This window comes from Nuphar pumila, chromosome 13 (assembly GCF_984573655.1).
Source record: "Nuphar pumila chromosome 13, dmNupPumi1.hap1.1, whole genome shotgun sequence".
In the NCBI taxonomy this organism is placed as follows: Eukaryota; Viridiplantae; Streptophyta; class Magnoliopsida; order Nymphaeales; family Nymphaeaceae; genus Nuphar; species Nuphar pumila.
This window is the reverse complement of record NC_143261.1, coordinates 1,312,667-1,384,755: the sequence shown is the minus strand read 5'-3', so window position 1 is coordinate 1,384,755 and position 72,089 is coordinate 1,312,667. Positions and strand designations below refer to the sequence as shown.

Genomic DNA, 72,089 nt, shown 5'->3' with positions numbered 1-72,089 from the left:
AGATATTAATTATTAAAGCTTTTTACTAGGAACAAAAAGTGTGTGTGTGTGTGTGTCTATATATATAGGGTAGTGGGAAGCTACCCGACTGCATCCCTACCAGATGGTACCCTATTGCTTGGGACTGTCAATTTTCGATGTTTTTTCGAAATCCTAAAACTTCAACTGTGAAACTCGTGTTTGGAACAAGTACGCACAGGATCCAGTTGACTGAGATGACGATAGCAAGGTCCTAAGTGAGAATATGAGTTGGTCTTGCATATCCACCAACTCATTTAGGATAACACTTAATGGGTTTTTTGTATTTTTTTGCATGCTTCTTGAGCAACTGGTAAAGGGGATGTTGTGGTCCCTCTTTCTGCTACCAATGGTTGCAGAGATTTTCCAGATCCTTTTTACCGTTGTCAAATCCTCTGTTTTATCAACTATCGACAAAACAATTTTCCTTCCTTTTAGAGTTTGTCTTATTGCTTCTCTTTTTTTTGTGGATAGGTAAGATGCAGAAGGCATATCCCTTACCAGTACATCAAGAATGCTGTTACAATTTCATTAAATACAGAAACCACTCAGATGTTTTATCTTTCCAGATGCTAGTCTCCCCCAGGGAACCCAAATGAGCTACATTACAAGCAATCAAGTAACAAGAGTGAGGAACCCATTCACCTTTAAATCTGGAAAAGGGTGATACCTTATTGACTGGATCCCGTTTTCCCTCTCTCTTTTCAGTGAGCGATTCACAGCCCCAACAATGTCCTATCTGGAAAACTGAACTATTATTTGTTGATGATTTTGAAATAGGTCCACAATGTCAGCCTCAACAATGTCCTGTCTGGAAGACTGAGTAATTATTTGTTGATGATTTTTGAAGTAGGTCCAAAACATCAGATTATATATAAATTACATTACATAATACATACACAGAATATTATTATAATAACTGAAATACAGTGTGTATATATATATATATATAACTGAAAAGGGAAAAAATAAAAGAGAGGAGAAGGAAAAAAGAAAAAACAAGAAAAGAAAAAAAAAGAAAGAAAAAACAGGAAGGAAAAAAAGGAAAAAGAAAAGAAATAAAGGAAGAAGAAGAAAAAAGAGAAAAGAAAAGAGAAGAAGGAAAAAAAGAAAAAGAAAAAACAGAGAGAGCTAGCAAGAGAGAGAGAGAGAGAAAGAGTGAGGCGTACCATTTTTTCTTTTTCTTTTTCTTTTTCTTCTTGTTCTTCTTGCTGCAGCAAACTGAGAGAGAGAGAGAGAGGGGGGGGGGGGGAAAGGGCACTGCCCTTCTCCTTTTTATCACCTTTTTGAACAAAGGTTGTCCAAGTAGTCAACCAATTTAAAAAAAATAGTCAAAAAGGCTTTTTTGCCTAGGCAGTCCTACCCAAACCCAAAAGCCCAGGCGGTGGCGCTGTGCCTAGGTTGCCTAGGCCACCGCCTTTGACAACTAAGTCTGGTAGGTTTTCATTTCTCTTTATACACACACACACGCACACACACACTCTTCAGGTTGAATTTGAACATAAACTTTCTTTAAGATTTGGCAATTTCAGAAATAAAACAAAAACACAGAAAATACAAGGAATCTTTCTTGGCATAATATAAAATAATATGCAAAATAAAGTACCCTTGTAATAAAAGTATATATAATTTAGAAAATGTTGGAAGCTTTTTATAATAATACCATGACATTAGAAATACAAAAAATTTGCTTCCAATGTTATTTTCTGAGAATCTTATGATTATAGACATGCCTGCGTAACATGGACTCTTCTAACAGGGCATCTCACCCGCACCCATGCGGGTGCGACACTTGGACACGACTTCTAAGTCAAATACATTCAGGCCCATTTCCTATGTAACACGAAATCTAATAAACGGGCACCAGGCGGGTGTGACACTTGGACTAAGCTTCCTTTGTGTTAGGTGAAGTCAACCACACCGAGTCCATTTTTATCCAAAAGTAGATTCAGTTAACCCTAATCAAGTCCATATATATATATATATCCTCTCTGCACCCAAGTTTTTTTAAAGTGCCGCATCGCCGCATCCGCACCCATACCTGCACCTATGTGACAGTCCATTTTTGTCTAAAAGTAGATTCAGTTAACCCTAACCAAGTCCAGTTTTATCTATATTATATATATAAATACATAAATGCACTCACATACATGGAGTGTTAACTGAAAACTGTCATATATATATATATATATATATACCGTCTCTGCACCCCCACACCCAGGTTTTTTAAAGTGCCGCATCCGCACCTGCACCTATGTGAGCCTGAATACGTGCACAAACACACAATATTCCAATTGGAGGTCCTGGGGAAGCAACTCTCTCTCTGTCTATATATGTAGTTGCTTTATTAGTACTCATTATAATTATCTTGTAAATGTTATGGTATTTTACATGCATGTCCGAGTACAACTACCTTGTTTCTTGATCATGTAGCTACGTGGGATTCAATAAATTAATTGTTCTGCTTATTCTGAAATTTCTTTCATCAGGCAATGGAACTGTGCATAGATGCATGTTCGAAGCTGGGAAATGTCATGAGAGAATGCTTAAAAGCAGCAGCAGCTGCCTCTGTCACCGAGTAGTGAGTGCATTGAGATTTTTTGGTCTCTTTTGTTGCTGTTGCACTGTTTAGCCCCCCTCCTTACATTGACCAGGGAGTTTGACAAACGAATGCCTTAAAACCGCACAAGCACCAGAGAAAGAGAGAGTGAATCATGTTGTTTAGCAAGAGTACTGCTTGTACGAGAGTTTATGATTGTTTAATGCCAGTAGGTTCCTCGATGACCATTGTTTCATGGAGCACAAGAGATGCTAATAAGAATTTTGACAGTGAAAGAAAGTAGGTTTATAAAAAAACCTATAGCGGTTAAAACCTAATCTTTATTCAAATGCACTTTTTACGTTTTTATCTATCAAAATTATTCCTCATATAGTTTTGTTTTATAATAAAAATATGTTTTTAAAGTAAAGTATAATTCTTGAAAAACGATTAGTGCATTTTCAACATGAGAGAAGGAGTTTGATCTTATATGGAGAAAAACAAGCCTTTCACTTTCAGCATAAAAGAAGCTTGAAACCATGCTTGGCGGCATGAACCGAGTTGCTCTTGGTTCGGCTTGGTTCAGTAACTCTATGGATATTGGTTTTTCAAGGGTTATTTGGTTCTCTGGCCGTGACCAAAATTTTCAGCTGCAAACCAGAATATTACGTACCCCTAAGATCACGTCTGAGGTAAAGGTAAGTCATCCATGGCATGCATCTTTTAAGGATCCATTATCAATAGCAGCTTTTGTAAGAGTTGAACAAGAACCATGATAAAATTGAAATCAGGCCTGCTTCCTGCACATTACTTGGATCAGGTGCAATCACATTGCACACTTTGAGTGTGCTGCTGCACCTGACTGCCTCCATCTCTGATGTACAGCTTATCAGCTGTGGGACCCAACAGAAAATGGAGGTCTGATCAGGTGCAGCGCCACACAAAAGTGTGCAATGTGATTGCACCTGATATGCGGTCCTCAGATCATTCCCATACACAATTTGATTATCAGGCAACCAACTGCCAGATTATATGTGGGAATAATACTTTGTCATGCCAATCCTGTCTGCCTGGAAATCATGAATGAAAGATGTACGGTGTCAAAAACAAAACAAAACTTACACATCATAATTTCATGATTCAAAATCATTCTTTAGGAAATAAATCATATATGTAGAGTATGAATCTACTCAAAATAGAAATATAATATAAAAGAATTAGCGTTTTTTACTGGTATAATTTCATGTCTACATCAGTAATTATCCTAATTGTGTGTCTTAAGCAAATATGATGCATACGAGTATTGATCCCATCATTTGACGTAGGATGGGGTTTCATCCTAGCTGTCCAATCAATGGCTAGGATCAATCCACATTTTCACCTGGATATGGATTGATCCTAGCCCCCAAGATGGCTAGGATCAACATAGGATGGAACGCATTCTGTGTCAAAGGATTGGATCCTGTTTGGATGTATACTGATTGGTTATAACTTCAGATTCCGATTGAACTATAGGTCTGTTTAATCGGACGACTCTGATCCAAACGACCAAGATTCGACTTGATTTTGCAAGTGTCACAAATTTCGTTCTTTGGCAAAATCTCAGTGAGGATACATATGACGCTGTTTCGAAAAAGCTGGTAAGTCAGGAAAATACTTAATTATAATGCCTCTTTCGAACAAGGCGCATGATTTTTCAGGCAATAAAAGAGCCAAAGTATAAAAAAAAAAGTTAATTGGCTAGATTTGCCATATTTTCTAGTTGCCGCCAGTTTCGGTGTTGTAGCAAAAGCGAGTGCCTTTTACATCATTGTTCCAAATTTCATTTTGAGTGCATTTTTTATGCGGTGAAGTTGCATGATGCAGTGCCGCTGCCGCCACTGACAGCCACTCATCTCAACATTTCTCGAGATGGAGACCACTTCCATCTCGATAAACGGCCGAGATGGGTAGTTGTGTGGGCGATGCATGATGCAGCATCGCTGCATATTATATGATTTTTTTAAGAGAAAGTTTCAGCAAGTAATCCTCTCCCTCTCTCCTTCCTTAGTTTGGTGCAGCACATTACCAGTAATTTGAAAATAGTAATTTAGAGGACACCTTCGAAAAGCCACATAATGTTTAGGGCTGTTACATTCAAACTTTTTTTTTTTTTGAGAAGAACCTCCCACTTTATTTGAATGCATTTCAAATATCCGCTTCAAACATAAACTAACATTTTATCTTTTATATAAGAGCATCTGGTCTGGTCTTGTTGTGATTATATGTTCCTTTCTTTTACAAATTCAACAACGAGAGCACTTTGGAGTTTGGACACTTATTTTGATGAAAAAAATACGAAGAACCAAGCGGGTCTCTCGGTCTCCGAAACATAAAGTTTGAAAGTAGCAGCTAAATGTAATTGACAAAGATTTTAACCGGCTTTCTGTAAATAGGTGATAAATAATGCAGTTTCTTATAAATTATTAATAAAAAAAATAGGAAAAAATTTGGTTAAAATATTTAAAATAAAAACGCGATATTTTTAAGAAGACAGGGCTATTTGTTTCCGACCTAAAATTGTTGAAAGGCTTTCCGCTTCTATAAATATCGTTTCTCTCTCTCACTCTCACTCACACACTCTCTGAAAAACCAAACCTTATCGTCTCTAGCCATGGCTGCCTCTATCCTCTTTCCTTCAGTTTCTCTCTCTAGAGCCGCTCCGGAAACTCTCGTTTCCATCCGAACCAGAGTTCCCTGCGCTTCTCTCGTTTCTCTAATCCCTTCCGCAGCCAAAACCCTCTCCTTTACCTGCAGTAAGAAGAGGGCTCCCTCTCTTTCCTTCCTCAGAAACGTCGCTCTTTCCGCAGGCTACTATCAGGACCAAGAAGAGGAGGAGGAGCAGAGGTTTTCCTCCGGCAAGCCCTCCTTCTCTCCCGACCTGAAGCTCTTTGTGGGCAACCTGCCGTTCAGCGTCGACAGCGCGAGACTCGCCGGGTTGTTTGAGCAAGTGGGGAGCGTCCAGATGGTCGAGGTGCTTTCTTCGCTTATAGTCCTTAGAAATTTGGGATTTCCCGTTTGTTGGGTCTTATTTATCTGCTTTTCTTCACTTGGGTTTTCTTTTCTTGCCTTGTGTGATGGGGTTTCTTGGTTGTTCAAGAGGTTGCTATCTCCTCCTGCCTTCTCGGTGTTTTCATTTCGTACGAAACTATATAATTTTTCCTGTCCACGCGCAAAAGATCTAGAGAGATTTCCTATCACTTAGTGGTTTTTGATTCATAATGTTGGTCCTAACTAGGGTCGAAAAATGTAAACTTGCATTTGGGGAATTTGGTACTAGACTTGGCCAAGTAACACGCACAGTGAAATAAATTCTTATCTTATCTTGAGTTGGTGGGTCGTTAATGGTGGCTTATGCTCTTGGTTAAATTGTTTTGCTCTCCTTTTCGCCATGGACTATAGTAGGATGGATGCGTATGTTCTGCCTTAGATTTCAGAACCTTGATTCGGTGGTTCCAAGAAAACCGCCAAACACAGGAATGTGATTCCTGCCAGTGGGAGTCCGCTGCTTCTAAGAAAACCACCAAATGCAGGTTGGTCCCAGCTAGTAAGGGGATAGTGCTATGAACTATGGATTATGACTTATCTAAAACTTGAAACTTTACAGTGAGAGGTGAATGGATGCCATTACCTCATCCCTTGTCAAATTTTTATCAGTTTCGCTGCGATAGTAGTCTCTCATGCTGCCTCAGTTTATGCTTTGGGCCAGAGTTACCAGAAGCTTCTTAGATAAGTGAGAAGCCTGCTTCCCGGAAAGTCACTTCTGAAACGCGATACTCCTCCCTAAACTTGATGGGAATCTCGATTCTCCTACTATTCTCCCATGCTTTCCACACGCTTCTTCTATTCTTCTTATATGTTTTCTCACTCTACTTTTCATGTTTTTTGTGTTTCCTCTAACCCTTATCATTCACATCCATGTGCTTTCTCTAAATTGGCAATCATCATTTTTAGATTTTGTTAAAATTTTAATTCTTACACTAAAAAATCATGAGATTTAAGAATAGTCCCTTTTATTTTATCTTTTATTTGTGTTCCATTTCTATCCCATTCAATTCTTATATTGTTTTTTTTATTCCTCGCTTCCCGCTTCCTATGCATTTTAAAATGCATCTCTTCCTGCTTCCTATGCATTTTAAAATGCATCCCTTCTTGCTTTCCTTTCCCGTATCCTCTTTCTAGTCTGGCAACCTTGCTTTGGGCCATCATTTATATATTATACACCCCATTTTAGGAAATGATGATTGATACTTTTTGTTAAGTGGTTGGATATTTAAATTAATTCCCAGCATATTCGTCATCTGTTTGATTTTTAAGACTATGGAAATTGGTATGACAGGTCATTTATGACAAGATGACTGGAAGGAGCCGAGGTTTTGCGTTTGTGACAATGTCAACTGTGGAAGAAGTGGAACGTGCTGAGCAGCAGCTTAATGGTTATGTAAGTTTTCAAATATCTCAATTATCAATTGAAGCATATGAAAAAGCTGAATAAAATCGATTCACTTAAACTCACCAGGCTTTCTATAGGCTAGCATCACTTGGTTTTCAGTTCTATAAATAGGTGATGGATGTAGTGCTTGATTGCTCATCATCATGGGAACCTTTAATATGAATCAATTTTAGCTGTTTGTGCATTTTATCTTATCCTTGTATCACCAATTTTTTGATCATTGATGATTAATCTTCAAGATTTTTTTCTATCTGACGAGTTTGTAATTCAAAGAGCAGAAACTGTATTATGTTCTCCATATGTTTTGAACTGAGTTCACACAGTTCTCAAATTGCAATCTTCAAAACCATGGAAGCTTAAAATATGTCGACCAGTTACTGATTCGTTTAGGTGAGAAGAAAGTGTGTTGTTATCTGCTCGTAGGTAGTGGATTCCTGGTGGTAATATTTGTCTTCCAAATGAAAAGTTAGAGATTATTGTTTTTTTTCTTTCATATTTTTTTAATAATTAACTAAAATTAACTCACAATATTTTTTTGCTTAAGAGAAGTTATTTTTTTTGGTTTTTTGTAATTGTAACATGTTAACGTATTCCTGCATGCACATGCACAGACTTGCACACAAATACAGGGTCATGTGAGACCCTGATGTCTTCAAGTTAAAATATTTGTGGCAGACTGCACATAGTCTAAACGAGTTTAAATCCGGAATATGCTCACGAGCTTAAATCCAGCATATGCTCATGATTTCTGTTTAAATCCAGCAGCATATGCTCATCCTTTGTGTGCATGCCTGTGAACTTTGAAAAGCTTAAACAAAATTTTCTTACTTTTTTTCTTTATATAAAAGATCTACTCACAATTTCTATTTGAGATCACACACCCTACACCTCTTATGGCTACTGCCAGTTTTGCAATTCTGGGCTTGGCTAGAGCTAAGCATGTCACCCCTAAGCTTTGTTTGGTCATGATGAGTAATTATGTTTGTGCACAACTATGAAAGCAGTTGCAAAGTCTGGATCAGATCATAGCTTATATGGTATTTTTGTTGAATAGAAGATGATTCCATTTTCTCACTGTGGTTGCCTTAAGGTCATAAGTTCGGCAAATGGATATGAGCTTGAGTCAATGATCGCCTGATCCAGAAATGAGTTAAAAATGATTCTTTTGATATCTTCATGAGAAAAGTAATGTTGGTGATGCAGGAACTTGAGGGTCGAACATTGAGGGTAAACTATGGACCTCCACCGCGAAAGCTTGATGCCTCGCCTAGAGGTGCTCGAGGTGGGGGAAGTTTCATTGACTCTCCAAACCGTGACTCTCCAAACCGAGTGCATGTGGGGAATCTGTCATGGGAAGTTGATAATTTAGCTTTAGAGACCCTCTTCAGTGATCACGGAAAAGTTATGGAAGCCAAAGTCGTATATGATAGGGAAAGTGGGCGCTCTAGAGGCTTTGGGTTTGTAACGTACAGCTCTGCAGAGGAGGTCAATGATGCTATTGACTCGCTTAATGGTTCTGTAAGTATACAAAACCTTTTCCAAATTTCTCATGTATCTTGGATTGCTTCTGCATGCACAATATGATTTTGCCTGCAGCTTTCTATCAAGTTTGAGCTGTAACCAAAATCTGTTACTTTTTTTTTTCTGCTGACATTTTATCAAATAGTAGGAAATTTGTAAATGATTTTTGTCTTGTTGCATCATATTTTATGACAAACTTCTGCAAGTGTTCAAGTGGCTACACCTTCCTCCTCTTTTTATTTTTATTTTTGTTTGGAGAAGACCCAACTACCTACCTCAGATCTTGAAGGGCTGGAGTTAAAAGTGGCCAAATGAGAGTTTCAGCTGAAAGCTAAACGTTCTTATGGATAGGGGGGATGTTTTAGGCTTCATGAATTGCCAAGCTGGTCTGGTGGCAATGAACGTACACTTATACTTTGGTTTAAACTCATCCTTGTGATTGTGGGGAATGAGATCCAAAAAGCATTAGTTGCACCAAATTGGTGGATTCCTGATTGATGGTTCTATTTTGGTTGGGTAGGTTGCATTGTCCTAGCAGATGATGGACCTGTCCTGAAATAGCCTTAATCCAGATTTACGATTGGTTTCAAACCTTGGCTGCAAATGTTGGCCTGATGCAGGACAGAGACCATATGTCTTATATCCATGTCAAGAGTGAATTTCATGCCTTAAAGTTGGTTTCTGTTTTGGGTCATGATCAGGTGTAGAATGGGTGTCATTTGGTGACTCATTTTGGGGCTTGGGTGTTACTTGGTCTATTGAGCCCTTGATTTGTTTGACTGGGGTCCACCCCCACTATTTGATATTATATCCAATTAGACACTCTTATCTGTCTTTGGAGTTTGCCCATGATGTGGAACCTAAGGTTAAGCCAGGTCAGATGTACTGCTGGTGTTTGTCCGATTACTGGAGTTCTTGTGTAGATCACAGATTATGGTAAGTGAAACCTGACCAGGTCCTAACCTATCATTTTCAAGCTTTGTAAAGTGCAAGTGGATTACTGTACAAGGATAGTTTCTGGTCCCTTAATATTGCTTCCTCCATGTCACACTGTGATGACAGAATGTCTCTGATGCAGGAATTGGAAGGAAGACCAATCCGAGTGAGTTTGGCTGGAGCTCGGCCAAAGCGCCAATTTTGATCAGCAAAGTTTTCATATACACCTGGGGGGGGGGGGAAGGAGAAAGAAAAGGAGATGTCAATGGTAATCTCTGCGTGCACTTTGGCCTAGATGTGAAAGCTATAGGGATTCAATGTTTTTTTTGCCTTTTACCTGGAGGGTAAGGTAATAGTACTGTAACTTTGAAGTTGAGCTTAGTATGACTAAATTAAATCTGTGTGTGTGTGTGTGTGTGTGTGTTCTGTTGACTCACTTGTTTTTCTTGAAACTAGGTCAACTATTTCATTTTTCAACCAAAATGCTAGGAAAGAAAGGAAAATAAAATTCAAAGTTTTCTGTCCAACAGATTGGATGATTAGTTTTCGTACTTGTCAAAACTCCCTCGCAAAGAGTAGTGGATCTTGGCCTTTATAGACTGCAAGTTGGGGTGCCTGGAAGGACTTTTGACAAGTCGGTTGACTCGAGAAACTCAAATGGTCAGGACGGTCGTCTACATTGACCGATTCTTTGTGTTTCAACAGCTTTTGTTTTAGTTGCATTGCAGCCTGCAGAGGGTTGTGTCCAGTCGTTTTAGTTCTTAGTTGGTTCTTATTCTCTGGTCCTGTTAAGTCATGGCTCATGCTGAAATGTACATGCTCAAGTTGCACTACTTACCCACTCAGCTGAGAAATTTAGTTTTTCTGTTGCATCATGCGTTTTGTGTATCAATGCTAATCACAAGACTCTCTTGACTAAAAAAAAAGAATCACAAGGCCCTCTTACTTAAGGCACATAAAAAAAAGATAGTTAGACCTTCCCAATATTTTATGACCTCAGAAAACAGGAGATTTTAAAAATTTTGATGCTTGCTTCTCATGAGTGAGTTGGACCGTCATGCATTACAGTTCATCATGTTTGTGCATGTCTATGCACATGATGCACGATAACCCATGCATGTGATTGTTACGTTCTTTACCACGAACCATTTTGCATTGTTCAAAATGGTTATTTTAGAAAGCTTCAGAGGGTCTTGCCCATACATGGGCTAGGTAGATCGACCTAATTCTTTCGAATTGAAGGATGTCGAGTTAGATGCCCGTGATGTGTCGAGTAGGAACCTGTTGGTCTGGAGGGGAGGTACATCCAAGAGAGAAGTAATGGTTGAAGCTGTGAATCCTTCCCCAACTGCCCTCTGCCAGGCAAGATGGGGTTAGTTTTAACCCCCTCCAGTTACACAACATACCATTGGGTTTTGAACTTGCAACGTCCCAACACAAGGTGACGTGCATTAACAGCTACTACCAAACAATCTGAGCCACCACCACCCTCTCCCCCACCGTTGGTCTCTGCCAATGGTTCTTGCTAAAAAGAAAAAAAGGGCTTTAGAGGGTCTTTGCTCTGCCACTCTATGTATGTGTCTTATGAATGGTCTTTTTAACTTCAGTACCAGTTGGTGGAAAGACAGGCTCCAACATGGGGTCGAATGAAATAGAAGGATGGTTAAGGGAGGTGTGTTAAGTTAGAATCCCGTGGGGTTATCCCCAGTTTGCCTATTCAAAAAGCAAAAGCACATGACTCAACATTGTGCTTCCTAAACAGACCATGAGTCTCTGATTATATTTTTTGGGGTCAATTAGGCTGAGGTGTGATCACATCATGTTGGATTCTAGATATATGGTGCGTTTGGGCATTGAGAACGCCATAAGATATGACAGGATTGATGAAATTATATAGGAAAACCTGTATCTTTGAACGTTTTTTTTTTCAAACTTGCAGTTTTGTACCGTCGCTAATTGTTGTTTATCTGCCCAAAGATTTAGCAGTGCCGTGCAAATAAAAAAAGATGCAGGGGAGGTTTCGTCCAATGTATGTGGCAGTTTCTCTCTCTCTCTCTCTCTCTCTCTCTCTCTCTCTATATATATATATATATATATATATATATATATATATATATATATATATATATATATATATATATATATATATATATATGAGAGAGAGAGAGAGAGAGAAATGGGTCTGTGCTAAACCCATTTGGTGCTAAATGGGTTTTTCGGACTTTTTTATTTTATTTTAAATTTCTGACCATACATATGTGATCTATTTACTTAATTTTATAGTAGTCAGCTATTGAAGCCTTTGATTCCAACATATGGGTAAGTTTTTATAAAGTTTGAAAAATCAACGGTCAAAAATCTTTGTAAAATTTTTAGGCTTCAAACATCATTTTTTCATCCAAAACACATTATCCAAGTGTGGATTCTTAGCAAATCGACCATGCCCAACACATTTATAGGGCCAGAACTGCGTAAAAAGCACCGGAAAAGCAGAAAAACCCATTTAGCAAGCGGTTTAGCACCAAATGGATTTAGCACAGACCCATTTTCGTGTGTGATATATATATATATATATATTGAAGGAAATTTTAGAATTGGCGCCTTTGGGCTGCATGTGGAGCATGATCAACTTTCTGCACCTATGTTCTCAGGTTTATTCATCCTTTTACCATGGGTTGTCTTCTGCATCTTTGCTTTCAAGTCTTGAACTTCTGCAGCGTTCCCTGCAGAATCAATATTTTGAACTTTGAAAAAATTTCTGCCTCAATGGATCTCCCTTTTGAAACCAGAACTAACACATCGGGTGACTCTCCCCTTTCAGAATATTTGGACTGTGCCTATTGTCCCACCAAAGGGTGTCAGTTGAAAGCTAGCATCCAGACAGTCCTGCTTTAATAAGAAACAGGTTTTCCAGTATATACAAATGCAGAATATGCGCATGATGTCTTTTGAAAGTTCGTACCCGGAGTAAATACTCTAACAAGGTCTCTCTCTCTCTCTCTCTCTCTCTAGAGAGAGAGAGAGAGAGAGAGAGAGAGAGCACCATTTTGAGTGCTTTGGTAGGTCAGACCTATAAATGTGATCTACAGGGTTTTCTTAGTAAGAAACTGGCTTTGGAGCGTGCACTTATGACATATAAGCAGGCTTTTTTTTTATGGATTCTAAAATAAATAGCCTGCAAAGTTTCAAAATTTCACAGCAAAAAAGAAAAACCATGTTTTTGCATCAAAGAAATGTGTGGTCCCTCACAATCAGACCATACTGAACTCATCCATGAGGTTGGATTGAGTGAACACAGCTTGCATCCATGATTTCCAGCCATGTTGAACAATAATGGCATCACATATATAAATAAATAAAAGCGCACATGTGCGCATGCACAAAGTCTTAGCAAGGAGTAGGAAGAAGCGAAGCAGGTTGTATGTTCCTCCCGGAACACGCAGGTGCGTGTTCTCGAGTCTGAATGAGCGTCACGTATGTAAGCATGTGGGGCTCATTTTCCCGTGTGTGTCAGCATCACTTAGCATCGGAGTCTGGTACGTTTGGAAAGACCTAAGTACCCTTTCCCGTCATTAGCGCCATAAAATGATGTTTTGAGTAAATGACAAAAATGTCCTCCCACCAGAAAGGGTTATCCCTTATAGTTCTGGATCATCGTTTGACGATGCACCATCTGTTGTAACAGGAGCTCCCTTTGACGACACAGCCTTTGAGGTCGTCTACTGCCGCGTGAGCATCCTTTGTGGTCGTCTGCTGTCGTCGGAGCACCCTTTGTTGTCTGCTGCCGCCGGAGCACCACTTTGTTGTCGTCTGTTGTCGTCAAAGCGGTTTCGGAGCATCATTGCCACCATCGGCTGCATTTACCTTCTAGCTGTTTCTCTTCCACTGTCGGATTATCAAAACTTGTGTCCTTTCAGTGAGTTTTATGTAAACAAATCGATTTGTAAATCAGAATGCTAAATCTTACAACTGGTTGTACTATTCATGCTAAATAACACCTATTTTCATACTGAGACAAATGGATTTGTACATATCCACCTTCTTGGCGTCGAAAAATAGTTAGCACGATTTGTTCTTATGAAGGCCAAACATTACAACGATATGTACTTATGAAGGCTAAATTTCTACAATGATTTGTAAGTTTGAATTTAACAATGATTTATACATTTAATGTAGTAGTGATTTGTTCGATGCAACAACGATTTATACGTTTAAAGCAACAGCGATTTACGATTCATGATTTATACATTTAAAGCAACAACGATTTATACATTTAATGCAGTAGCGATTTATGATTTACAACGATATGTACTTATGAAGGGTTTGATTTATACAACGATTTGTACGTTCGATGCATCAACGATTTATATGTTTGAAACAATAGTCATATGTATTTATGATTTATGAAGTTACCATGATTTGTACTTAAGTTTGCTAAATCGTACTATGATGTTTAGTTATGAAGCCAAAATGTTACAACGATATGTACTTATGAAGGGTGTGATTTGTACGTTTGAAGCAACAGCGATTTATACGTTTGTTGCAGTAGCGGTGTGTAATTATGAAGTTACCTTGATTTGTACTTAATTTTGCTAAATCATACTACGATGTTTACTTATGAAGCCAAATATTATGACAACTTGTAATGTTGGTGATTGTGTAACGAATGTGATAATTTGTAATAATATATACTTGGGGAGGCGGTTGTAACATATAATGATGCAGTTAAATTTATGTGTTGTCCGTTGAGAACAGGACATCGATTTAAAATTTTGAACTAGTAGGGGAGAAAAGCCATAATATTTTATTTTCTGTCTGTAACATCTATATCGCACTGGCTTTTTTAGACACATTTCCTCTTATCACTCCTCACCCTCCCTCTCTCTCTCTCTCTCTTTTCGGCGATACTGATGTCTGAAATGGAGAGGACAATCTTAATGCCAGCGCACAAGTCGCCTATGGTGGCTCTGAGAAGCAAGGGCGTCTCCTGCACCTCCCAACTCCTCAGCCTCCAACCACCACCATCCCTTCTTGTCGATGTTGTGCCTCCCACCCCTCATCCCACGCCCAAAGTTTCTCTTTCTCTCACCTCACCCGTCGCCAATCATCCGTCAATCTGATATATGAGGGTTATGTAAAGTACCAAAATATAATGAACATTGAGATTATGATTTATTATTTACGTTTAAAGTAGAATGATTTATACATTTGATGCAATAACGATTTATACTAGTTGACGATAGCGATTCACGTGACAGCTATTTAATTACAAGTACGATGTATTGAAGCGATTTCCATAGAAATCGCTAAATGAAGAAGGATTTGAACACGCAAATGGTCACCTCATGTAGCTACAATGTAAATTCCTCACACACATGTTTCAATTACATACTATAAATATATAACAAATTGATACTATAAAACACTTAATATTTTACAAATCGGTATACATATCGCATAATATGTTACTATACCTAATCCTAGACCCTTAATATATTACTAAACCCTAAAACTAAACCATTAATATCTTACTAAACCCTAACGCTAAACCTTAGACCCATAATATATTACTAAACTTTAAACCCATATACCTTAACCTTAAATCCTAAACCTAAACCCTAAACCCTAAACCCTAAACCCTAAACCCTAAACCTAAACCCTAAACCCTAACCCTAAACCCTTAATATCTTACTAAACCCCAACGCTAATCCCTAAACCCTTAATATTTTACTAAACCCTAACGCTAAACCCTAAACCCTTAATATATTACTAAACCCTAATCCTTAAACCCTAAACCTAAACCCTAAACCCTAACCCTAAACCCTAAACCTTAGACCCTAAACCTAAACCCTAACCCTAAACCCTAAACCCTAAACTCTAATCTCTAAACCATAAACCTAAACCCTAACCCTAACCCTAACCCTAAACCCTAAAACCCTAACCCTAAGCCCTAAAACCTTAAACCTCAACTGTAAACCAAAATTATGCACCTGGCACACGTGTTTTGAATACGCAAATCGCCACCTCAAGCGCGCAAATCGTAACAATGTAAATTTTGCAAGCACACGTTTCAAAATCATAGTACAAATATCTTGCAAATCGATATATCTTAAAAATCGATATAATATGGCACACGTGTTTTGAGATATTGTTTTGGTTGTTAATATCAATTTGTAATATATTATGCTGAATTGCCGTATATCGATTTGTAAGATATTATGTGTTTCTTATTGTCAATTTGTGAGATATTATTGTGTTTGTTAATATTGATCTGTAATATATTATGCTGAATTGTCGTATATCGATTTGTAAGATATTATGTCTTTTCTAGTGTAGATTTGTGAGATATTGTTTTGGTTGTTAATATCGATTTGTAATATATTATGCTGAATTGCAGTATATTGATTTGTAATATATTATGTTGAATTGTCGTATATCGATTTGTAAGACATTATGCTGAATTACCGTATACCGATTTGTAATATATTATGCTGAATTATCGTATATCAATTTGTAAGATTATATATGTTTTCTAGTGTCGATTTATGAGATATGGTTTTTTTGTTAATATCGATTTATTTATAAGTGTAGCACACAAATGCCACTGAACAAATCGTTGTAATGATAGGCATTCGTAAATAAAAATCAAACAAGCATTTAGCGTTTTGTACAGTGAAAATGACACTGATTTGCTTTTACGAGTTGTGTTCCTATTGCGATTTACACTAATGATTGATAAACGTCTGAAACGATTTGCACAAACATTGACCATGCACTTTTACCGTGATTTATACTCATGCACAGTGCGATTTTTATCCAGATGTGGCCGACATAGACGTCATTGTGTAAATCGTTATACCATCGAGATTTACATAATGACGTTTATCTTTTAGACCATGAGCTTTGTCTAAGTGAATGACACATACCATCATGATTTACACAATAACGTATGAAGGCTACGTGCTATCGTGATTTGCTTTTACGAGCTATGTCTATGTCAACGATATTTTCTAATCGCTTTTACGGGCGATTGGGGTTTAGGGTTTAGGTTTAAGGATTTTTGGTTTTACTCCAATGATACAAATCGAGTTAACTTCTTAAATACAAATCGATTTTGTTCACAAAGATATAGCATTCTCGCCGTAACTTCGTAACTACAAATTCACATGATTTACAATCACATTCATATACAAAAAATATTAGTATTTAGTTATAATACATCATGACCAATGGTTTGGCTTAGATACAATACATGACCATCATAAAGAAAGAAAACAAATATCATCACCAATATGAAACCCACGTCTAAAATAGTGATGTGCTTCTAATGCATTCCAGGTGCGAGAATATGGAAAGCTATTTATGGGAGGATATTTCCATCAAACACATATCTATCTTTTGAAGACTTCCATTTTTACAAAAGAGATCACCAAAACATCCATATCGTTCATTGTCGAGTTCATTTTCTATTGCAAAGCGATTCTATGTGCAACTGTGGATACATCATCTTCAAGAAAATGAGCTCATTAGTAATGGCAACCCACTACACATTTTTCCTCGAACTGAGACTGATAGAGACTCTAGCAATGGTGCACCTTGAGAATATGCTTCATAAACTTCAGCTCAAGCACTGTCCCCTTGAAGAGCCGATGGGCTACATCATAAATTGCTTTTACGTATTTGTCATGAAGTAAATCGAAGACAAATACCTAAAAGCGATTTATGATGTAGCTCATCTGCTCCTTCAAGGGGACATTGTCTGAGCTGAAGTTGGTGAAGCATATCGTCAAGAGTGCACCAATACTAGAATCTCTAAAAATCAACCTTAGTCCGACAAAAATGGTACAGTGGGCTGCCATTACTAATGAGCTTATTTTCATGGAGAGGATGTATCTGCAACTAAACATAGAATCGCTTTGCAGCAGGAAATGAACTCGACGATGAACAATATAGATGTTTTGGTGATCTTTTCTGTAAAAATGAAAGTCACTAAAAGATAGATATGTGTTTGACGAAAATGTTGAAGAAGGAGAAGAAGACGAAGGCAGAGGAGAAAAAAGAAGAAGAAGAAGAAGTTGCGCTGCCGTAGAAAAGAGAAAGAGATGTTAAATAGACTAGGGTTTTACACATGGACAACGGGTCAGGTTGGGTAGGGTATTATATATATCTATATTAGGATTTTATATTTTGCAGAGTTTTACACATGTATACCCAAATCGATACGATGTTTAGACTTAGTAAAGTAAAAATCGATTTAAGCAGCTACCGCGACAATGATATATCTTTGTTTGTCTTTGTGAACGAAATTGATACTAGAAAATACATAATATCTTACAAATCGATATATATATCACATAATATATTACAAATCGATATGAAAATTCAGTATAATAGCTTATAAATTGACTCTACAAAATACATAAAACCTTACAAATCAATGTACATATGGCAAAATATATTATAAATCGATACGAAAATTCAGCATAATAGCTTACAAATCGATATTAACAAACAAAACAATATCTCACAAATCAGTAGAATGTTACAACAACTGCGATTTGCGATACATTGCATATACTGAGTGAATGACAATATCGACTGTAGCATATTTGTCATGAAGTATATCGAAGATTAGGCAAATATTTTTCCAACTACGAAGTATGCTTTTTAAGCAACGATTCAACTACAGTTTATATATAGCGATTTGTATATGTGAAGGCTAGATGAGACTACAATTATCACTAATTGTATAAGCACTGAGCAACGATGATTTACCTACGGTATCAAAATTATAGCTCTATAGGCTGGATGAGACAACGATTTATACATGTGAATGATACATATTACAACGATTTATACATGTGAATGATACATTATTAAACAAAATTTACACGCCATTCCTGTGTTCCATAGCTTTTTGGATGAAGCGATGAAACTATTTTCATGAATGGTGATCCAAAAAAATATTAACAATTCTATTTTTGTGGCTCACGATTCATGAAAATGGCTTCATCCAAAAACTCTTTCTTTGTGAACGAAATCGATATTAGAAAACACATAATATCTTACAAATCAATATATATATCGCATAATATATTATAAATCGATACAAAAATTTAACATAATAGCTTACAAATTGACTCTATAAAACATATAAAATCTTGCAAATCGATGTATATATGGAAAAATATATTACAAATCGATACGAAAATTTAACATAATAGCTTACAAATCGATATTAACAAACAAAACAAACATATGCCTTTCTCACCACGACACCGTGTGCATGTTTTGTCTAAGAATACCTTCTAATACTGAAGCCAAGTTTTAAGGCATAATCATTGTAAAATTTGTATGCAACTTTCTCATTATTAAACTGCATTCCCTCTACGGGAACAAAGTCAAGTGTACTATCATGTAGACTTGAGGTGTCTGCACCTTTGTTAAGTGCACTGATATGATCGTCTACCTCATTATCGAATTGCATTTCGTCTGCTGGAATATTCAAGTCAAAAGTGAATCTAATGCCTGCACTCTTCTTATCATGTGCACCATTAGTGCACATATTCACTTCTTCAGGTGCGTCGATAGTACGGATGTCCGTTGCTCCATGACTTTCCAATGATTGAGATACATCATCTTCACTGCAACTAGTTGATATGTTCAACACTGTCATGAGCAAAATATCAATTTGCGTTAGCCAACACATACGTTTACTACGATTTATTCAGGATGCATATAACAACGGCTACTGATTAGTTAAGCAAGTCAAAGAAACAATTGCATGAATCACAGTATCAAAGCAACAACATAATATCTTACAAATCGATAATAACAAACAAAACTATATCTCAAAAATTAACACTAGAAAACACATAATATCTTACAAATCGATATACGACAATTTAGCATAATATATTATAAATCAGTATACAACAATTCAGCATAATATCCTACAAATCGATATAAGATAATTCAACATAATATATTATAAATGGATATTAACAACCAAAACAATATCTCACAAATCGACACTAGAAAATATATAATATCTTACAAATCAATATACGACAATTCAACATAATATATTATAAATAGATATTAACAACCAAAACAATATCTCACAAATTGATACTAGAAAACACATAATATCTTACAAATCTATATACGACAATTCATCATAATATCTTATAAATCGATATTAACAACCAAAACAATATCTCACAAATCGACACTAGAAAACACATAATATCTTACAAATCGATATACAACAATTCAGCATAATATATTATAAATCGATAATAACAAACAAAACAATATATCACAAATCGACACTAGAAAACACATAATATCTTACAAATCGATATACGAGAATTCAACATAATATCTTACAAATCAATATACGGCAATTCAATATAATATATTATAAATCGATATTAACAACCAAAACAATATCTCACAAATCAACACTAGAAAACATATAATATCTTACAAATTGGTATACGATAATTCAACATAATATATTACAAATTGATAATAACAAACAAAATAATATCTCACAAATCGACACTAGAAAACACATAATATCTTATAAATCGATATACGACAATTCAACATAATATCTTACAAATCGATATTAACAACCAAAACAATATCTTACAAATCGATATACATGTTACTACAACCGCAATTTGCGTTGCATTGGGGTAGAGGCCCTTACTCGCATATGTAACCAAGCATTCTTGTCAACAAATCCCACTGCCTTACAAATATTTTCAAGTTTCCAACCGCTGAAACGATAAAATCTACCTGCAATAACAAAACAACGCCTTAATTAATGACACTCACGATGAGTACTCACCACGCTTTAATGGCACTTTTTAGAATGTTTGTGCGTCATTGCTTTTTTCCATATTGCCTAACGAACACGAAGAAAAAGAGAAGATTGTAAAAAGAGATGGCCGACAAATCCCCCTTTGACGCCCACCAACAATCTAACCAATCGTTCAATTTATAGTTATCTCCACGAGGTAGGAACGAGAAGGCGGCCATGTGTTGTAGCACAAGCTAAAAACAAAGGCGGAACATGCAAATCTATATACGGGGAGCGGGAGGATATTTTCGTCCAACGCATATCTATCTTACGGGAGAACATTTTTGTCAAAATCATATCTACCTTTTTTATATGTTATTTTATTATAAAGTCATTGTGGGCAATATTGGCATATAAATTATCGCTGATCCCAAGATATTCCTCCGTACACATCGGAACGCGAATTTGTGTTATGGGGAGAACACACAACACCCTCCTAGGAAGAAGTCTTGCGTATCTATGTTAGTGGCTAGTTGCAGAGCCAAGGCCACTATTTTTTAGTGGCCGCTATTGCAATTAGGTTGTGTTTGTAATATCTTGGAGCGTAGTGATAATGACAAATTTTTGACCCCTTACATTAAGAAAAGGAGGGAAAATGGTTGTGAATCTGTTCAATACAGCTCACACCACTGTCGGTCCGACCTCATCCATATTTTTCTTGAATGAAAATGCCCAAATCCTGCACCTCTAGCGTGCTCAGACCATCATTTTGTTGAATGCCTAAAATGCCCTTTGAAGGTGAACTTACTTGGTCTGTCTAGCACGTACCAACCAAAATGCTAGACTTTGTTCACAAATATCTAGTATTCACCATATGGTCTTCTTGGCCACATCATGTTGGTATTTTTTAAACAAAGGGTATATGTTTCGTGGTCGCGAAAAGATCAGGTGAATCAGTTTTTCATGTTTGGAAAGGTATGAGATTCAGTTGTTTCAAGTTGGTGAGTGGTCTCTTTTCTTCGAGGGTGATCTTAATGAGGAAACAGTTTTTCATGTTTGGAAAGGAGGATGGCAAGGTTTTTATGTTAGAAAATTTTTCTTCCAACCCTAAAGAAATGGGTCGTCCAAGGAAAGTCAAAACTCTTGAAAGATTAATGGGGAAACCCCTATAATAAGCCTTGGATCTCTTTACCTTAGACCTGGACCAGTTAATAAAAATCCAAGTCCAATGTAAATCAATAATATTGGGTTTGGATCTTGGAATTTTTTTCGGACATTATCTCTTGAGTGTGTTTTCTTATTCTTTGGATTAGGTTCCTTTTAAGAAGATCACTGTAAATTGCTATTTTGTTAAAAAAAACTGGTAAGGGTCTGCCTAACCCCTAACCCCAGCTTTCCTATAAAAAAATAAATAAAAGGTATGAGATTCAGTGTTTGTTTACATTTATTTCTTGGCATGGCCTCCATGCCATTCTTTTTTATGATGAAAGAAACCACCCGTACAGGACAGTTGGGGATGGGTCCATTCAGCCTGTTGCCAACTCACTAAAACTTCCAGACACTCTTCTTTGACCAGCACAAAAGTGTTTACCCATTGCTTTGGCCTTGCCACAAATCACACACACCCAAAGTATGGAACTTGTGATGTCCTTCAACTTAAATGCCTTGAGCTGACCCACCTAACCAGGTGTTTTGCTTGTACCGGCCTCCACACCAGATATAATCCACAAATTTGAGAATTGAGACATTCAAATGCACCTAAATTGTGCACCTGCTTATCATGATAAACTCGGATATATCACTGTGTTCCAAAATGCAATAAAGTTTTTGGATCAGCAAGCGCTGACAAACACCAGCTCATAAAAAAAAGGGGCAAAAGATTTTTTTTTTTTTTAAAAAGGGCATAAAAAAAAATTGGCTAAAAATAGAGGGCATTTTCATCCCTGTAAAAGATACTAACCAGATGCGTCTTTGCTGTGTAGTGTGTCCTTGCCAGTGACACTGGAATCTTAGAAACAAAGGCCAGCTCAGATCCTATAGCTGGACACGCATGGGCCCACAACACATGGTAAGCCATCAGCCAAAGGCTCCATCTCACATAGGGATGGGCATGGGGCCGGCCCAAGCCTGTTTAAAGCTCCACCCTGGTTTTAAGTGTAGCCCGGCCTTAAGATGGCCCAACCCATTTACTAACGGGCCGGGTTTTGGCCCGATTCTTAATAGTCTTGGGTTTGAAGTACAGCCCATGGCCTGACTCATTGGCCCAATGAGCCAATGTTTAGCGGGTCAGTCCAGCCCGGCTTATACCCATTTGTAGGTTATTTTTGAACAAAGTTCATAAATTAATTCTTAGAATACCAAAAACAATATAAATGAAAACAATACATAAATTTCAGAATTTCAGCATCTAATAATCTTCAAAGCATCTAAAAGAAAAGTTCATATAGCAAAATATTTTATTTGAACAAATAAATCAACATCGATTTTTTGAAATAACATAAAACATGATCTTGAATTATAGTTGTCATGTGTAACACACTATGGTTTCTTCAATGCACTGATATGGTTATGCAACATAATCTAAAAAAAAACAAAAATAATTAAAAATGATTAGAATTAACAACCACAACAAATTTACTATCTTTTACTAAAAGTATAAATCAGTATCATCATTCAACTCTTTTGGTGAATCGATAACCAAACTTGATGATGGAGGGTGAAGGTGATAAAAAGATTGAGAAAATTTTCAGAAAATGTAATTCTTAAATTAATTAACTGACATTCTCATAAAATTATCTTTCTATTTTTTATAAAATTAGTGCAACTAATTAGGTAAATAATAATAATTAACAACTTTTCAACTAATTATCTTTCTAGTTTTCATAAAATTAATATAACTAATTTACATAAATAATAATAGTTACCAAGTTACTATGCAACTAACTAATTTCTTACTTTTTATATATTAAAAAATTAATTAAATAGCTCAAGCTCATCGGGTCGATCAGATAACCCATGGGTCGACCCAAGCCCGGCCCATGTATATGAACGGACCGGGTTTTGATCCGGTAACTAATGGGCTCCCAAACCCAGCCCATGACTAATCTCACAAGGGAGCATTGCGAAACATCAAAAAGCAATCAAAACAAAAAAAAGGAGAAAAAAAAAAAAGGACGAGATCTGAGAAAGCGTCGCGATTTAATTGTTTAGAATGGTGGGCCCCACGGATGTCGCTACCGGCTGCGTGCTCCCAGCTTTTATTTCGCCGGGATGGACTCATTTTGACATGACGATTTTACCACAACTTCCCCAAGAATTCCCATTTACTTTTCGTTTTTTCTTTTTTTTTTTTGGGGGGGGGGGGGGGGGGGGGATCAAACTACACATCCAAAGTCCAGTCCAGACAGAATGGACTTTGCTCTACTCCGTCCGCATGTCCACCGTGGTCTAATACTTGGCTGCGCCTGTTGTTGGGATGGTAGGCCTGTCCGATATCCGGTCTCTGCCATGCCGGGTGTCCGACCTGTTGCCTGGTCCTACTACCCAGGGTCCATATAGATCCGGGTCAAGTATGCAGAAATCAAAAGTCCAAGATTTAAATAGCTGCATATGGACCCACTATGTTGGCAAGGTTCCATATGGAAACAACCAATAGCTAAGAATGGATGAAAGTGAAGACAAATGCTGGAGCATTCTATTTTATGTTTTCTACTAAGAACCTTTTTTATTTCTTTATGGTATTTAACCACAAAGAAGCAGTGGACATATAATAATCCATTTGGGTCATCAAAGATTGGTCCCAATTCGGTAATTCTACGCTTACAAAGAGTTAAAAGGAGCTCGGTGCTTCTGCTGCAGCTCGTTTTTTTCCAAAAGCCATTGTCATGCAAATAGAAGCAGACAGGTAGCGAAAATCTATTGGACATAAAATCAAGTGAAAGCGAGTCAAACTATGAAACCCATCCCATCTGTCCCCACCCTCCCACACTGCTCTGTCCTGCAACCATTTTCCTTTGGACGGGCTTGTACTTGTAGTACAGTTTTAATCGTCTCCCCAACCCTCTCCTTATATTGAGGATCACTTTTCTCACCGGCATTTTCTCAACCTTCCCTTTTTGGTTTTCCCAAGCAAAGAAACGTTGCCCTCCCTTCCACCAAACATTACCAACCAAGGAAACAAAGTGATCAGGACGATCAGGGCCCAACCAAAACCAATGACCAAGTCCGCATCTTCTCTGTGATGTGTTGACAGTTTCCAAAGAGTGCAAAACTCCCAACTGCTCCCATCATTTTCCATGGATACCAGAAAGCAAATTCAAAATCATTCTCATGGTGATCTCGTGAGTGGCACCACCACTTAAAGAGTTTCGCATCCTTCTTTATGAAGAGCAAACAGCCAGTGTCTCAGCCGTTTGAAATGGATCCAAATCCATGAAAAATCTTTTCTTCTGTTTAGTGCGTGGAAAACCCAAATAGAGTCCTTGTTCCCAAGGTGGGTTCGGTGTTTAAGCATCAGAGAGAGCATCTAAGTTGTCAATTTCACAGGGAAAGCGGAGGGAGAGCATGATTTTTTTTCGGTAGGAGTGCTGTGTATTGGATTCATAAATTCGAAAAACACTTTATATAATTGTTAACTTGTTCGTGTTAAATAATTAAAAAGATCATAAACAAAACTTGATGCGAAAGCGTACCTGAATCCATTGATACTTCGATAGATCTTTCACAGGTATGATCTTTCAGAACCTTTATACGTGGCCTTGCCTTCTTCTCTAAACCTAATGAGAGAGAGAGAGACAATTTTATTTCTTGATGGGGATGCAAAAGAAAATAGTCACTATATATGGTCTTGAAGACCATAACTTAATTGTAACCACCTTAGAGTCTATTTCTAATTTAGCTCATCATAAAATAAAAAAATTAACAAATGAGGGTACATGAGGTCTTGACACATAACATAATCATATCATATGAGATATCATATGACCCAACCGTATGTGCTCACTTTATATGGGCCTTAACCTTAGACAATATATAATGTGATTAAAAATATGTAGGCCCACATGATTTATCTACCAATCTCTCACTTGAGCCACATATATCACCTTACAATCACTTATTATAACCTTATGAGTTCAAAAATATTGTCTTATCAGATGACATCTCTAACAATTTTGTTCATTGATCATGTCAACATAGAACCAAAATGGTCTTTATTATAATCATTGTAATTAAACCCATCAATGATCACGTATATTGACATAACCAAATGACATAGATCAAGTATAAATATGAATCACGGAAATTACATGTAATGTGATCCAAACATGCCTATTTACAACTGATCATGCCTTATTCTTTAGTTAGATCACAATAAATGAGTACAAAATGAAATTGAAATTTAAACTTTATACTAAAACAGTAAAATAAAACTTTAGTATATCATAGAATATTCAAATACAAACTCTCACTAAACCAACATATCATTAAATGATAAAACACCTATTCGAGCAGTATGCTCGTGAAAGATCTTGGGTGGCAAACCTTTGGTGAACAAATTTGCAATCATGAAATTTGTGCTAATATATTCTATAGATATCTGACCATTCTGCACTCTTTCTTTAACAACAAGGAACTTGATGTCAATATACTTTGACTTCGATAAGCTTCTGTTGTTATTGGAATATAGCACTATCAAATTATTGTCACAAAATAACTTTAGTTGTCTTTCAATATTATCCAAAATCTGCAGCCCAGTGACATAATTATGTAACTATATTCCATGATTGGATGCCTTGTAACAGGCTACGAACTCTATTGCCATAGTGGAAGATGTAATGAGTGTTTGCTTGACACTCCTTCAAGAAATAGCTCTTTCGGCCAACATAAAAGTATAACCTGATGTGGATCTGCGATTGTCTTCACATCCAACAAAGTCAGAATCAGAATACTCAATGATTTTCAACTGATCTGACTTTCTCTATGTGAGCATGTAACCTTTTGTTCTTTGTAAGTACCGCATGAGCCGTTTGACTGCTTTCCAATAATCAATCCTTGGGTTACTTAAATATCTGCCCAACATCCCTATAATGTATGTTATATCCGGATGTGTACACACTTGAGCATACATAAGACTGCCTACAACAGATGCATAAAAAATCTTTTTCATATCCTTAACTTCAAACTGATGTTTGGGGCACTGAGCAATACTAAACTTGTCTCTCTTAGCAATAGGGGTATCACTTGGTTTACAATCCTTCATGCCAAATCTATCAAGAATCCTTTCGATATAGCTCTTTTTTAATAATCCAAGAATACCCTGAGAACGATCTCAATGTATTTGAAACCCTAATACAAAAAAGGTGTCACCAAGTTATTTTATTTCAAATTTCTTTGTCAGAAATCTCTTGGTTTTATGCAATATGTCTATATCATTACTAACAATTAATATGTCATTGATATATAAAACCAGAAAAATATATTTACCCCCACTGAACTTATGGTATATACATTCATCAACCATATTCATCTCAAAACCAAATGAGATGACAACTTGGTGAAATTTATGATACCATTGACGAGAAACTTGCTTAAGTCCATAAATATTTTTCTTTAATTTGCAAACTATTTTCTTTATATCGCCCGAGATAAAATATTCTGGTTGCACCATATATATTGTTTCATTAATGTCACCATTAAGGAATGCAGTCTTTACATCCATCTGATGTAGTTCCAAATCAAAATGAGGTATAGAATGAGCTTTTCGTAGAAACTAAACTGAAAGTCTCTGTATAGTCAATGCCTACCCTTTGAGTAAATCCTTTTGCAACAAGACGGGCCTTATATCTTTCTACATTACTCATCAAATCTCTCTTGATTTTAAATATTCATTTACAACCAATAGGCTTCACACATTTAGGTAATGGGACAAGATCTCACACGTCATTATTTTTCATGGATTTAATCTCTTCATGCATGACATCTATTTACTTTTGAGAGTTAGAACTCTGTATAGCTTGATGAAAGTTGATTGAATCATCTTTCCTTAAGCCAGTATCACATTCATATTCTTGAAGAAAAATAAAATATTCATCTAGAATTGCCCTTCTTCTTTCTCTAGTGGATTTTCTTAATGACACTTGTTTTTGAGGTATAACTTGAGGTGTTTCTTGAGATTGTTGAGTTTGTACTCTAAGAGTGAAATCTTGATTTTAGATAGGGGGATGTAGAACATTGCCTTATTCTGAATTTGTTGGAACAATGTCAGAAATAGTAATCTGATTATTGTCAATAGCAATTGTAGGAAGCGAAATAAACTCTTCTTTAAAGCAATGCCTTTTTATCTTATCACTCCCCCCAAACTCAGCATTATCAAAGAAACAAGCATTTTTCGTTTAAAAAAAAGAGTTATTCACAGGGTCATAAAATTTATAACTCATATATCTTCTAAAATACCCAAAAAAATAACAGCTAACCGTTCTTGAGTCCAGTTTATTTTTATGTGGGTTATAGGGCCTAGCTTCAGCTGGACATCCCAAAATATGAAAATGCTTTATACTAGGCTTTTTGTCAGTCTATATTCCATATGGGGTCTTGGTTATTGCTTTAATTGATACCTTATTCAATACATAAGCTGCAGTCTTTAATGCCTCTTCTAAGAGGGACTTTGGTAAAGTAGAATGCGAAATCATACTCCTTACCATATCTTTTAAGGTTATTTTTCATCTCTTAGCAACACCATTCATGCTATAAGTGCCTTACATGGTGTACTGAGGGACAATACCACATTTATCTAGGAATTTAGCAAAGGGCCATGGATGTTGTTCACCTGATCCATCATATATACCATAGTATTCACTACCATGGTCAAATCTGCCAACCTTAATCTTTTTGCCAAATTGGGTTTCAACTTCAGCCTTAAATAATTTGAACACATCCAGAGACTAAGACTTTTCATAAATTAAATATAGGTACCCATAATGTGAAAAGTCATCTATGAACATAATAAAATATTGTTGATCATTCTAAAAAATCATAGGGAATAACTCATAAATATCTGTATGAATTAGTTTTAAGACGTCTGTTCTTCTCTCGACACCTATTTTTCTTATTTTTGTTCATTTTTCTTTTATACACTTAATACAAACCTGAAAGTCAGTGAAATCAAGGGAATAAAAAATTTCACTTGTCACAAGTTTTTCAATTCTTTGTTTATAAATGTAACCTAAGCGCTTGTGCCATAATAAAGCGGAATTATCATTTGTTAATTTTTGTTTTATACAACATAAACTTGAATTCAAGGTTTCATGATATGAGACAATAATATTAAGTAAATATAGGTTATCAATCATAGATAAAGAACTAGTCCCAATAAGATTTAAATCAAGAAATAATTTAAACTGATTATTTCCAAATAAACAAGAATAACTAAATTTGTTTAATACAAAAATAGAAACAAAATTCCATCTAAATGACAGTACAATGCATGTTTTTTTTTAAATCTAAATAACAACCAATCTTTAATAATAACCTAAAAGTCCTTATTGCATCAAGTTAAAATGATTTACTATTGCCGATATAGATAAATATTTCAGCATCAATTGACATTCGACAACTTAGGCAACCCTTCATAAACACACTTATATGAGTGGTAGCACGAGAATTCATCCACCGAGTGTGCTTGGGTATAGAAGTTAAATTAACCTCAAAACAAACCAAAATAAGGAGGATACCTTTCTTTTCACGTCAAGCATGATATTTGGTACAGTCCTTCTTCATGTGACCCTTGCCTTTGCAAAAAAACAACAACAATTGAACTTTGGATCATGATGTCTCTTCTGTGATTAAGGGTCCACTGCAGCTTCCTTATTCCTTTTTTTTCTTAAATTTGTCCTTAGAGGCTACTGCCAAGTAGGCACTTTCTGTCTTTTCTTGTCACATCATTTCTTTTTCTTACATACAGTGTAAAATGAGCTTATTAAGAGTTTGTTTGTTCTTCTGGTGGTTACAACTGACCTTAAACTGACTGTATTGTGTAGGAAGAAATATCAAAACTAAGTGCACGAGTAAGTCCCCAGACAACTCTAACTTTAGTGCCTTTAGTTTTAAAGTAAGATGGGACATTTCCATAATATACTCCCTAATGTTTCCTTTACCTTTATACCTCATTGAAACAAGACTTAAAAGAATAGTGCTTGTCTCGGCCTTTTCATTTTTAGAAAAATGTTTTTTGATTTCCTCAAGGAACTTCTTGGCTTTGACGTATTCAGATATAGTGCTCCTAAAATTTTCTGAAATTATATGTTTCACGATCATAAGACTCATGCGATTGGATCAATCCCACCGCTCATGGTTCCTTTTATCCTCAATGAAACTTCTATCTATAAGAGCAGGTGGTTGATCCTTTAGAAGTGCAAGGTTCAAATTTATAAATTCGAGAACAATCATAATATTTTCTTTTCAGTTTTTAAAGTTAGAGTCATTCAAAAGAGGGATCAAATTGATATTTGCAGATATCATAGAAGCAAAAGTATTAACTAAATAAAAAACAAAACAAGCTCACAATTAACATACATATTCACATTCATTAACATAAACTGACATATTTAATCTGTGGTGAATCCCATCATAAGATACCTAGCACAATATTAACATTTAGTCTTTGGACAAAAATGTCAACTTGTAAGTACTCTTAATCACAGTAATAAAATGTGAACAATTAATCCTGTCAAACAATAAGTGTTTCATTGAACCGACTCATTGTTCACATTGAAAACGTGATAATCATCACATATTTATTACTGAAAATATATATATATTGGCTCGACTAAATAGTAACCCTCCTTTGGGTCGATCGTTATTCGCATAAAACCCAAATATATAAACCTTTCAATATTTCAAACAAGTCAATCTATATAAGAGGTGTTACTTTGGTAACATGTTGTTTCAATTAACTTATTTTAGAATATCAGACCCTTATTCTGAAAAGAATATTATGGTTCAAATATGTAAATACATGCATATGAACAAAAGAAATATAACCATAATCCATATAAGGTCAAAAAGTAACCAAAGTCAACCCTCTAAAAGTACCCAAAATACATAATGGCCTTGAATTCAATAGTAAAATCATTAAATTTGTTTTTTATAATGAGTTTCAAGGCACATGTGAGGGTCCGACCCATGAGATCGGGTCAGACCCAACTAGTGGGTCAAAACATGAATGACTCGACCTGGGTCAGACCCTAATACACCATAGTCAGGTACGACCCTAAGCCTTCGTGTCGAGTATGATCAGGCTTGACGCATGGGTCAGGTCAAACCTGACCCAACATTGGTCTGGCCAGGCCCGACACACAGAGACATCAGTTGACTCGGTTTAGTCCCCGTAACTAAATGGGGACCGAATCGGGTTAGCCCCCCGAAGGAAACCGAAAGTTGTCCTGGCTCGGCTGGAGGTCGAACCCAGCTCGGGTTGATGGCCGAGCCAGCCCTGATGGAGTCGGTTGAAGGCCGAACGGACCTGGGTCCCCAGATCGGCTAAAGGATGAATCAGGCCACCTAATTACTGTGGTTGAAGGCGAAATTGGATGTCGACTGCCGTCGGCGGAGGGCCGAACCAAATACCGACTGTCGTCGGCCCTCGAAAGACTTAGTGACTGCCAAAAATGGCCCTGGGTTGCTGCCAACCCAAAAACGTTCAGTCTGAATGGATGTCCACCCTCCATCATTCGACGATCTGAGTAGGCGATAACCCGTCTGACGTTCAGAAGAGGGTGAACCCCTTGCCGACGATAAGAAGAGGGGGAACCCCCTGACGTCCGACAATCTAAAGAGGGAAAACCCCCTACCATTTGACGATCCGAAGAGACAAAAAGAGGGAGGGTTGATCGACTCTCCTGCCTGTCTGATAACTCTAAGGGTTGGGTCGAACGACCCTCTCTTGTGTCTGAGCACTTTTGAACGGCGTAAGGGCTGATTTTCCCTCCTCTGCCCGTGCCCCAACATCGGTCGGGAAAGGAGATCTGGTCCTTCTCCTTTCTTTGAGAACCATGTGTCTGCATCAAAAATCAATCGCAAAAGATTGCCAAATGCAACGAAAAGCATAATGGCAAATGAGAATATTTTATCGATTCAACAAGAACAAGTCTATCTGATACCAATTGTTAGATTCATAAATCTTAAAAAAACTTTATATGATCGTTAACTAGTTCGTGTCAAATCATTAAAAGGATCAAAAATGAAACTTGATACTAAAGTGTACCTGAATTTTATTGATTTTTTTATAGATCTTTCATGGGTACGATCTTCTAGAACCTCTATACGCGGCCTAACGAGAGACAAACAATTTTCTTTCTTGATAAAAAGGAAAAAAAGAACAGTCATGTATAAGATTTTGAAGATTATAACCTAATTCTAATCATCTTAGAGTTTATTTTTAATTTGTCCCACCATAAAATAGAAAATTGATAAATAAGGTCACATGAGGTCTAAGCGCGTAATATAACCATACCGAGACAGCATATAATGTCAGGCTATTTATCTAACACTGTGATTCTGCTTTTAGACGCCAGTTGACAGTTGGAGAGGGAATAAGTTGGCTAATCTTCAACTTAAGGATCTCGTCGATTCTCCATGACCACCTTTCTTTAAGAAAGGAAAATTAAATGAGAAAAGCATCTGACAATATGACTGGTAGATTCATGGTCTCCAATGGAAGTTTTTCAGTGATGGTGGTGAGTCTCACATCTTCAAAAGTTATGGTGAACCAAAGCGACTGCAGATGCATAAAGGAGTTCACAGGGAACGGGTCGTTTTTGTCTTGGGCGTGAGCTCTCTCTCTCTCTCTCTCTCTCTCTCTCTCTCGGCTGCATTGAGGACAAAATGGAAGAAAAAAAAGCGGGGAAGCGAGTAAGGTAATGAATCCCGTGCTCCCCACCTTTTTCTTTTTGAAGTTAATGAAGTTGCAAACCTTTTTGACCAATGAGTGCCATCGAATCTTTTTTCTTCCACAGGATACACGCTGAAAGTAGTTCGGACATCAAACATAGCTTGGCAACGGCGAACATCACCCATTCATCTTGGAGAAGGATTCCTAGCCACCCCATGAATTTGTTCATGAAGCAGAGGAACTAATCGGTTCACACCAAGCAGCTGGTTTTGTGTTGGGGAGCTGCCGATTTCGGGTTCTGTTACTGCAGAAATTAATCCTGGGTAGAACATCATGACCCTGGCCAGCTCCAAATCTGTGAGGTTGGTTTTCTTCCTCTCCCCTGTATCAGATTTCTAATCCAACACGATTTAGAATAGTATTCATGGCTGTGACATTCCTTTTAGTTTTACGATGTGCAGTTGGTTATTATGGTCTGCAAATTAGCCTCTGGCTCGATTCACCTTTAATTCATAATTGTAAGCATTGTGATCATGTTCCTGAAGAAAGCAGTGTTGTGTGATGGGATACGTTTCCAGTTGTTTGCTGCTCATAGTTGTAATATTTCATATCAAGGTAGCAGGGATGCATCTGACAAGAAAACCTTCAAAAAGGAAATAAAACCAATACGTGTTAAATAGATAAAAATTTCTATTAAACCTTTGTGCCACAAAGAAGGGCATTGCACAATGGAAAGAAACCTGCATCTTAGGAACATTAACAATGTATTCCAGTGGAAATTGGAATTCTGGATCTGTTGTTGGCTTTCTAGAAAGTTGGTTTTTCATTTCCTAGTAACACTGACTAGCATACATAAGTTCAAAATATTGCAACTATAAAAGATTCTCAGAAAAAAAGTTATGATGTTTATGGATTAATTAACCTGGAGCTACGTCTCGCGGATACTCCATTTTGCCCTCCATACCTGTGTCGACAGGTGTGTCCTCATGTTGATCGCTACTGCGACACCTGGACACGCCATTTTACCCTCCGTACATATAAGTTTGTATTCAATTTATAATTTATAATTATATTATTTTAGATATAGCATATATATTTAGATTACATTCAGTTTATTTTGAATTTATTTTGTATTTATGTGATATTTAATACATATATAGCCGTGTCCCCGTACCCACATGTTTTGGAATTGCCCTGTCGTACCCTCTGTACCCGCACCCATAGCGATATAATTCACTTTATGCTGTTTACTGATCTCTATTTATCAGTCAATTTCAATTTCAGAATAGTTGTGCTGCTTCTCTTGTAGAAAATTTACCTTCATCTGAAGAAAAATACATGCCTTATCTGTTTGACCATCTGAAGAAAAAGCTACCTCTGCTTGTTTGACCATTAAATTTTTCTAAAGGATAGGTCATAAGCCTTCTGTTCCAAATAAGGAAAGTTCAGTGGTGTTTCTTTGGACCATCATGAATTAGAAAGTATTTAAGACAATGAAATACATGGCATATGTGACTTAGCAAACCTAGGAACTATATGCAAATTCTTTTGGCAATGCTGTATGTAATGAATGTAACTGATAATTGCAAGTTTCATATACAATCATGGTTTTCAAATTGCATTATCACACTTTTGAAGAATTACACGTTTTCCAGATTTCAAAATGATCCTGAAGCTGCAGTTTTGACAAGATGCAAATCAGATAGCATGGTTAAGCTCACATTCAGAATAGATGGGAAACAAATACCAGCATCGAGTTCTAAGAAGGTTGATCAGCAAGGTCTCAAAAGCACAGGAAAGTCGTTGAAATCTAAAGTATTGTCCAGGGTGTTTTCTGAGGATTATGAAAAGGTGAAAAGAAAGATATTGGATCCTAGAGGAACTCTACTGCAACGTTGGAACAAGGTTTTTCTAGTAGCCTGTTTAGTTTCTCTGTTTGTGGATCCCCTGTTCTTCTACTTGCCAGGTGCTGAAGGAGTATGTGTAGAAATAGATTACCTCCTTGAGGTTGCCCTCACAGTTGTGCGCACAACAGCAGATGTCTTTTATGTGATTCAAATTTTTATTCGCTTCCGGACAGCATATGTTGCCCCTTCATCTCGTGTATTTGGCAGAGGTGAACTCGTCATCGAACCTTCCAAGATTGCCTCAAGGTATCTACAAAGGGAATTCTGGATTGACCTTATTGCTGCATTACCACTTCCACAGGTAGGCAATAGGACGATTACATTTTCTCTTTTTATCAAAAGTGCAAGATTTTTTTTCTCTGAAGGATCATTTGCTTGGAAGTTATCTGCTTGACAGAAACCTTGTTTACTTAAAAACAAGAAGCATCTCCATCATGTCAAAGCCATCCTCTGTTTTGAGTCATCATATGCAAAACACTTATTTTATGTTAATTTCAAAGGAACTATATCACACTAGCTGATTTCACTGCCATTGTTTGACAGGATCACTCAGTACATAATTTGGATAAAAAATGGTTGGACACGAAAAACTAAAAAAGTTAACTAAATTTACAAACTCTCAGAGATAATTTAGCTGGCACAGAATGCAGCTCTTTATATAAAATTCAGAACATTTGTCATAAAATATTACTTGCGCTAAATCAGTAAGACCCAAGCATATGTATGAGTGCGGCATCATACAAAAACAACCATTATACCAATAATTTGAAGTATCAGTTGAAATATTTGATTTCCATCCTAGTCTAACAGGGTTTACGTAGGTTGGCAATATGAGAAAATATGAAATACAAATATTCATTATTTGAGAAACAACTACAGACCTACAAATGACTAAGCAATTGAAAATTCATGAAAATGGTAGAGGAATCAGAGCACTGAGTGAAGTCTGTCATCATCAGCTGGTTAGAATGAAATGCACTTTAGAAATCAAGCAGAGAATGCAGTACTGATCCTGCATATCAGAGACTGTGGCTACCTAATAACCTGGAACCGCTGCCCATGACCCATAGCCCTGTTGACCATGAGGGCATTGTTAGATAAATATGAATCCTCTACAAAATGTTATATAAACCCGTGCAAAAGATCTTGGTTGCAGCACCTAGTGATTGTTAACTTTCAAATCACATGTTTTCGAGCTAGACACCACAGACCCTGGTTCCACCTAAGAAAGGTTTCTGGTAACTCATAGCTTGCCATAAGGGGTGCACTCTATCATGGTCATATAAATGAATCACAGAGAGATCACATTGCACCTCAAATGTTGACCACATTAGTTGCTCCTACTTAGCTTTTTTTGTGAGTAAACCAATTGCCATATGCCTTAATCTCTTGCATCAACCATTTAAATAATTGTTTGCATGGTCATTTATACCAACCCTTCATATCTTTGTCTTATCTTTCAGGTTTTGGTATGGGTTGTAATAAGCAACTCAAATGGCTCCACGCTGACTAATACAAAAAATGCATTTCTCTTCATTGTCATATTTCAATATCTCCCTAGGCTATTTTTGATTGTTCCACTGTCATCTCAAATCGTGAAGGCAACTGGTGTTGTAACGGAGACAGCATGGGCTGGTGCCGCTTATAATTTGATGCTGTACATGCTGGCAAGCCATGTAAGAAATTCAACTACAATTTCTTATAGCTTCTGAAGTCTTAACATATACATCAATGAATTTTCTCCTTTTTCTTTTACAATTTCTTTCCTGCTAAGCCAATTGCAAAAGCAAATTGTTAACCTGTATCTCATATCATAGCTTCCATGAGTGCATAGAACCTTTTTCTTAAAGTAGTTAAGCTAGAAATGCTTACCGTAATTTATGTTGATTAATAACTCAAAAACACTTCAGATCAGAATACCGAAGCAGTTTTGATTGTCACTCTTGAACCACTAAATGTAAATATATTGTGCTTTATTTGGTCAGTTCTTGACACTAGGGCACTCACCATGATTTGAGAATAAATATCTGTTCTATATTACGTTAGATTAGAGAAAAATCCATGCTATTACAACGTGAACTTCAATGCTGGTAATTTTCACAGGGCAGTTTCCAGATCTTCCCTGAATTGGATATCTTTGGATACACTGTTTCCAGATATAATGCATCTTGAACATTAGTTTAAGATAACACTCAAAATTTATAATATAAAATTAGTCAATGGATTTATATGTGGATTCATTTTTGGTTTTACATATGAATGCTGAATCTCACAGGTGCTAGGAGCCTCTTGGTACCTCCTCGCAATCGAGCGCAATGTGTCATGCTGGGAAAAGGTATGCAATACTCAAGGTCCATGCCAATACAGATTCTTGGACTGCCGAAGGATGGGCAAAGGCATGGAGGCTTCCAGACAGTTCTGGGTTCAATCCAGTAACGTCACACAGTTATGCAATCCAAGCAATGGTTTTTACGAGTATGGGATCTACGGAAATGCGTTGGACTCGGGAGCAACATCTTCCAAGTTCTTCAACAAGTACTTCTACTGCCTCTGGTGGGGCCTCCAAAACCTCAGGTCAGATTCCAACCTTTGGACACAAAGGCAAATCTTCATACATTTCACTCTGTATAATATTCCTCATGCAATTCTTCTGACAAGAGGAAGGGGTTCATAAACCATGCAGCTGTTTGGGACAGAACCTTAAGACAAGCACTTACGTGGGAGAGATAAGCTTCGCAATTTTGATTGCGGTTCTCGGTCTTGTGCTCTTTGCTTTGTTGATCGGGAACATGCAAGTAAGTCCATGTCTTTAGAGACCACTTTGTCAGTAATCTTAATCGTTTCATTCCTCTGTTTATGTACATCGGGATCTACGGAAATGTGTGTAGACGTACCTGCAGTCGACGACGGTGAGGCTGGAGGAGTGGAGGATCAAGAGGACGGACACGGAGGAGTGGATGCGGCACAGGCAGCTGCCACTGGAGCTGAAGCAGAGCGTGCGCAAGTACGACCAGTACAAGTGGGTGGCCACGCGAGGGGTGGACGAGGAGGCCATCCTCAAGGGCCTCCCCGTCGACCTGCGTCGCGACATCAAGCGCCACCTCTGTTTCGACCTTGTCAGACGAGTGAGTTGATCTTACTAGCTACTCTTTTTCTCCTTACTCAACTCATATATGTTAGAAAATAGTGTGAGCCTATATATGTTGAACCACACATTCTAAGGAGGCTGGGTTCATCCCATCTAATTTAGATGGGCTCATTAATTTATGGTCCCCAAACCTTAAATAATAGATCCTTCTCCAAGCTCCTCATAAGTCAGAAAGAGAATTTAGTCTCTCTCTTATTAGGTTTAGAGAAATAAAAATGACCTGATATACAGGTTTTGAAAGATCATACCATCAACGATCAATCAGAGCGCTATGGATTCAAGTATTGCTTTCGCATTAAGTTCTGTTTTATTTTTTATCTTAACGGTTTAACGAGGACATGTATTCGATCCTGCTTTTATTTTGGTAGATTTTTAATTCCAACAATTGGTATCAGAGCGCATGTTCTCATTGAATTGTTGAAAATATGATTTTATTGCCATATATTTTCTTTTGACGGTGACGATATCGTGTGATCGGTGGCTGAACTTTTCGATGGAAGCCAGTTGGGTGGAAAGGGCTACTCGGAGATTTCTCCTTAGGCGTACTAGACTGCACAGACCGGAAAGGCCATTGGGCCCTTCTCTTTTCTGACCACCAGACCGGGAAGGGCCGCCAGGCCCTTCTTACTGTTGCGTCGAGATGGACGGGAAGGGCCGTCAGGCCCTTCTCTATTGTTGATAAATTAAACGAAAGGGTCGTTTGGCCCTTCTCAATTTACTGTCGCCCAGATCGGATGACGTATGGCAGGGATTTTTATCGCTCTTTCGATCACAAGATTGGAATCGCTAGTTGGCGCCTTCCCATTCAGATCGTTGAACGACGCATATCCATCTCGGTCACCGGACGATAGGTGGGGTTGTCGACTGCTCGATTCATCGAGCGGCGGACAATGACCCTCATCAGGATGTCCGACGATGGAGTGCCATTGTTGACACCATTGTCGGAGGATGAAAGAGCCATCACCTTTCTTTTGGTCGTCGGATGGTGGGTGGCAGAGATCCCCCTCCTTCTGTTCACCGCACGACATAGGTGAGTGGACGATTTGTCCAGGCATTGTCAGGATCGGCATTGCTTTTCTGGCCTGCGCTGATGAGCTTCTCAGACGACGTCTTTTGCGGTCTGGATGGATCGTTCACTTACCAGACATCAGGATCCAAATCGGTCACCGTCCAAGAGGGGTTCAGCATCAGGATCGATCTTGGACGAGTCGACGTGGGGCAAAAGCAGTTTCTTGGCTGAATGAAAGAAGGTTTCTCTTTCTTTTGCATCGTCGGCCATTAAGAGTTCTGTTGCCGGTCGGATCGTCGACCGATGTTGTATCTCTGTACTCTGTTTGGCATATCGACTGGGTTTTCGGTCGAGTAGTTGACGACCGACAGTGACCTGAGGCATACGGCTCGTCCCAAGCACCACCGTTGATTTTTTTGGGGTCGGCCATGACCGACGATGGTGTGTGTGGCATCCGGCTCATGCCAGCCACCATCATCGAACGTTTTGGGGCCGACGACTGCCATTCTCAACCTCGGTTCTGACCTAAGGTTAGTTAGGATCGGTTCGGTTTTCAAGACCGATCCAACACGCTTTCAGTGACCCAATCGGGTCAGGCAGTTCGATCATTGGTCGGACTGATTCATCTATGCTTGAGTGGTTCAACTTTTTAGCCGACTTGATTATGACCGATTCAGTCATTTGGTTTTGGTCGACCCGACCTCCTGTGCACATGGTTGGTTCGACCATTTGGTTCTGGCCGACTTGCTCCTCTGTGCACATAGCCGGTTCAGTCGAGATAGGGTCGTTTTGGTGTTCGTACACAAGACCAGTTCGATCCTGTGTATTATTGGGCTCGGGCCTCTAAGGTGGCCAAAACCGAGTTCAGTAACTAATTGGGCTGAACCGGATCAACTCATGTTCAAAGAAGGGGTTGCTGACCGGTTTAGTCCCCATTTGGTTTTGGGGGGCTAAACCGAGTCAAGCTACACTATTGTGCGGTTTGGGTTTGGTTGGACTTGACCCGGTAGTGCAGACCTACACTCGGTTGTTATGTGTAGTGTCTGATCTGATCTAGGTCGGACCTGTTCTGGGACCCGTAGGTGGGTCTGATCAGGCTCGATTGGCCAAACCTGTGCACTATGCCTTATAAAAAAAAATTGAGGTTTTTATAGGGCTATTTGGCATGCATTATGGGTCACTTTGGAGGATCGATATTCGGTTATTTTTTGGCTCATGTATGTTATTATACTTGCCTTATTATTCATGTGCATCTATTGACATATTTGAACGTTTGTATTATTTCTGATTCTGGGTCTAACATTTTAAATTGAATTAATTGAATCAATATGTTGTCAAAGTAATCTTTGTTGTGTAGGTTAGTTCATTTTGAAATATTGTGATGTTTATATGTTTGCGGTTCATGCGAATAATGATTAACTCAAAAGAAGATTACTATTTGGCTAAGCTCAAATGTATACTTTCATTAATAAATATGAGATAATTGTTCAGATTTTCATGTGAATAACAAGTCGGTCCAAAGAAAGGCTTGTTGTTTGACATGACTGATTGTCTATGTTTTGATTACTGTATTGAGAGTACCACTTACAAGTTGACACTTTTGTCCAAAGACTATCTGTCAATGTTGTGTTGGGTATCTTGTAATGGGGTTCACCACTGTTTAAATATGTTATTTTATGTTATTGCATGTGAAAAATACATGTTAATCATGGGTTTGTTTGTTCTTTATTCAGTTAATACCTCTGCTTCTATGATATCTGCAAACATTAATTCTATTTCTGTTTTGAGTGGTTCTAATTTCAAGAAATGGAAAGAAAATGTTATGATTATGCTTGGATGTATGAATCTGGATCTTGCACTACGAGAAGATCAACCGCCTGCTCTTACAGATAAGAGTTCTACTGAGGATAAAAATAACTCTGAGTGGTGGGATCGATCTAATCGCACGAGTTTCATGATCATGAAACATGTAATTCCTGAATCTTTCAGGGGCACCATGTCCGAAGAGGCCAATGCCAAACATTTTCTTGAAAAAATGTTTTGCAAAAAATAAAAAGGCTGAGACAAGTATTCTTATTTCGAGTCTTGTCTCAATGAAGTATAAGGGCAAAGAAAATATTTAGGAGTACATCATGGAGATGTCTCATCTTGCTTCAAAACTAAAAGCACTAAAGTTAGAGTTGTCTAAAGACTTACTCATGCATTTGGTTTTGATATCCCTTCATGTATAGTACAACCAGTTTAAGGTCAATTATAACTGCCAGAAGAAAAAATAAACTTTTAATGAGCTCATTTCACACTGTGTGCAAGAAGATGATAGGATGAAGCAAGAGAATACTGATAGTGCTCATTTGACAGTAACCTTTAAGAACAGGTTTAAGAAAAAAAAATGACTAAGGAAACTGCAGTTGACCCTCAATCACAGAAGAAACAGAAAAGACATTAGGACCCAAAGTCTAGTTATTTCTTTTGCAAATGAGGAGGGTCACATGAAGAAGGACTGTACCAAGTATTATGCTTGACGCGAGAAGAAATGTACATTTCTTATTTTGGTTTGTTCTAAAATTAATTTGACTTTTGTGCCCAAACATACTTGGTGGATGGATTCTGATGCTACCACTCGCATAAGTGTGTTTATACAGAGTTGCCTAAGTTGTCGGCCGCCAATTGATGTTGAAGGATTCATCTATGTGAGCGATGACAAAACAGTTGAAATTGAGGTAATAAGGACAATTAGGTTGTTATTAAAGACTAAAAATTATTTAGATTTAAAAAAAACATTTATTGTGCCATCTTTTAGGCAAAATTTGGTTTCTATTTTTATTTTGGACAAATACGATTATTCTTGTTTATTTGAAAATAATGAATTTAAATTATTTCTTGATTCAAATCTTATTGGGACCAGTTCTTTATCTACGGTTGATAACCTTTATTTGCTTGATATTATTGCCGCATTTAATGAAACCTTGCAATTAAGTTCTCGTGGTACAAAACAAAAATTGACAAATGAGAATTCTGCTTTATTATAGCATAAGCGCTTAGTTCATATTTCTAAACAAAAAATTAAAAGGCTTGTGTCAAATGAGATTCTTAATTCCCTTGATTTTACTGACTTTCAAGTTTGTGTTGAGTGTATAAAAGGGAAATGAACAAACATAAGGAGATTATGTGCCAAAAGAAGAACAAACGTCTTAGAACTAATTCGTACTGATATTTGTGGACCCTTCCCTACGGCTTCTTGGAATGGTCAATAATATTTTATTACGTTCATAGACGACTATTCTCGTTATGGGTACCAATATTTAATTCATGAAAAGGTCTCAATCTCTGGATGTGTTCAAATCAGTTAAGGTCGAAGTTGAAAACCAACTTGGCAGAAGAATTAAGGTCGTCAAATCTTACTGTGGTGGTGAGTACTATGACAACTATGATAGATTAGGTGAACAACGTCCAAGGCATTTTGCTAAATTCATAGAGGAATGTGAGATCGTCTCTCGGTATACCATGTCAGGCACTCCTAGCATGAATGATGTTGCTGAAAGATAAAACATGACTCTTAAGGATATGGTAAGGAGTATGATTTCTCATTTTACCTTACAAGAGTCTCTCTGAGGAGAAGCATTAAAGACTACAGCTTATGTTTTGAACAAGGTACCCTCTAAAGCAGTAACCAAGACCCCATATAAATTATAGATAAGCCGAAAGCCTATTATGAACTATTTTCATATTTGGGGATGCCCAGTTAAGGTTAGGCCCTACAGGCCATATGAAAAGAAACTAGATTCTAAAACGGTTATCTGCTATTTTGTTGGGTATTCTTAAAGGTCCAAGGGATATAAGTTTTATGTCCCTATGAATAAGTCATTTTTCGAAACGGGAAACACTTGTTTCTTTGAAGGTGCTGAGTTTGGGGGAGTGATAAAGTAAAAGACATTGCTTTTGAAGAATAGTCTTTTTTTTCCTACAGTTGTGAATCACAATAATCAGATTTTCATTCCTAACATTGTTCTCATAAATTCAGATCAAGGTAATGCTTTAGATCTCTTTATTCAAAATCAAGTTTTTACTCTTGGAGTTCAAACTCAACAACCTCAAGAAATACCTCAAAAACTAGTGTCATTAAGAAAATTCACTAGAGAGAGAATAAAGACAATTTTAGATAATTATATTATCTTTCTACAAAAATATGAGGGTGATACTAGCCTAATGGAAGATGATTCAATCAACTTTCATCAAGCCACACAAAGTTCTAACTCTCAAAAGTAGATTGAAACAATACATGAGGAGATTAAATCCATGAAGGACAATGATGTGTGGGATCTTGTCTCATTACTTGAAGGTATGAAACTCATTGGTTGTAAATGGACATTTAAAACCAAAAGAGATTCAAAGGGTAATGTGGAAAGATATAAGGCCTGTCTTATTACAAAAGGGTTTATTCAAAGGGAAGGCATTGACTACACAAAGACTTTATCTTCAGTTTCTACGAAAGACTTCTTCAAGATTATGATGACACTTGTAGCTCATTATAAATTAGAGTTGCATCAGATGGATGTTAAGACCCTATTCCTTAATAGGGACATTGATGAGACAATATACATGGTCTAATCAGAATATTTTGTCTCAAGCGATGCCAAGAAAATGATTTGCAAACTAAAAAAATTCATCTATGGACTTAAGCAAGCTTCTCGTCAGTGGTATCATAAATTTCATCAAGTTGTTCTTTCGTTTGGTTTTGAGATGAATGTGGTTGATGAATGCATATATTATAAGTTCAGTGAGAGTAAATTTATTTTCCTGGTTTTGTATGTGAATGACATATTACTTGTCAATAATGATATAGGCATACTGCACGAAACCAAGAAATTTCTGACCAAGAAATTTGAAATGAAAGATCTTGATGACGCCTCTTTTGTATTAGGGATTTAGATACATCGAGACTGTTCTCAGGGTATTCTTAGATTATCACAAAAGAGCTATATTGAAAGGATTATAGAAATGTATGGCATAAATGATTGCAAACCAGGGGATACTCCTGTTGCTAAAGGAGATAAGTTCAGTCTCACTCAGTACCCCAAACACCAATATGAAATTAAGGCTATCGAAAATATTCTCTATGTATCTGCTGTGAGGAGTCTTATGTATGCTCATGTATGTACGTGTCCGGATTTAGCGTACAATATTGGGATGTTAGGCAGATATCTTAGAAACCCATGTATGGATTATTGGAAAGCAACCAAACGGGTTATGCAGTATTTGTACCAAATTTAGCGTACAATATTGGGATATTAGGCAAATATCTTAGTAACCCAGGTATGGATTATTGGAAAGCAACCAAACGGGTTATGCGGTATTTGTAGAGAACAAAAAGTTACATGCTCACATACAGGAAGTCAGATCAGTTGAAGATTATTGGGTACTTTGATTCTGATTTTGCGGGATGCTAAGACAGTCGCTCGCTGATCCATGTCAGGCTATGTTTTTCTATTGGTCGAAGGAGCTATTTTTTAGAGAAGTGTCAAACAGACACTCATTGCTTCTTCCACCATGGCTGCAGAATTCGTAACTTATTATGAGACATCCAACCATGAGATATGACTATGTAATTTTGTCACAGGGCTGCGGATTTTGAATAATGTTGAAAGACCGCTAAAGTTATTCTAATAACAACAGGAGTTCTTCGAAGTCAAAGTATATTGACATTAAGTTCCTTGTTGTTAAAAAAAGAGTACAGAATGGTCAGATATCAATAGAACATTTTGGCACAAACTCCATGATTGTGGATCTACTTACTAAAGGTTTTCCACCCAAGGTCTTTCACGAGCATACTGCTTGCATGGGTATTTTATCATTTTATGATATGTTGGTTTAGTGAGAGTTTGTATTTAGACGTTCTATGATATAATAAAGTTTCTTTCGCCACTTTGGTATAAAGTTAAAGTTTCAGTTTCATTTTGTACTCATTATGTTGTGATCTCATTAAAGTTTCAGGAATGACCAGCTGGAAATAGGCATGTTTGATCACATTGCATGTAATTTTCATGCTTCACATCCATACTTGATTCATGTCATTTGGTTATGTCGATATATGTGATCATTGATGAGCTCAATTACGTTATTTGTAATGAAGACCGCTTTGGTTCTATGTTGACATGATCAATGGATCAGATTGATAGAGATATCAATTGACAAGACAATTTTTTTGAGCTCATAAGGTTACACTGTGCGATTATAAGGTTACGTATATGACCTAAGTAGGAAATTGTTAGAAAATTATGTGGGCCTATATATGTTGAACCACATATTATAAGGTTATACCAAATTCAAGCCTGGTTCGTGTGATCTAATCCAAATGAGTTATGTAGTATCTCATATGGTATGGTACACTATGTGGAGAGACCCAGACTCTTAAACACATTAGGTTATGGTTCTCAAACCTTATATAATGACCCTCTCTCCAGGCTCCTCATAAGTCAGAAAGAGAATTCAGTCTCTCTCTCATTAGATTTAAAGAAAGAAAAATGCTCGGATATACAGGTTCTGGAAGATCATACCATGAACGATCAACCGAAGCGCTATGGATTTAGGTATCTCTTTCACATTAAGTTATGTTTTGTTTTTTATCTTAACGGTTTAACGAGGACATGTATTCGATCTTGCTTTTATTTTGGTAGATTTTTAAATCCAACAAGATAACCACTCAATGAGGTGACGAAGATCAAACTATGTTACGATTACTATTACTCGTCATTCTATGCTACCATGAAAACTAAGAAAAATAAATTCAATTAAACCAAGAAAAATAATAATTCTTCATCAACCAACCATACAAGATTCCTACACAACGTGTTTTATAGGAGAACATCGACAAACACTAACTTAAGACGGATCTTGGATAGATCTAAAGTTCAATAATAGTACCAATAATAATGATAAACTAAAATCTAATAACTTGATAACTTGGATCCTACCCCTTCGCCTTCTTCTTTCCCTTCTTTTTCTTGGTCAGTTTCACCCCCGCTAGCTACTTCATCATTCTCTTTGGGTTGGGAAGAGTTCGGCTCTGAGGAACTAAGGGGGGCCATAATCCAACATGAGGTTGCATACATCTTCTTGACCATTGCGGATAATGTCTTCTTCTTGTTCAGCCTTCTCATCCTACTCCTCGTCTGTCTCTATGTTCCCATCATGCTCGATGAAATGGACACACTTGGTTATAGTTGGGCATTATGCAACAAGGTCTCCCATCCCATTGCAACAGGAACAACATTGCTCTACCTCAGAGGCCTTCGCTCGGCCTCGGGTGTTATAAGCATGACCCAAGTCATCAGCTCGTGGTGGCTTTTGATCCTTCTAACTCGTAACCTTCTTAGCATCAGAAGTTGCTCCTCGTGTTGGAGGAGCGTCTTTAGACCGAGATTGTGAAGCCAATGTGCTACGACGTGCCTCAACACACTCTTTTTATGTTTATTCCACAATAAAAAGCGTACTGACAGGCTTGGTCCACAATATGTATGGTAACACAATCAAATCTCTCTCAAATATAAGCCTTGAGTCCATAGATGTACCTTGCTACCTTGTGTCCTTTGGTGTTGGCCATCTGACTCATATAAAAGTCAATGGAATTCTATTGTATACTCTGTCTGTCTTTATCCTTTGACAGAGCTGGATGTATTGTTTGTGGACCTGTTGGATATAATTAGGAGGAACAAACTTATCTTGCATACACATGCACATCTCCTCCCATGTCTGAATCAAAGGCAGCCCTTGATCAACCCAAGACTACTCTATCTAGCTGCACATACCATGCTTGTATTAATCCACACAATCTAGCATATGTCAATATCACCTTACGATGCACATGGATCAGATACCATCCAAAAAAGCACTCTGCCTCATACTTCAAAGTAAATAATGTAGGGTCGTTCGGGATCGCCTCCCCTTAATGGCGGTGGCCCTGCGCTAAGACAGAAAAAACACAGCAAGGCAAACACTGTGTTAAAACAACAAATCAATAGGAGAGAACTGCGTACCTGAGGCAGCCATAAGAGTACTTCTGCTGTTGGTGGAGGTCGGCTGGAGCAGAGGTTGATCGAAGCAAGGAGTGGTTTCTCCTCAGTCGGACGACGACCCTCCACATGCATAGGTTGCCGGATGTAGTTGGTGAGCAGGACCGATTCCCGCGATCGGATGGAAATACTCTGAATGGAGAGGTAAGGCTCTAAATCCTCTCTCGTATTTTCCTGTATATGAAAAACTATTTTTTCTACTCTGTATTTGCCGATTATCAGGGGGTCACTCATGATACCCCTTTATAGGCACAGAGTGAGAACGGTTTGTGCAACCGTTCCCCTCTGATCCTGTGCGGGTTTAACGGAAGGAATACCTTCTGTGGGAGAGCGTTATCAACATCATGGGTAACCACCACTAACGTGGTGGTTTATCCCAACCAGTGTTATTAAAAACACGCCTCAAGGCACAAAAAGCACGCATCGCCTCAAGGCGAGGGGCTTTATGCCTTGAGGCGCATGCACAAAGCGCAAAAGCTCTGTGGTGTGCACCTCATGCGCCTTGAGGTGCACACCTCAAGGCGAGGCGCGCCTCAAGTCAAGACGTACACGCCTCAAATGTTTTAGTCAAATGAGGGATTTGGCCCTCATTTGACCAAAAAATAGGGTTTTTTTAATCAGTTTTAATCAAGTCGAGGCATTTACACTTTGTTCCCCCGCTTGCTCTCCCTCTCTTCACGCTCCTCATTTGCCACCGTCGCCCATGTCGCCACCACTTCCACTGCTGCACCCGCTCGCTCTCCCTCTCCCAGAGGTCAGGTATGTTGCCCCCCCCCTCTCTCAGAAAAAGAGCTTTTTCGAATTGGAGCGATTCAATCTGGAGCATAACACCAAATTCCTGTAAAATGTGACTGATTTAGGCTAATTTTGGCGGATTGTTGTGCTGTCAACTTGCAACCAGCTTGCTTGAGTTGCCAGTGTCAATCCATGCAACTATGTGGTCTACTAAGTCTTTGTTGCCATTAGGTGTTGGCAGGAACCAGGTGGTTTTGATTGTTTTTGAACGAACTGGATGATGTTAGTGAGCTGGTATCCATTCATAGTAGTATCGAGTGATCTTGGTGGTCATGTTAGGATTGCATAGGTCGAGCTTGGCCTGCTCAGCCTTGTTCATTTGGGTCAAACCCAATTAGATATCAGACTCAGGTGTTGGTGCTGACCCGAGCTTGAAGTCACGACAAACAGAGCCAACAAGTAGATCTCAAGTTGGATTCATATGAAAAGTATTGTATCTTTTAACATTGTTAGTAATAGGAATCAACATGCTGGATCACCCCTTTTCAAACCACATACTCCATTCAAATGCTCTACGACATTGTGCATGACATAAGAATCTTGTAAAAAAATATATAATATATGTTTAAGAATTGACTCGCAAAGTTGTGCTCCCTTTGCACATGCTCAGCTTGACATTCACGATCAGCTCGTGGCTTGGCTAATCGAGCCCCTTTTATGAGATCTTAAAATTAGCTAAATTGGACAAGCCACAGGCTGCTCGACTCATTCCCATCCCTATATTACGAGATAATAGTAGCTATAGAAAATGGTGACATCAAACATGGTTATTTTAGAAAAATAAGCAGAGAGGCGTACCATTTGCTAATATTTTGGGATGCTCATGCCATTGTTTTTTCTACGTATCAGTGTCTTTTGTACACTTTTTATATTGGTATAAAAAATTTAATATAATCTATGTGATGTGGGCACTTCTACTAGGCTGTTGTTTTGGTGTTAAACTCATACAAATACCAGTCACCAATATTGACTATATTTTGAAGATATCATGATGTCAATGGTTTTTTCTGTAACAACTGATAAAAATGTGAATGCATTAATGTTATTTTTACATGTTAATCACATATTTTTTCAGTATTTATTTGAGATTTTTTATTTCTTGTTGGTTGTTGCTTCATCAATAGAATTTTTTTTAGTTATTTATAATTTTAGATAGTTTTTGTAAGTTAAAAAAAAATTGAAGCTTACGCTTTACGCCTCACCTCAGATTTTGGTGGAGCACCTCGATACGCCTCAACGCTTTTCACAACACTAATCCCAACATTCTCCCACTTGTTCCGACAATAAACTCTTAACTAGAAAACCTTATGTGAATAACTTGATGAATAAAATGACCTTTTTATTCTATTCTATAGGTCCTTAGTTGAATCTCTAATCTTTATGAGATTAACAACAAAAAAAATAATGAGAATCATGAACTGAAAGTGATCACTTTATTTATATGCATATGTCAAAAAGAGTTTAACAAGCTCATCCTCATTACATGTTCGAAATATAATCCCGGTGCTAGCCCTTTAGTAAGAGGATCAACAATCATCTCTTTGGTATCAATATTAACAATATGCACTAAATGATTCTCCATTCTTTCTTTAACAACAAAATACTTCAATTTCATATGCTTACATGACATAGTTCTTTTGTTTTTGTTCGAAAAGGACACCGCAACTTCATTATCACAGTAGACCTTCAGTGCCTTCCCAATGAAATCAACCACCTTTAACTGTGATATGAAGTTCTTTAACCATATAGCCTGCGAGGTAGTCTCGTACAATGCTATGAATTCTGCTTTCATAGTATGAGCAACAATAGTCGTTTGTTTCCCACTCCTCCAAGAGATCGTGCCCCCAATAAGTAAGAAGACATACCCAGTAATAGACTTTTTACTATCAAGGCACCCTCTTAAGTCCGCATCTGAGTAGCCAATGACCTCAAGGTGATCAACTTTATGATACGTCAACATATAGTCTTTTGTCCCTTGCAAGTACCACAAGACTTTCTTGGCAGCCTTTCAATGGGGTATACCTGGGTTAGACTGAAATCTGTTAAGCACTCCTACTGCAAAAGAAATATCTGGTCGAGAATATGTCTGCACGTACTGCAAGCTGCCAACAACTGATGCATATGAATAAGCACTCATCTATGCTTTGTCATTATCGTTCTGTGGACAATCCTTTAGGCTCAGCTTATCACCTTTTGATATGGGTGTTGAACTAGGAGAACAATTCTCCATCCCATATCACATTAACACCTTATCTATATAGGATCTCTGGAAGAGACCTAGAAAACCCTTTGCTCTGTCTCGACGGATCTCAATGCCAAGAACATAAGCGGCCTCATCCATATCTTTCATATCAAAATATGATGTAAGACTGTTTTGTCTTTAAAAGCAACTTTATATCGTTGGTTGCAAGTAAAATGTCATCCACATACAACATCAATATAATGAACTTACTCCCACTTTTCTTAAGGTATATACATTGATCAATAATGTTTTTTGTAAACTCGAAAGTCACAATGACTTGGGAAAATTTAATATACCATTGTCGGGAAGCCTGTTTAAGTCCATATATTGATTTGTTGAGCTTGCAAATCAGACGATCGTTTTTAGAGAAACCAAGAAGTTGATCCAAATATATCTCTTCATTCAGATCCTCGTTGAGAAATGTTGTTTTCACATCCATCTGGTGTAGCTCTAAGTCATAATGAGCTACAAGGACTAAAATTATCCTCATTGACTCCTTAGTTGAGACAGGAGAAAATGTCTCATTATAGTCAATGCCCTCCATCTGGGTGAATCCTTTAGCAACCAATCTCGCTTTATGTCTCTCTATGTTATCTTTGGAGTTCTTCTTGGTCTTAAAGACCCATTTACACCATACGAGCTTCACTCCCTTAGGTAACTCAACAAGATCCCACACTGGATTTTTAGCCATAGAGTCTAACTCTTCTTTCATGACTTCTATTCAGTGTGTAGATTGTTTGCTTTCCACAACTTTCATAAAAGTCAACGGGTCATTATCCATATCTATAAAATCACCAGGCTCCTGAAGGTACATCACATAATCAGGATGTATGGCAGATCTCTTAATCCTTGTGGATCTCCAAAAAGGTCGTTCTTTAAGTTTAGATTGAACTTGATCATCTTGTTTGTGTTGTTCTGCATTGTCCACAATAGGTTCATTTTGGATTTGTGCATCAACAATCGAATGATCAACCACATCATCATTAGGAATAATAATGCGGTATCTTTCGGTGTTTTTCTTAACATGTGACAAAACTGGATCATGTACTTCCTCAAAACCAAGGTTTTGAAGTGCACTTAATCCTACTGAACCTTAAAGGAATTTTGCTTTATCCGTTTCAACAATCTGTGGTGAGTGAGATGGGAAATAAAACATGTACCCTTTTGATCTTTCTGGATAACCAATAAAATATCCACTGGTTGTTCTTGGATCAAAGGTTTTAATGTGGGGGTTATACAACTTATCCTCTGCAGGACATCCCCATATGTGCATATAAGACAAAGATGGTTTCCTACCTATCCATAACTCGTAAAAAGTTTTAAGCACAAATTTTGTAGGTATCTTATTCAAAATATGCACAACAGTCATTAAGGCTTCACCCCACAACTTTATGGAAAGTGTTGAATAATTCAACATAGCTCTGACTATTTCTTTAAGCATATGATTTCTTCTTTCAGCTACACCATTCTGATAGGCACTACCAAACATGATATATTGAGGCACACTACCTTCCTCTTTGAGAAATTACGCTAATGGTCCTTCCCTTTGCCCCATCTCAGTAAACCTATCATAATTTTCACCACCTCTATTAGACATGACTATTTTAATAACTTTATTGGTTTGTTTCTTTACTTCTTTCTTAAATTCTATGAACATCTGAAAAACATCAGATTTTTCAAAAATCAAGTAGATATACATATACCATGAATAGTCATCAATAAAGGTGACAAAATATTTGTCTCCTGTGTAACAGGGGGTAAAAGGTTCACATACATCTGTGTGAACTATCTCTAATGTCTCACTACTGCGTTTGACATTCTCTTTATATGTGTTTGTATGCTTAGCTTTTATGCAATCAACACATGGGTCATTGTCGGTAAAATCTAGAGATTTCAAGATCTCTTCATTTACGAGTCTCTTTATTCTCTTTTCAGAGATATGACCCAACCTTGAATGCCAAAGCATGTAAAATTTATCATTTATCAAGCTACGTTTATTTCTAACCAATGCGTATTCAGAAGTTAGGGACTTTTGAGTTTGAATCTTCACGTTCAATCTATATAAACCATCATAAACTGATACGAAATCAGTTTCAATTGAATTTCTATAAATGAACAATTTAGAATTTTCAAAATTAAAGCAATATCTAAATTTATCCAATTTCAAAATTGAAATTAAGTTTCTACTATATGATAAAATATAAAAGACATCATGAATATCTAAAATTACGCCTGTATCTAGAGTAATCCTGCAGATTCCAACACCCTTTACATGTAAACGCATCTTGTTTATCGAATAGATGCCCTTCTCATGCATTGTTGGTTCTCTTCTGCTCAGGAACAACTATAGATAGTTGGAAATATGAACAGTAGCACAAGAATCAATCCACCAGCTATTTTCAGAAATTTGTAATAAATTATATTCATGAGAAACAAATGACAAATTACATTTATTTTTCAACCACTTCTTATACTTTATGCAATCTGCCTTCCTGTATCCCTTCTTCTTGCAAAAGAAACACTTTATGGGAGCTGAGTCAGATTGCTTGTCTAGAGACGACTTATCCTCAGTTGGTTTCTTCTTAATATTTCTTTTAAATACATTTTTCCTTGGTCCTACCTTAGATGCATGTGAAGTCATATGTGCACTCTGCACCTTCTCTCCTTTCAACCTCTCTTCTTCTTCAACACACTTGGACATAAGTTCATTGAACGTTCATTCATCATTATGTGTGTTGTAAGAGATTTTGAAAGGTCTGTATTCCAAGAGTAAGGATGCTAGAACAACATGTAGTAGGAAAGAATCAGAGATGGTGAGTTTCATGTCATTTAGTTGAGATGCTATGTTCTTCATCTCCAAAATGTGCTGGAGAATGTTTTCCCCTCCAATATATTTCATAGATATCAGTTTAGACATCAGGGTACTACTGGCTCTGTCCTTATTTGAACTCACAAATTGTGCTTCAATAGCACTTAAAAACTCTCTAATTCTCCTGCATTGTGGTATGACACTAGGAATATTCTTATTCACCTTAGATTGCAAAAGTAATAGGCTAAGTCTATTCGAGCGCTCTCACTTCTCAAAAGCACTCTTTTATTCAGCAGTGCTTTGATCAGTTAGAGCAGCGGGTTCATCTATCCTTAGGGTCAGATTTAGATCCATCTACCCTAATGTAAAAAGTGCAGTATCTTTCCAATTACTAAAATTTGATCCATCTAGAAAAGGTATACAGCTAGAGCCATCAAAAATCATAAAACTAGAAACTACACAACAAAAGACATATATCAAGAAGCATTCGTACGAGACTACAACTTTAATGGAAAAAGCAAAAGAATAAATGCCCTTAATATGCTTATTTTCAGGCGAGTGAAGGGGGTCATCAGAGTCCTACTTTAGTAAGAGTTTTGACACACGAAACCACTTCGCCTACCGACCATATTCGGTAAAACTAAAGTTCTTGTGAAGTTCGACCATCGACACAAGGTACCTTTGGATACACATGTGATGCATCTCAACACATTTACCTTATTTTATCCTACTTAAATTCAAAATACGATAAAACTACCTTTGGGTTGTTTATCGTTTCATGAATTTAAGTACAATGTTAATATTTGGTTAAACTGTATGATAGTACTAAAATTCTTTGACGATATATGTGTATTCAGCCACTTTGGTGACGTGAATACACTAAGTCATCTAACTATCCTTAATGTCAATATGAAATAACGCCTTAAACTAGTCTTAAAATGCAAAGAACCGATCAAATAACCCTTGAAACAGTTCAAAACTGGATGAACCGGCCATATGACCCATGAACTGGTTTGAAAACTAGATGAACCAGTCATATGACCCATGAACCGGTCCAAAAATTGGATGAACCGGTGATATGGCCCACGAACCGGTCTTAAAGCGCAAAGAACCGGTCATATGACCCACAAACCGGTCTGAAAACTGGATGAACTGGTCATACAAAGCTCTGAATCGGTTTAAAAAGTACTGAACCAGGTCTGTAACAATCTGAACCGGTCTCTGCAATAGTGAACTATCTCAATTGTCTAAGAACCAGTTCCAGAGATATCCAGATCGGTTCAGAAACAGGCCGAACCGGTTAAACCGGTTCAGTCTCTGTTACAGGCCGATTGGATCGGTTTTGTCAAGCTGATCCAGAACTGTATAATTAGGTTTTAACCAGATTCTGGATCTGCTACTGAAAGAATTAGATCCGGCTGACCCGGATCCAATCCAGAGAATGATGTTCGGATTCAGGATCTGAGACCCGACGACCTATATCCGGATCTGATCCGAATCAATTTCATGGATTTGTACCAGTCATCAGATCCGAGTCTAAACCGCAACTCAATCCAAAGGATCTTGATGGATTGAGTGTGGTTTTAGAGATCCAAAATCTCTCAGACCCGATCCGAATCCTAAATCACAATGGGTCGGGGTCAAAAGGATTTTGGATCCATTACCCGAGAACCAGATCTGATCTGAAGAAGATTTTATGGATCAGATCGAGAAATATGGATCAGGTTTAGTTATGGATCCGATTCGGATCCAAAAATATGTGGGTCATGGATCGAATCAGAATGGGTCCCCCACCCGAATCCCAGATCCAATCCAAATAATCTTATGGATCAGATTCGGGTGGGGCGGGTCCAGACCCAATCCGCGACCCAGGAACCAAAACAGGTTTTAAAAGAACCTGAAACACGAAATAGAGTTTTCTAAAACCCTATTTCGCTCTTTCTCCTCCAGATGCAGATGAAGATGAAGATTTTCGTCGTCGGTCGTGGTGATCCGACGATTGTCGGCGATCCGACGACAAAGGCGGGGCTGCTGCCACCGTCAGTGACTCAATGGTCACTTGCTTTCGACGGTGGGGCGAAATCAGCCATGACATGCCCCACTGTCGTGCTCCGACTACTCGACAGTCGTCAGCGACAACATCATCGGCTCTGCAGAACCTTGATGGAAGAGAAAAGGCAACGGGAGCAGCCGACACGCCCTTCCTGACTAAAACCCCCAAATCTGGAGGTAAGTCAGTCCAAATTGATTTTTTTTTTACTTTGTCTCCCTACAGCGACAGTCGTTGGCTGTCGGCATCACCATGTCACCCCACGACGACCTGTTGTCGGCAGCCTGCAACGTCGCCCCACGGCGACTCAGTTCTGCCAAAAAACACTATCATTCAATGGCGATAGTTGCCAAAAAACACCATCGAGCCCTCGCAGCGGAAGCGTGGTGGGCCCATAACCCATTGTAGGGTCGTCCGAGATCGCCTCCCCTTAATGGAGGTGGCCCTGCGCTGAGATAGAGAAAACACAGCAAGGCAAACACTGTGTTAAAACAACAAATCAACAAGAGAGGACTGCGTACCTTAGGCAGCCATAAGAGCACTTCTGCTGGTGGTGGAAGTCGGCTGGAGCAGAGGTTGATCGAAGCAAGGAGTGGTTTCTGCTCAGTCGGACTGCGGCCCTCCACAAGTGCAGGCTGCCGGATGCAGTTGGTGAGCAAGACAGATTCCCACGATCGGATGGAAATACTCCGAATGGAGAGGTAAGGTTCTAAACCCTCTCTTGTATTTCCCTGTATATGAAAAACTAATTTTTCTACTATGTATTTCACTACAAGAAAATCGTGGATTAGCAACAGACTATATCCATCACTTATCCGTTGCTAAACTGTTTAGCGACGGATTAGCGATGGATAGAGGCCATCGCGAATTTTTGCTCGCTAATTAGCGAAAAAACTTATATGTCGTTAATTTCGTTGCTAATTTGCGACAACTTAGCGACAGACATTATCCGTCGCTAATTTGTCGCTAAATTTAAAAAAAAAAAATTTGATCCCTGTCGGGCGGTATTCCGACAGCAATAAGCCAGACTTATACCGCGCCCGACAGGCATTGCAGAGAACGATCACTCTACCTCGTCGCCGGACTTGTATCATCCTCCGTGAACTGGTGCTCTCCGGCGTCACCGTCCTCCGTGAACCGGCGTCGTCATCCTCCGTGAACCGGCATCACCGTCCTCCGTAAACTGTCCTCCGTGAACTGGTGCTGTCCAGCGTCATCGTCCTCCGTGAATCGGCGACGTCATCCTCCGTGAACCGGCATCGCCGTCCTCCGTGAACCGGCGTCGCCGTCCTTCGTGAACCGGCATGCTCTCCGGCGTCGCCGTCCTCCGTGAACCGGCATGCTCTCCGGCGTCGCCGTCCTTCATGAACCGGCGTCGTCATCCTTTGTGAACCGGCATCGCCGTCCTCCGTGAACCGGCGTCGTCGTCCTCCGTGAACCGGTGTCGCCGTCCTCCAGCGATCAATCTGCATCATCGCCGTCCACCATGAACTGACTTGCACAGCGATCACTCTGTATCATCGAAGTCGGTTTAAATTGAGCGCGGTCGATATAAATTTCGAACGGGGAGAGAGGGAAAATTTTGCGCTCGGTTTAAATCGAAAATTAGCGAGGGAATTTTTCCGTCGCTAATTTGCAACGGATTAGCGACGGAAAAATTTTCTCGCTAAATCCCTCGCTAAAATGTTTTCTTGTATTGAGAATTGGCGACGAAAAAATTGTTGTCGTTAATCTGTCGCTAATTAGCGACGAATTAACGATGAAACAACTTTCATTGCTAATCCGTCACTACTTAGCGACGGATTCATGATGAAAGTTTTCTCTAGCTAATCTGTCGCAAATTTGTGACGGAAAAAATCCGTCGCAAATTTCCGTCGCTAATTAACAGTTTTCTTGTAGTGTTTGCCGATTATCAGGGGGTCGCTTATGATACCACTTTATAGGCACAGAGTGGGAACGGTTTGTGCAACCGTTCCCCCCTTATTATGTGCGAGTTTAATGGAAGGAACACTTTTCGTGGGGGAGTGTTATCCACATCGTGGGTAACTACCACCATCGAGGTGGTTTATCCCAACAAAGAACTCATCTGTATCCAAGTTCCCCCAAAACTCTCAGAACTTGATCTTCACCTCAAAGTGTGCCCGTGTAAAATAGGTCCATCTGTAGAGCAAGACTCATATATCGACCCCGTGTTCCTGCACTTCTTTGGAGCTCAAATGGATCTAGATTTGGGAGCACCTGCGGATTACAGAACTGGTTTTGTACCAATGGTTGGTTCGGGTTTTTTTTGATAGGTTCTAGGAGTTATCATAAAGGTAAGGTGATTGGATTTGGTGTTGGTTTAATGGGTAACAAGTTTGGGTTTGATTTGGATAGTGGTTAGTAAGGTTTGGATATGGGTTTTGAGTTGGATCTGATTGTATATAGTCTGAATCAAGGTTATTGGGATTATAGGTCGGACCTGAATTGGTTTGGGTTGAGTTATTGATCTGTTTCTGTGGATTCAAGGTCTGGTCTAAACAAAATCCATACCCATTAACATATTGGGTCCTATTTCGACAAGCTCATAATGAATCTGGGGTTCTATCCAGGTCTGATAAGGCCGTGTTTGGGATGGGTCATATTGATTAAGACGAGAAAACTGGGTCTGGTCTCGATCTGGTGGGTTTAAATGGGTTGGGTTTGATAGGGTGACAAGGGCCAAAATTAGGAGGAAACCGGTTCGAGGGGGTGTAAACTGGTTCCCTGCATTGAATTTGAACCCATTTGGGTGGTGCAGGGGGACCGTCTCATTGAACAGAGGGGTCTCCCTCTCGTATGGCAAGACGCCCTAGGGGTTATAATTAGAAATCCCATTGTGTTCGCCACCCATGGTGGATTGAGAGGGGTCGGCTGGCCCGGCTATCCCTCACGAATGCAAAGGGAGGAAAAGAGGGAGGCGGTCAGGGTGGCTCGCCTATACCACAGGCGATCGGTGGGAGAGGTTGTCGCCGACCTGGGTACGTAGGTCGGCGGGACACCACCGGTCCCATCCTAGCCGACGACCAGTTCTCGGCTGGGTTGGTTGGTTGCAGAAACACATGGAAGTGTGAGGGACACCCCGTCCGGTAGCCAACCTGCGTCCAACGATCAGGTTGTAGGAAGGGTGGTTGGCTGCCGATCAGACTGCACCTGAGGAGGAGCCTGAAGCGGCACCTGCTGTGGATGGGAAATAGAGCATAAGGATAGACATCCGGCGACCTTACTCGTGTCGGCGGATGTGTGATTAAGCACCAGACGTTGATTGATTTTGTTAGCCTAAAAAGTGACAATGTTGGTCGTTGAAAGATCCGGCTCTATCGATGTCTGGTTGTGCTGAATCTTCATATAATCCACCATGTTTAGGGTTTTAGGAGCTGTATCAGAATTGTGTGCCGCAGTACGACTCGACGATTCGATGCGTGTAACCCGACTTTCTTCTCCTTTCCACTGATTCAATGAATACATCATCATGAAGTTCTTCATCTCTGCAATCACTCGATCTCCTCTGGCAAATCCCTCATATACCTTGCTCTTTCTCTAAAGACGATCCATGCGATAAATGCGCCTGTTAATCTCCTCCATCGCTTCAACGAATTTCCGACTCTTCGACATCTCAATCAACTTGATTAACCTCTCGACAATACGCTACCATGGAAACTATAGAAAATAAATTAATACTCCTACTTGGGAATCTACGCTACCATGAAAACTATAGAAAATAAATTCAATTAAATCAAGAAAAATAATAATTCTTCATCAACCAACCCTACATAACGTATTTTATAGAACACCAACAACCCCTAAACGTAAGACGGATCTTGGATAGATCCAAAGTTCAATAATAGTCTCAAACAAAAAAAATTAAAATTTAATAACTTGATAACTTGGATCCGAATGGAGGAGATTGTGTTCATGTTCTGACCTCATCTGCTTCCCCTTTTTCACTTGCTCTCCTCAAACTTTTTATGTTTTTCACATTAAAAATAATATTTTTTAAGAACAAGTTTACATGTTTATGCTTGTGTTCATGTTATTTTTTATTTGGTTTTGCCCGTGCTTCTTATTACTTTCTATATGTTTTCTTTTAAGCTTGAATAATGGCTTTACAATCGCGTCTCGCTCTTGATACTTTTTGTTTTTTTTTGGCACTCGCGTCCCTGCTTTCGCTTCTTGCACCACTTCTGGTATCTATTTCTTTTCTTGGTAACCATGTTCCCTACGGCCGCAATACGACTCAACACATTGACACGTGCAGAGTTTGAATTTTTTTGAAAAGCAAAATGTGCAATTTATTTTAGTTTTCTAGCCAGGCGAAAAAAAAAATCCTAGAGATCTGATTCGGGTCCGGGGCAACCGGGGTTTGCAAGAACAGGTGCCGCTGTTCGACTCGATGGACGACCGGATGCTGGACGCGATCTGCGAGCGGCTCAAGCCGGCGCTGTGCACCAGCGGGACCTGCCTGGTCCGGGAGGGCGACCCGGTGAACGAGATGCTGTTCGTGATCAGGGGCCACCTGGAGAGCTACACCACCAACGGGGGTCGGACCGGCTTCTTCAACTCGTGCAGGCTGGGGTCTGGCGACTTCTGCGGCGAGGAGCTGCTGACGTGGGCGCTCGACCCGCGGCCCAGCGTGGTGATCCTTCCGTCATCCACCCGCACCGTGCAGGCGCTGGACGAGGTGGAGGCCTTCGCCCTCCGTGCCGACGACCTCAAGTTCGTCGCCGCCCAGTTCCGGCGGCTCCACAGCAAGCAGCTGCAGCACAAATTCCGCTTCTACTCCCACCAGTGGCGCACCTGGGCCGCCTGCTTCATCCAGGCCGCCTGGCGCCGCTTCAAGAAGCGCCGGGCCGTCGCCGAGCTCCGGCGGAGGGAGAGCTTCTCCGAGGCCGCCGACACCCAGCCAGAGACGCCACCTGCCCTCGGCATTGCGGTCTTGGCCGCCGCCCGGTTGGCAGCGAGTGCCAGATGGAGTGCGGCAGCGTTCGGCGGCAGTGGGCCGGAGTCGCCTCCTGGCAGCGTCGTTGTTGTGCAGAAGCCCAGGGATCCTGACTTCTCGGTTGAGGAAGAGGAAGACTGACACAAGGAATTGCTTTCTTTCTTGGTGATAAAGAGACACAATGAAGGAGTTTGTGCAGTTCCAGTTACGAAGACCAAGTGGTTAGTGGGAGGGAGTGTAAAAAGATGGTTTTTTCTTTTCTTTTTGCGTTTCTTCTTTTCCTTCATGTTTAGGAGAGGGTAAGGGTGAAAACCAGATTGCATTTTACGTAGTTCCACATGTGGGTTCTATAGCGTTTGCTTTGTTCCTGTACTCCTTGTGTCTTGCATGCCCACGAATACAGGAACCGACAGAAGCACCGAATGCGTATCAGCACCATCGTCGTCATCAAGCCTTAATTATTCCAACTACATGCTCGGCTTAAGACAATCAATAACATTTAATAAAGGCCTATTTATGCATTTGCAATTACTGCGTTAGATGATTTTGTTAAACATCCAATGTGCAGGCCATAAGAGCCTGAGTTTTTTTCGGCTAGGACCCTCGCTCCCAGGGCCTATGCTGGCGTCGGCTTATATATGCAAGAAGGTGATGCCCAGAGGACTTGAACTTTGACCAACTTTCTGATAGCCACTACGCCAACCCCCTTCGGGGCCATAGGAACCCGAGGTTGAACTCTGCATTTATTTATATGCCCTTCTTTAAGACCCTTTGAACGGATCTAACAGCTTCATTAAAAATATCGAATTCGATTTGCATCATGTTCGATCCAACCAGTCATATGATATGTTTTCTGAGTTCGCCTGACTGTATTTAGTGCTTCCCTTGAGCCACGAATGGCCAATACCTAAGGTGAATATCCACAATGTGGAAAAACGTGCAGATCAGATGTGCTCGATAAGGATTATGGACTTTATGACCAAGAAATAGTGTAGATTGCCGTGATGGCTTTCTCAGTCGGTACTGTAACAGGTGCTTGCTCTCTTAAGTGATTGGTGAGGAACACATACAAACAAAAAACAAAAGAAAAAAGAAAGGAGGAAAAGGGGTTAGGAAATATTGTAAGGAAAGAATTGCATGTGGACAATTAGGCACCAGATAGCATGGCATACAAATTTACAGAGGTGAAACCTTCATGTTTAGAGTACTATGTAATACCAATCTAGAGAGTTGGCATAAAGGTACACTGGTAATTGGAAGGATGAAAGTAGTGAGTGCGTTAGAAGTTGGAGCCACACAAATTAATAAGGCCATCCAACAGTTCAATGTCATACAAAGAACGCCAAACAGTTTTCATAAATAAGTTCATATCCTTAGCACATGTACGGAACAGAGCAGGTTTGATGATGTGCGGTTTTAAATTTTGGGGTCTTCGTGAAGTTGTCAGAATATTTGCCTAACAACGTAGAAATTCAGCAGGAAATAACTTGACAACAAAGGGAGGATCAGCCCATATTACTGCTTAGAATCAGACAATTCCTTCAGTCTTTGAACCAATATTGTGGCAAATGCATGTGCATGACGGCCACGTGAATGACTTTCTATTTAAGTCTACTGAAAAGAGAAGAAATAATTATACACAGAACTTTTGGTTTTCATGAAGATAAAAAGAAAGTCTCCATACACATCTTGGATGTTAGTAGCAAAGTTCCCAACCCACAGCTCTGTAAGCATCACAGGAAATGGGTCTTTCATTGGATAGCCTATTGGAAAGAACATCACCACATGTTCATTTTTTCATGTTCCAATGATGAACAGTAATATCTGTAACTACGTAAATTTTATGGGATGTAACAAATTGATGATCTGTGCTTCTGAAGCCAATACCACAGGACAACCAAGCCTCAACATCGCAAATGCAACAGCTGATCTAAGTGAATTCTGCTGGACAAAAGTTTGATGGTGCTTATGTGGTTTTGGGCATACATCTACTGTGCATTGAAGTATATAGCAAATCATCTGGTTCTTTCCCTTCCCTTTTCCCTTAAGAGACCCCCATCCACCGAATCAGAGAGGCATATGCAGATATTTATCATGAACATAGAATGTTCTGCCTTACTGACTTTCACTAATAACTTGAATAATTCTACAAGTTCATCGTTTACAAACTGATAATTTTAAATATATACAGTTTCAGTAGTTAAATTTATCAACTTATATGGCTTACATCGTACACAAATATTTGGTCCCAAATTAAATGTACTGATGTTTCTAGTCATATGAATGCGCTTGTCCAGTTCATGACCAGATGACTGTTTTAAGTTGTCATAACGTGTCCTGGGAAGCAACAAACCTAACAACAGACGAAGTATCATCACAAGCTTAACAGTACAGTTTGAGAATTTGTCATTAAGATGCACGTCTATAAAGTCACTGAATACAATTTTCAAGTCTATATATCTAAGTAGGGGCATCCATCTTCCACAGGCAGGTGGGCACTGTTAGCACTAACCTTTGTGAAAGAACCAAACAACCTGGCTAGTACACAAAAAGGATGAAGAGATTCCAAAATGAGCACCGATTCTTTCATATTTCCTGATCCAAAATAAGCTAAACTTCCAAGTTCCATAACATAAAATGTTGATTAGTTGTCAAACCCATAACTAATACAAACAGTAGTAGAAAGATTTGTTATCATATGGAAACTCTTTCACATAACCATCACCATGCTGATCCAATTGATTGGCCACCATATGACCAACACCATGCAAGTTCTTCCTAAAAACACCATAAAATTCAAAGCGATCACCATCTTTGGAGGGTTTATTCTGAGTTGCAGATGCAGACTCTACGAAAATGTAGACCGTGCTAAATGAAGATTTTACCTCTTCATGAGGAATTTTTAAGTACTCTGTTGCAATTTTATAAATCTTCATGTGGAATTTCAAAGTATTATTGCCAATTTATGTTGTTTGGGCTTTGACTTTATGTATTCTGTTATGCAAACCACAAATGAAAATGAAGCAAACCACAAGATAATAGAAGAGAGAAAAGAGAGGAGGCAAGGTTTATGTTGCTCGTCACTTAGACCTACATCCACCAACAAAGGAGTGAAAAAAATGATGAGTTGTGGAGCCTGATTCAGAGTTGTTGCCCTTGCAATAAAGGAGGTCGGGGGGGCACTCCTGGCGGGGGTCTTAAGGGAGAAGCGCCCCCCAGAAGAATATTTTTTTCTTGGGCTTATGTTTGAGACCCGGTGTCTTATGGATTTGACCCGATTTGTTTAGGTTTAGGGTTGTCGCCCTTGCCTTGTATAAATTCTTTCTTTTCTTTCTCTCTTGTATCTGTCGAGAAAGAGCAATAAAGTTTTTTCCTCTAGGCGGCCGTGGTTTTTTACTCCCTCTCAGATTTGAAGAGAGGTTTTTTCATGTAAATCTGTGTGTTCTTGTTGTGTTTTGTTTTCTTCAGTTGTTTCTTGCTCGCGATTTTCGTAACAAAAATCACTAGCAAGTTGTGATAAAATAGAATGTTACTGACATGAAGAAATGTGAAAATGAGGAGTCCAATATTTGGACTGAGTACCTTGCAAGGTACTCAGCCAAGTACTTGATCCGCTCTTTGTGGGAGTGACAGAAACAAGAAAGGGACTGCATCCATGCTTGTTTACGTATAACAAGTTTCCTGCAAGTCTTAACATGTTTCATCCTTTGTTTACTATCATTCTTGCCTCTTCAGCTATCATTGCTGCTGCAACAGAGTTCTCTTGACCTTTTCTGATCTCATTTGAATTTGAAGAATCTATATTACAGATTCTTAATATGCCAACTGTCAGTGCATATAAATAAAAAGAGAGAAAACCTAGAAAATTAGGCTATTTATCTTAAATATTATTTGCCTGAGTCCCTTAGAACATATTAGAGGTATTGCACATATGACATTTGTACAAAGAGTTTCACTGTCAACTCATACAATCATGCACCCACGGGAATAAAATGACGGCAGATCAGTTGCAATCACGTTGCACACTTTAGTGTACCACTGCACTTGATCCGCCCTCCATCTTACAGTTAACAGGTTGTATCCCAGAGATAGAGGGGCCAGGTGCAGTGGCACACTCAAAGTGTGCAATGTGATTACACCTGATCCACCCTTGAATAAAATGAAGATTGTTTCTAAGAGAGGATGATTGGTTGACAGCTGCAGTCATGATATCTGATTAAAGAACTATCGAGTGTTCAAGCCTCGCACGTATGATGGTAGACTCATCAAGGGTCTAATCTTTAGGCTGTACAGATTTTAGTTGGTCTTCCTATTGTTCTTTTTATTATAACCTTATTGGTGACACTCAACTGACAATCTCTAACATTCCTCGAGATGCCGGACACCATAAGCGACCAGCAGCTTAAAAAGTTTTGAAATGGCTGCGAAGTACTAGTTTGGTTACATAATCCTTTTGTCGATTGTCATTTGTTGATAAATGCATTTTGCTTTCAGCTAAGTTATGAGACTTAAAACAATGAATTGCATAGAGTATAACCGTGCTAAATGTAACACCCCGATCTGGGACCTCAGGAGTCCGAGTTCGGTTGGTATTACTTCCCAGAGGGAAGAGTGCAAAGCTTACACAGTGAAAACGTGGCTAAAAAAAAACTTTTTATTTCATTCTCATAAATCAACTTTTTCCTTACAATTGTTCATCATTCATAACAAAATATGGCAAATTACATTATTCAATGACAAGTAAAGTAAAAGATACCAATGCTCTGCTGAAGAAGAAGAAGTTGCTCACAAGCTGATTGTTCTAATACCTGGAACCTACAGTTGTAATTAAACAAGAATGGGGTGAGTCTACAACCCAGTAAGAAATAATTATAAGTAAATAAACACTCAATTTACAACTGTAGTGGGCTCTAAGCCCCTAGTCTTAATTTAGTTCTCGATACACCACACATGTTTGTATATTTTAATTACCCCCATTAACATCTCAAAAAAACACTCTCTCTCAACTATCACTAGGTTGGCTATACCATTAATAGTCATCTATGGGCGTAGCAACCCCGTAAAACACCCCAATTCTACATGTTGGCCAGACTATGAACCATACACTCCCAGTGGTCCCCAGACCACCAGGCACTGCAGTGAACCACCACGGGGACCCCACCGATAGCTAGCCGGGAGGTCAAGCTCTCAATCTCGGCATGGTTCATGCTACATCCTAACCATGATAGTTATTAACCATCCATGGTCCTCTAGAGTCTCAAACCAGTGTGAGTGAAATCCTAAGTCATAACCAAGTTCACACATTGAACAATATTCTCAATTTCAAAGTTCACTCGTTCCCTCACGAGTGGTGTCATGACTAATCACAACAATCTCATTCTCAATCCCATGATGACGTTAGGACTCACACCGCTCTCACTTAGCACGCAATGATGTAGTGGCTCTACATCATTAAATCACCGGCGGCCCACTCTCCATGGTGGCTGCACTCTGGCCGCGAACCAGGTAGCCCTTGCCACAGGTCGCCACTTCCGGGATTTAAGGGGTACTGCATGCTGAACTCTAAATATTCATTCACACCACATGAATGAATTAAATGAGACTCTAATCTAACTCAATCTCATCACAATGCATGATATAAATGCTCAATTAACATGCAATCATAAATACAATCTCTTTCTATCATGTATGACATATTAACACTAACATGCATCTCAACATAAACATGTATTTAAAGTAACTCATAATTGTCAAGCATGGAATTTATGCATGTCATGGTCTAACTCAAAGCTATCATGCTAATTACATAACCTCTATAGCACTACGATAACAAGCAACGTGTAAAGGGTTTATTCACATCTAAAATTACTTATAACATCCCTTACCTCAAGTGCTGATTCTGTGCTCTCTCCGAAATCGAGCCTCACAAAGCTCTAACACTAGGATCTGGTCATTAAGGTAATGTACTTGAATTAATTCACAAAACCTCTTACCAAAATTACCAAAATACCCTTCCCGAATCTTATTAAAGAAACCACGGTTTCTGTATTACTATTTTGACTGAAGTTCATAAACCAATGGATTCCTCTCTTTAATACGAATCCAACGCACCAAACCTCGCTCGATTCCGAGTTCGGAGTGCGAAGATATGTCCATTTTACTGAAATGGATCTCACATATCCAAATAGATCTCTTGGCACATTTCGGATTTCGGGCCAATCCGAGACTATTTTATGATTCAGCTCTGATCTGGATCCAAACTCTATTTGTTTGGGTTCAGATCCATATCATAATTGGATCCAAAACTGCTTGACCGGACCCAGAAAGTCTGATTGGATCTGAACCAGATCCATTCTATTCTGACTGGATCCAGAATAGTCTGACTGGATCCAGGACAGATTGACTGGATCTGGACCTGTTAGACTGGATCCTGGATAATCTGATGGGATCCAGATCTACCTGACTGGATCCAGTATCATCTAGCTGAGTCCAGACCTGTCTGACTGGGTCCAGATCCGAAACTGATCCAGTCAGATCTGAACCTGGTTAATCTGGATCTGAGACCGGTCCAGATTGAACTGGGTCCGAACTGAAGACCCAGATCCAGACCCAAATGGTTCGGTTTGGACCTTGGTTCCACCGGGTCGGTTCAGACCCGATTCGGTCTGAACCGGTTCGATCTGAATCCAAATAATCGAACCCGGTTTGGCTAGAACCGGTTCAACCCGAACCGGTTTGGCCCGAACCGTCTTATCCTGAACCGGTTCGGCTTGAACCGGTTCAGCTGGAACCGGTTCGACCCGAACCGGTTCACCCCCACTCACTTAACCCGGTTTGGTCTGGGTGCGACCCGGACCGACCCGGTTCGGTCAGGGTGGCACCCAGGCCGAACCATTTTTTTTTTTTTAAACACTCGGTCTGGGTGCGACCCAGACCGGTGGGCTCGGTCTGGGTCGCACCCAGACTGACCCGGTTCGGTCTGGGTGACCGGACCGAACCGGTCCCCTCGATAAAAAGGGGCGGAAGGGGCTGAGCCCCTTCCGACAACTGTTGCAGAGGGTCGGCCCCTGCCGACCCTCCCTCTGCACTCGCCAGTCTGGGCCGACCTCCGGGGCCGGCCAACTGTGTCGGCCGGTCGCCGGGGCCGGCCGTCGGAGTCGGCCGCCACAGGGGCCGGCCGTCGGAGTCGGCCGCCACAGGGGCCGGCCGACCTCCCCCCTTTTCTCTTTGTCTCTGACAAATATTTTTTTTTTCTGCAACTCGCCGGCAGCAATGGCTGCCGGCCCCCTTTGCTTTGACGGAAAAGAAGCACGAAGAAGAAGATGGGGGAGGGGCTTACCTCGTCGCCGATTGCCGCCGCCGTCGTCGCCGGTAAGTCTTCTCTCTCTCTCTCTCCCTCTCTCTCTGACTCTCTGTGTGGGGTGCGGAAGGAGACCCTGCGTGGGGGTTTTTATAACCCTCACGCAGGGTGAGGGGGTGAGGATAACCTCACCCCCCCTTCCCGCGGAATTTGGGGGGTGAGTTTATCCTCACCCCCTTCCCGTTACGCGGTTTCCCCTTTGGGGAAACCGTTTTTTTTATTTTTATTTTTATTATTTTTTTTTAAGCTTATCCCCTCCGGCGACTTTGTCGGAGGGTTTTTTTACAATTCTACCCCTCTTAAAAGAAGATTCGTCCCGAATCTTACCTGGAAACAACTGTGGAAATTGCTCGCGGATATCAGATTCACGCTCCCAAGTAGCCTCCTTATTGTTGTGATGGCTCCACTTGACCAAAACCAAAGATAACTCCTTGTTTCTGAGCTTTTGCACTTTCGTGTCCAGGATCTCGATGGGCTTTTCCCTCATACTCAAATCATCTTGCAGGTCTAATACAGTCTCAACTGTATCCAATATATGAGAGGGATCTGGCACGTACTTTCGCAACATGGAAACATGAAATACGTTGTGAATTCGAGATAAAGAAGGTGGTAGAGCTAACCGGTATGCTGCCTGACCAACCCTCGCAAGTATCTCAAACGGTCCCATATATCTGGGGTTCAACTTTCCTCTTCGACCAAAACGCATTACTCCCTTAAACGGAGATATCTTTAAAAACACGTGATCACCTTGCTCAAATTCTAACTCACGACGTCTTTTATCCGCATAACTCTTCTGACGACTTTGTGCTGTGAGAAGACGCTCTCGAATAAATCTCACTTGATCTGCCATTCGTTGAACCATCTCTGGTCCTAACAGCCTCCTTTCTCCGACTTCATCCCAACACAAAGGAGTTCGACATCGTCGACCATACAATGCCTCAAATGGAGCCATGCCTATACTTGCTTGAAAGTTGTTGTTGTAGGCAAACTCCATTAATGACAAAATATCATTCCACGAGTCGCTATACTCCAAACTACATGCCCGGAGCATGTCCTCGAGGGTCTGAATGGTTCGCTTTGACTGACCATCTGACTGAGGGTGAAAAGCTGTACTCATTTTCAGTTGTGTCCCCATAGCTTCTTGAAAACTTTGCCAAAATCGCGATGTGAACTTCGAGTCTCTATCTGAAACAATTGAATCTGGTACTCCATGAAGTCTCACAATCTCTCTAATAAACAATTGAGCCAGTTGGTCACACGAGTGAGTTGTCTTACAAACTAAAAAGTGCGCTGACTTAGTTAGCCTGTCGACAATCACCCACACAGAATCCATCACATTCTTCGTCTTAGGAAGCCCCGAGACGAAGTCCATTGATATATCCGCCCACTTCCACTCGGGTATGGGGAGTGGTTGCAAAAGACCACCTGGTCTTTGGTGCCCAATCTTCACCTGCTGACATACTAAACATTTGCTAACAAACTCAACAATGTCTCTCTTCATACCACTCCACCAAAACGTATCTTTCAGATCTCGATACATTTTAGTGCTACCAGGATGGATGGCATATCTAGAATGATGTGCCTCTTCCATCAACATATTTCTAAGTTGATCATCCTTGGGAATGCACACTCTCTGACGAAATCTAAGAAGTCCTTGATCATCAATTTTGAATTCTGATTTTTCATCTTCTGAAATCTTCTTTCTTACTTGCATTAATTCTGGGTCTAAGGGTTGTTTTTCCTTAATCTGGTCCCACAATTCTGACTTCAATGTGGTCTGCACAAATAATAATCGTCCTGGTAAGCATTGAGCTTCTGCCTTCTGATGAGCCATCGAGGAGAATAATTCACAATCTGTAAGTCTAGCTAGAGCTCCTGTCTTTCTGCTAAGAGCATCAGCGACTACATTCGCTTTACCCGGATGATACTTTAGCTCGAAATCATAATCTTTCAGAAATTCTAACCATCTCCTTTGCCTCAAGTTCAAATCTTTCTGAGAAAACAGATACTTGAGGCTTTGATGGTCGGTAAAGACCTCAAATTGCTCGCCATAGAGATAGTGCCTCTATATCTTAAGGGCAAAAACCACCGCTGCTAACTCCAGATCATGCGTTGGATAGTTGACTTCATGTGTTTTGAGCTGACGAGATGCATAAGCTATCACTTTTCCGTGTTGCATCAGAACACAACCCAATCCTTTGTGAGAGGCATCACTATAAATAGTGAAACCTCCAGATCCAGAAGGTAAGACCAACACTAGAGCAGTGGTCAAACACTTCTTTATCTCCTGAAAACTTTGCTCGCATTTCTCATTCCACTCGAACTTTACATCTTTCTTTGTGAGTTTTGTCATAGGAGCCGCCAACAACGAGAATCCTTCAACGAATCTCCGATAGTACCCAGCTAATCCCAAAAAGCTGCGAATCTCAGTAGGATTCTTGGGTCTTGACCAATTGGTGACTGCTTCAATCTTTGCAGGGTCTACCATAATCCCATCTTTAGAAACAATGTGTCCAAGGAATGACACTTGTTTTAACCAAAAAGCACACTTAGAGAATTTGGCATAGAGCTTATGTTCTCTAAGTGTCTGCAGAACAATCCTCAGATGCTCTTCATGTTGCTCCTTCGAGGTAGAGTATATGAGGATGTCATCAACGAATACCACAACGAACTTGTTCAAATAGGGTCTGAAAACTCTATTCATCATGTCCATGAAGGCAGCTGGTGCATTAGTCAGACCAAAGGGCATGACCATAAATTCATAATGGCCATATCTTGATCTGAATGCTGTCTTGGCCACATCTTCCTTCTTAATTCTCAATTGATGATAACTTGATCTCAAATCCAACTTCGAGAAACATGCTGCTCCTTGCAGTTGATCGAACAAATCATCGATTCTCGGCAAAGGGTATTTATTCTTTATGGTTACTGCATTCAATTGACGATAGTCTATACACATACGCAGTGATCCGTCCTTCTTCTTCATGAACAAAATTGGAGCACCCCAAGGAGATACTGAAGGTCGAATAAATCCTTTCTCCAATAACTCTTGTATTTGCTCCTTGAGTTCCTTGAGTTCCGCAGGGCCCATCCGATAGGGAGCCTTCGAAATGGGTGTTGTTCCCGGAACTAGATCGATTTGGAACTCAGTCTCCCGATCAGGAGGGAGACCTGGAAGATCTTCTGGAAAGACATCATCATATTCACAGACTATGTCTACATCTGATATTGAGAGATCTTCTTTCTCTTCGGTTTTCATGTACGCCAAGAATCCCATGCATCCTTTTTTAATATATATATATTGGCCTTCAAACACGATATGACAACTGGCTTATGTAACTTTCTAACACCCTGGTATGTGAAAGTTGGAGTATGGGGTATCTGAAAGCTGACACACTTTCTTCTACAATCGATAGTGGCATGATGGTCCGACAACCAATCCATGCCTAGAACAACATCTAGATCCTTGAAGTCGAGTTACAACAAATTCACAGGCAACTCTCGATCTTCAATTATCACAACACAATTAGGATACACAGTATCCACAATAGTGGTTTCTCCGATAGGGGTCTCTATTAAGTAAGAAACACTCAATGGAGAAGGTGCCACTGACAACCTTTTCTCAAAAGCTGAAGAAGAAAAACTATGTGTGGCTCCTGAGTCGAATAACACACGAGCAAGAACACCAGAAATAAGAAGTGTACCTTCAACCACATCAGGGTTGGCAAGAGCTTCTTGCAGAGCAGTCGCATAGGCGCGACCTGGTACTGCTGGCTTCGGCTTTGGTGGAGCATTGTTTCTTCGATCAGGCTGTGGGCAATCATTAGCATAATGCCCCATCTGCTGGCAGTTGAAGCATTTGACATTCCTCAATTCGCATTTACCCTCGTGCCTCTGGAGACCACAAGTCTTGCAAGCATTGTCCGACTAGACCGGCTTCTGAAACCTTTGCCGCTTGGCTTGCTGATTGCCAGCATTCTTCACTTGCTTACCCTGGTTCTGACCAGAGTTTTGTCCTCCGAAATGCCTCTTATTGCCGCGCTGGAATCTCTCCTTAGAATAAAACTTCTTTCGAGAAGATTCTGCCATATTGCCACCACTATGCTGAGTCTTTTCTTCCGTCTTGACTTTTTCCTTCGTTTGCGGTTTCTTAGCTGTCCGCATCTCCCAGAACTCATACCTAGAGGCATAATCCACCAGTCGGCTATATTTCTTTATTTGTTGTGGCCCGACCAACCTGAAAATATCGGGCCTCAAACCCCAATCGAACCTTCTGCACTTCTCTTTCTCGTTTGCCACCAAGGACTTGGCAAAACGGGAGAAAGAGTTGAAACGTGCGGTATATTGGGCGACTGTCATGTCACCCTGCTTCAATTTCCTGAACTCTTCTTCTTTTTCCACCCGTTGACACTTTGGAAAGAACTGCCTGTAAAACCTCCTCACGAAAGTGGACCAAGGCAAGTAAGTGTCCGGCTCCAAGGTGTCCCTGATGGATCTCCACCAGTGCTCTGCATCGCTGGTCAGATTGGATACAGCTATCCAAACTCTCTGATCATCTGGACATTGGATGGCATCCAATGCCTTCTCAACTTGCATCAGCCAATTCTCTGCCACGACACCGTCAGGAGTGCCATCGAAGAGCGGAGGCTGCATATTCTTGAACCTCTCCGCCCATGAGGTGATACCCGAAATCACCGTCTGTGGCTGACTTTGTTGTGCCCGAGTCGTTTGCAACAGCTCATACAATATGCGGTTTGTAGTATACTCAGGCAGTACTCTCGTACTCTGACTCATTGGGGATCCAGGTGGAATTTCCATACTTTCTTCTCTACCTTCAAGATGAGTATATCTCTCCGGCGTGTGCGTTGCCGCGTGGCTCCCTTGAACTCGTGCCCCTTCCGTAGTAGGGGAAGATGAGGGTGCCCTACGTGACGGTCCACCAATGTTTTTCCTTTCTCGCCTAGCTGCTACCGTGTCCTTGGAAAGATACGAAGTTCCTCTGCGAGTAGCCATTTGTACTGCAGTAAAATTCTTACTTAACATCACCCTCATCTTCCGTAGTAGGGGAAGATGAGGGTGCCCTACGCGACGGTCCACCAATGTTTTCCCTTTCTCGCCTAGCTGCTACCGTGTCCTTGGAAAGATACGAAGTTCCTCTGCGAGTAGCCATTTGTACTGCAGTAAAATTCTTACTTAACATCACATGTTTCATTGGAATCTCACAAGATTTTTTTTATCACATCTTACGCAAAATAATTCACTTTATTGCATTCCAAAAATTTCATACTTGAGAAACATTCTAATTAAGAAAAAGGACGAACAATGCAATTAAAATAATACTATTCTACTAAGCAAATTAACTAGTCCTAATCATTCTTCGATCCATCCGAAGCAGGGCTCGTCCCTTGTACTCCCTTGAGTCTGAGTCTCGGGAGGAGCATTCAAGTCGTACTGAGGCGTAGCAGGAGTGTATGATGGTGACGAAGATGCGTGGGTAGGTGTGGCAGGAGTGTAAGTAGGGGAGGCAGGATCATCAC

General features: G+C 39.3%; 3 protein-coding genes across 5 annotated transcripts in view; all 3 read left to right on the top strand.

Moving 5' to 3' along the window:
- Positions 1-2,890, top strand: part of RRP41L (3'-5'-exoribonuclease family protein) — a 6,875-nt gene extending 3,985 nt beyond the window's left edge. The window contains exon 7 of the mRNA XM_089984876.1: positions 2,508-2,890. Within this exon, the coding sequence (XP_089841002.1) occupies positions 2,508-2,600 (93 nt within the window). The 3' untranslated portion in view covers positions 2,601-2,890. The remainder of the gene's footprint in view (positions 1-2,507) is intronic.
- A 2,234-nt stretch (positions 2,891-5,124) lies between these two features.
- LOC149817452 (29 kDa ribonucleoprotein A, chloroplastic-like) lies at positions 5,125-10,375 on the top strand. 2 transcript variants are annotated; one of them, XR_016427386.1, is made up of 5 exons: positions 5,125-5,570; positions 6,936-7,037; positions 8,253-8,567; positions 9,649-9,855; positions 10,037-10,375. XR_016427386.1 is itself a non-coding variant. In XM_089985668.1 (4 exons), the coding sequence occupies exons 1-4, from the start codon at positions 5,211-5,213 to the stop codon at positions 9,709-9,711; spliced, it is 840 nt and encodes a 279-aa protein (XP_089841794.1). In that variant the 5' UTR covers positions 5,125-5,210; the 3' UTR covers positions 9,712-9,905. The 2 variants fall into 2 exon arrangements, 1 of the variants encoding a protein (XP_089841794.1); XM_089985668.1 differs by lacking the exon at positions 10,037-10,375 and having other exon boundaries at positions 9,649-9,905.
- Positions 10,376-32,412: 22,037 nt separating this feature from the next.
- On the top strand, positions 32,413-59,731 carry LOC149817451 (protein CNGC15b-like). 2 transcript variants are annotated; one of them, XM_089984170.1, is made up of 7 exons: positions 32,413-32,568; positions 33,862-34,414; positions 35,577-35,789; positions 36,389-36,687; positions 36,797-36,908; positions 37,002-37,238; positions 58,629-59,731. In XM_089984170.1, exons 1-7 carry the CDS (start codon positions 32,540-32,542, stop codon positions 59,331-59,333), a joined length of 2,148 nt encoding a protein of 715 aa, XP_089840296.1. In that variant the 5' UTR covers positions 32,413-32,539; the 3' UTR covers positions 59,334-59,731. The 2 variants fall into 2 exon arrangements, with proteins under 2 accessions (XP_089840296.1, XP_089840297.1); XM_089984171.1 differs by having other exon boundaries at positions 32,439-32,568; positions 35,715-35,789.
- Positions 59,732-72,089: the final 12,358 nt, after the last annotated feature.

Excerpts from the sequence above, each read along its gene's own strand:
- LOC149817452 (XM_089985668.1), top strand. The coding sequence starts at position 5,211 with ATGGCTGCCTCTATCCTCTTTCCTTCAGTTTCTCTCTCTAGAGCCGCT. Across the intron at positions 7,038-8,252 it reads AGCAGCAGCTTAATGGTTAT|GAACTTGAGGGTCGAACATT; the intron begins GTAAGTTTTCAA and ends TTGGTGATGCAG. Across the intron at positions 8,568-9,648 it reads TTGACTCGCTTAATGGTTCT|GAATTGGAAGGAAGACCAAT; the intron begins GTAAGTATACAA and ends TCTCTGATGCAG.
- LOC149817451 (XM_089984170.1), top strand. The coding sequence starts at position 32,540 with ATGACCCTGGCCAGCTCCAAATCTGTGAG. Across the intron at positions 36,688-36,796 it reads TGGGGCCTCCAAAACCTCAG|CTGTTTGGGACAGAACCTTA; the intron begins GTCAGATTCCAA and ends TAAACCATGCAG. Across the intron at positions 36,909-37,001 it reads TGTTGATCGGGAACATGCAA|ACGTACCTGCAGTCGACGAC; the intron begins GTAAGTCCATGT and ends AAATGTGTGTAG.